Raw genomic sequence first — 72,089 nt, forward strand, 5'->3', positions numbered from 1 at the left:
TTATCCTTATTATTATTCTTATTATCACCATTAATCCCTTTTACTTACCATATTCATATCAATAACATATATACTCATGCACACATATAAATCATAGCAAACATATAGTTATATGAATTCATGCATTTTACTATTGGAAATAGACTTATCACAAGTCTTATTTTCCATTGAACATCATATACTAAATAATGTGGACTCACCTTGGCCTCACTAAGTTCCAATCTCATTTTATGATTCCTTTCTTTCGATCGAATTTTAACCTGATAGTTATCCCGGAACTTGTTCTTGCTCAATATCTACATAATCATACATTGATACATATCAGTATCCAATTGATGTATTCTAATCTATCATTTCTTAGACCAAAAGAAAGGTCTAATTCTATTTCCCCTTGAAGTGCATCGATACATTCTACAGTGCATCGATGCATTCCTTAACATGTGCATCGATGCACTATCCATGCATCGGTACACAAATTACATTCGATGTTTTCATTTTAAAGGAGTGCATTGATGTACTCCTTATGCATCGATGCACTAATTGCATTCGATGTTTATTTATTTGAGAGTGCATCGATACACATTGATGATGCATCGATGTACATAACCTAGAAATTCTATTTTGAGCACAAAAATATCCTACGTTGTCCTCATATTCCACTTATTAACCCCTACTTATACCTTAAAACTTATCTATAAATATGTAAACCTTTTTGTAACACTATAACACTTCACCATCTCTCATAATTCACTATAATTCTTGAATCAAAGAATTTCATCAAATTTTCCATGTGTTCTTTATTCAATTCTATCACCTCTAACTTCTTAATTAACCCTTTGACAAGTCAAATTTAACCTCAAATTCTACTTATCAACTCTTTTCCAAAATTTCATTTAAAAATCTTTTATCTCTCTTAACTCTTTCATCTTATGGTTTTAAGACAAATTAAGCTTTCCTTAAGCTTAATTATCATCTCAAGAATTAAACCCAACTTCAAATTGAAAGGAAACAATAACTTGACATAATCTTACCTTACCAATGGAGCAACGGGAAGAAAGGAAGAAGAAAGCCAAGCATCTCCAGAGTCTTCTAATTTTTCTTCTCATCCCACGTGTCTACTTCTTTTATAAGGGAAAATAAAAATATTTCTTTGTCAAATAACCATTATACCCCTTATTCCATTAGTTATTTACTGAACAATAAAATAAATCTTTCAAAATCAGACTTCAAATTTTCAAAACTTCCATTTTAGTCACTAACCCCAATTTTAGGATATTACAGGTTAACTCGAATGAGTTGACTCAGACCAAGTTGACTCATACTGAGTAAACTCGGTGATTGGACCAGACTAGATAGGTCGAGTCGGGTAGGCGGGTCGGACAACCAGGTCAGGTCGACCCAGTTCTAGAAAATTCCTTGGACCCAAAACAAGCCCCACGCACATACGGCTATGTGTGGCGGCACGTGATAACAGCGACAACCTCGGGGTGGTCGATCGATTACCCCCTATTCATGCATTTTATGAAATCAGTCCAACAATATCAACAATCAGCCAAAAACATGATTGAAAACCTATAAAAGTGACCGATGACTTACCCACGACAGCGACGGAGGGAAATCGACAGTGTTGACGCGACCCACCAGCCGGGTTTTTAGCGAAACCGACCGGAGAACTCGATGAGAAGAGTGGTGAGACTTATCGAAGGCTGAAACGTTTGGAATTGAAGAAAATCTATAACGATGTATACTTTTCACTATAAAGCTTCGAACGATGATTCACGGAGTTTACCAACGTTGTTCGGTGCGAGGAGACTTGGGTTTTGGTCGTCGGTCGATGTGGAGTAGAAAGTAGGTAATGACACAGTCTACGGTGGTCGGACAGTGAGAATTCAGGGAGGTCGGTGAGGACTCGGTTGGGGGAGAGTTTTAGGTATTTAATTTTTTTTCTTAAATTTAGGGTTTTTGATTTCATCGATGAGACCCCCTAATTTTAAAAAGATTAATAGAACAATAATGTTCCAACCCACCAAACAACCAAAAGGTTTACAAAATGCCCCTACATTTTATGAATTTAGCAATTTGGTCTTCAATATAATTCAATTAAAATAAATTAACTTAATAAATGAAAATCAGGGTATGACAATTCTCTCATCCTTAAAAGAATTTTGTCCTCGAAATTCACTAAAGTCACAGAAATGCACAAGTGAAGCTTTCAGAAATTCTTCAATGTCTTTAGGTAGCTTTTACAGATGTACTAGTCATTTAGTAGTCCTTAACTAGCTGAATATACATCATTGTCAAAACTCTCCCTCATTCAATAAAAGAATCATAATTGAATTATCCTCGAGGAATCAATTTGACCTTGGTTATGTTGTTATGTTCATAGAGCGGTAACATCTCCCAATTTCATTTATGGAGTCAGGGCAGAATTTCTCATATAAGTAGCTCTTACATTACTCGTGAAACACTTTACAGAATTTAGACAGACGTTACTGATATTCCCTTATGTATAAGTCGAGCTCTAATGAATAAAAAACTTAAGTTAGCTCGTTACAGAGAGGGACTCGACCTTGGAGTTTCGGCATAGAGAAGTACAGTTGTAGTTTAGGGGCATGTACTAACCAGACATCTTTTGGCATTTGACCGACCGGTCTATCTAGAAAATTTTGACTCAATCTAGGCTCTAATACGACTAAATGTAACCCTATCAGACCGATCCGGGTGACTCGATTCGATCTGGAGTGTCACATTAGGGCCACCGAAGCGACCCTCCGTAAAAATCTCATAAAAATTTAAATTTTTTATTGAAACATGTAAAATCATAGAAATCAATTTATAAATACAAAAGTCAGAATTTACTAGTATTCAGAAATAAAATAGATTTTCAGACTCGTATATAAAACAAAATACAACCTAAATGCCCCCTAATCACATGCACCGTACTCCGCAAGTAACGCCGGTGGAACTCCCTTACTGAAGTCGATGGTTGTACTTGTATGATTCTTTTAACCTGAAATTGTGAGTAACAAAGTGAGCTTTGGGAAGTTCAATAATACAATACTACCATTTGATGCTACAGAACATGCATATAAATGAAAAGCTATAAAATTTCTTTATTGACTCAAACTTATACAAGCTTTCAGGATGATCTGCAATACCATTGATATTTCTTTTAGTAACAAGCATTAAGATTTCAGTTCATAGGAAACATTCAAAGTATCAAGTTTTCAGGAGATCGAATATGATGTCTAGTATGTTCCAACCAAAACCAATGAAAATATATAAATCTTTTAAAACAATAATTGTTTACAACATATTTTCAAAACCATAGTGGAACCCTTTAACCAAACTCCATTATGCAGTTCCCCATAACTGCATCCATAAGGGTGTACCCTAAGCACATAGTAAAGGGAGCAAATCTAAGGGAATGCCTTGGGGCCTATGAGCCTACCCAAGGGTATCCTTAGGTCCGTAAGGATTTACCAACTGGATCAGGGTTGAACCTCCATACTCCAGAATCATACCCAAGAATTATACCCATATAAAATCCTGTAGAAATTAATTTTAACCGTAAATCGTAGTATCTAGATAGTGATCTAGTAAAATCTTGTAAACGTGACAATAAAATGAACCATATAATTTTCCTCCACTTGTACACCATATATAGTCCCATGATTAACCCAAGATAGTACCTTGGGGCCTGAGAGTCTACCTAAGTATTTACCAGCTTGATCAGATCTGTACCTCCATACTTTAGCCTACCCATATAATATACCAATAAAACAGTTCGAGTATAACCATTGAAAACAAGAAACCATAATTCATAAACCAGTAAATTCGATGATTCCATAAATCAGAAACAATTCATTTTTTTCGGTGAAACCCGTAATTGGAGAACACATACCATATTGCTATAGTTCATAAACCAGTAAATCAATAATTTCGTTAAAACTCATTTCAAAACATATAAAACGGTCATGTAGTACATATGAAAACCACTAAAGGATCTAAGCATTTTTCAGAAGAACTTAATAGTATCAGGAAAACATTAAATTTATTTAATTTGATCGGATTTTAGGAATGAGGTCCTATTGAAAGGAATCGATTACTAATGGAACTAATCAGACATTTGAAGTTGATACTTTAGAATCCCACTATGATTCAGGTGCACCAGAAAGATGTTCAGGAACCTTTATACAAAATAGTTCTAGATTTAGATTTACGGAGAGTGATTCCATTACTCAAACAATTAAGGGCATTCAGAATTACGAATTGAATTATCAGAATTTTAAGTCCAATTGAACCAAATGGGGTATTCAGGATCCTTTGCATCTGAGTTACTTGTGTTTTCAGATATGTCTGGAGTGATTTGAGATGATAAGGGAGAAACAAAGATTCAGGAAATTTACAATATGTGTCGATCTATTGGATTATCGAAATAACTCGAGCTGAACAACTCTTAGAACTGATGCACGTCGACTGGTCAATTCATTGCCCTTCTAGGGTATTCACTCTTTAATACCAACAACTCTTGTCCATAGATCATCTTCAGAATCATCGTTGAATAGATCTTAAGGAGACGAACATATATTCCAATGGTCTTTATTTCATTTCCACATTGCAACAATATCATGAATTGTCGATGTACTTAATTCATGGTTCATTACCCATAGGGACAATACATCATGTAAGTTCATCAACGTTTCTAGAATCATCCAAATAACTTACTTAATCCTCAATCATTGAGGTTACTTAGTTCATTTAGTAGTCAAGTCTAATCCGGTCACTTCAGAGTTTTTCAGAGTAATTAAGACGTTTCTGAATTTCGGATACATATTGTACTTCCGTTCATATTAATTTGGTCATATAATAAAGTTATTTTGGTATTCAAGGTTGATTTGTTTATTTCATAGTTAAGGGTATTAGTTATTCCAGGGCTTAGAGGTACTTTAGGGGTATTTTGGTCATTTTACACTTCATGGGTAAATCTATAATTCCAATATAGATCCGAAATTTAATTCAATAATTTCATAGCTCAAGTGTATCGAGATATGAGTTCTCAGGTTGTCTCAAAATCATAGTCATTTATTGTGTTTAACAGTTTAAGCGTATCACCATCATTTCATTCAAATCCGTCAGTGGCATACTTTCGATAAGTTAGGCTTGAATGAAATCTAGTTCCTTTAGCGTTCAGGATATTTTGTTCATTTGATCGTTTGAGGTTATTATAGTTATTACAAAGCTTGAGGATATTTCAGTAATTTCTTTCAATTCGATCATATGTAGGTTTTCTGATAATTATTCAAGTATATCATTTCAGAGTTACTTTTCGCCATCCGGGGAAAATATTGGTCTTTTACAGTACAATGGCATTTTCATAATTTTACCCCTTAGAGCTATTTTTGTAATTTCTTATCCAAATAATCCCGATAGTTCACCTTTAAAGAGATTTATCAAAATTTACGGATCTTGAAACTGATTCATTTATTATTGGATCACTGAACTTATAATTATTTTCAATTGATCTTCCAATTCCTTAAGCAAGGCATATAAGTCCTATCCGATTACCGAATTTTTATAGTACTCGGATCGAGTTTAGGAAATGATCTCTATATACATGTGACCAATTATACTCATCCATGTAGAAATCAATATTAACATGTTCCATAAAGCGTGAAACATGTAGTAATAGATTACCTCGGTTTTCATGTCATACCAATCGACCATTTGAACTTCATTTGATCGCCCTCGAACTTGAATTCAACTTTCAATAATTCCTCGGATATAAAGCAACTAAATTTACGTCAGAAACAGAACTTAAATGAGAAACCAACTTGATTCCGAAGATAAAACATTGAAAAATAGTTTATCGGGTGCGAATTGGTAAAACGGACTTCGAATTCGGACTCAGGACGTCGAAAAATGAGACCTTTTCGAAAAAGTTAACTTTTTCGTCAAAGTCAACGGGGTGACTCAGACCGAGTTGACTCAGACCGAGTTGAATCATATATTTTCGAAAAAAATCAATGTGACCCTTGTATTAGTTTTTCATCCAATGTGGTCCTCCAACTCAGAAAACAAACCCAATATGGCCCTTTGACCAATATTTTTCATCGTTGATCGTTACTCTGTTGACGTGGCTGTCCATGGTGGTTGATGATATTGCAGATGACATGACAGATTGGCTAAATTGGTTTTTTGGTATTGTTCGAGGGTCAAATTATTTTTTAAAAGTTTAGATGCTTATTTATTTTTTAAAAAATAAAAATTCTTTTAAATTTTAAATATAAAAATATTCAAAAATCAAATATAAAAGTACTAAAAATAAAAGTCAAATCACTAAAAATTTAATATATATTAAAAATACTAAAACTACTATCGAAAAAATAAAATATATATCATAGATTATAAAATATAACTTATAAATTATTAAAAAATTAAAAATATTTTTCCTCTTTAGTGGCTCTATTAGAACCAGTATTGAGTAACATCTGGACCTAAGACTTAATTAAACTTAAATGACCCTTGGCCATATTTTCCTGGCTTGGAAGTATTTGCAATAACCAACTATCCATTTTCACTAATAAATATGTTGCTTTTTTAATAAGTTCACTATGTCGATTTAAATTTACATCCATATATCGAGGATCACATATCAAAGTTAGTTTGTGTCAATAAATGCACATTTATAAGGGACTTTCCGGTAAGTAAAGTATCGCCGACGGTAGATTTCAGACACTGTTATAATCCTCAATGGGATAAGTTTTAATGATTTTTAGTTTCGTTTTAAAGCAAAATAAAAGTAATATATTAGTAAAGATTTTAAATAAAAATATATAACCTAAGTATAAATTTATTAGAGTTTAAACGAAACTTTTATAAATAATTAATCATAAAAAAGTTTTTAAATTTTTTAATATTTTCTTAATAATGATAATTTATTTAGTAGTATATTTTGATGTGTCACATTAATGGTGTATTTCGATGTGCGACGTTTATTCTAGACTCATCCTATACAAAACATAGACACCCTGAAATACATCATTAAAAGTTATCTTTAAATAAATATTGTTTTGTACTTACCTCGCATTAATCAAGAAAAAAACAATTAATAAAAAGATTGATAAAACTAGTGGTCATGCAACAAGGATAAATTGGCTCGTGCATGCACAACTAGCTCAACCCACTCCAACGATGATTTGTCGGATAGGCTTATTGCTTGATGCATAAGTTTTAATATAAATAAATAAATTATTAAATATTAGAAAACTTTCACTATTATGTCACCCCTGTAAGTCATCCAATGCATATGATTAAATTTTTGAACAGCGATATAAAGAAACTTTAAAAAATGGTGTAAATAAATTTATTTGTAGACTGTAAATAACACGATTAGGGATAACGAAATTAATTCATATATAATAAATTTTGATGTGATCAAAATTTAATAATATTTATTTAAAAAAAAACATATTTCAGATAAGTTTTTTTAAAATTCAGTTGGATTAGTAAAATTTTAATATAATACAAATTATTAAGAAATAAAAAATATGAAGATTTAAAATTTATGTTAAATTAAATCATATCAGAATTGATTTTTAATTAAAATTTTGAGTTGAATTATATGCTAATAAAAATATTTTTAAATTTGAATCAATTTAAAATCTGATTTTGTTCTAATAGTATGAATCTAATCGCCATAGACTATCATGAACCTCCCGTTGTCATCTCTAAGCACTATTTGAATTACAATTATTGGTATAAATAGATTGGTTTTACTTGTTTAAATTACCCCTACATGATAAAAATACTCCAATGTGCCAAAATGTTTTTGAATTACCTGAAGTACAAAAATTTTAAAATACCTATGTGATGTGAAAATGACTACAATTCACTAAGACTTTGCTACCACACTCCAAACAAGTATAGAAAAAGCAGATTAATTATATATATCAAGCGTTATAATCCAACAACGTCATAAACAGAAGCATATAGAGCACACCATCACCCATTACACACATTCAAATAACAAACTAATCGTTCACAATCACAGCTACGATCTACCGATCTGCTGATATTATTGTACTAAATATAATACGTTGACGAACACTGATTCAAACGCCATAAACCCCAAGCCTTGACTTGATCATTATTTTTGTAGAAATTAACATCAGGTCATGTGGTTTAGGGTTTGGTAAGGTGAGCACCCATGTCTTTGGCGACTTCGAGCAGCATCGCCAATGTAGTCTCGGGATGAGCAATATCCTCCTTGAGCTTCTCGTATTCGAGAACCCATTGGACGACACAACCCTTACCTTTAGCAGAGGGAGTAGCTTTACATTTCACCACAACGCTCTTGAACTCCTCCAGTATGTCTCCTTCAATCACTCTCAAAGTTATTGAGTTATTCTTTGAATCCACCGATTCGACTATTTCCTTCGCCGTTTTGGGCTGCCCATCTAGGGTTCATACAAATACATCAACAATATAAAAAAGTTATTAATCACTTTACTAGAAAATCAGCTGGGACACTTAATATAAGAATCTATAAATCTTACTAAGAAAATAAGTCCAGCAGATGATGGAGCCCTCTTTGCCCCAATCACTGTGATGTAAATCGCATGCTCGAACATGGTTAGGGCTGGCGTTGGAGACATGGTGTGGCTTATGCAAGAGCATCTGATGGAACATCTCAGCCGAGGCCTCGATCTCCGTTGAATCCTCCAGTTTACCAGTTAGAGATGAAGACGACATAGTAATAATATTGTTTTACCCTTGATTTTTTTTAAAGATGGAGAGGTGTGTGTAATTTTGCATATCTTAGAGTCTCCTTTTATAGACATATTTCAATTCTCAACTTTGTGATTAACCCACTACACGTAATCACTGAAATCATTTAACAAAGGAAAACCCTTTAGTAAACATTTTTAATATGTAAAATGTGCTGAAAATATTTCCTCAATTTTTTAAGAATTGTGAGCCGTTCATTTATTTAGCTAAATAAACAAATACACATGCTTGGTTGTAGTAATGTCTTTAATTCCGAATAAAAATTACTAATAGTAATCTAAGTATAATTGTTGATTGGTTAAAATGGGTTGCGAAAATATTTACGATTTACCCCTTTTGATTTAGGTGGAGAGTTATAGTCAGTTAAAAATCGATCATTGGTCGGTATGGAAGTGCTCTATTTCTATAAGGAGGTGGAGCAGAGAAGAATATAGGTGAGATGGTTTCATAGAGTTCTCTTCCCTTCTCTCGATCATGTTCAAGAGATTTTATAGAGGTCTTTAGTGCAAGTGTTAGTCGTAGGTTATAAGGGTTATAATGGCCACTACCCCTTATTTTTTTTATTTTTTTTAAAAAATACATAGGTAAATACCAAATTAGACCTTTAGTTTAAGTCTATTTTGATTTTGTCTCTCTCATTTTCTATGGTTAATTATACACTGCTCCTCTTGAGCTGGTACCCTGCATAGGCTAGCAGGCTAGGTGGATTTGGTTCTTATAAGTCACGTGGGTCTGTCAGAAGTCATATTTACTAATCGTGATTTTTTAGGTTTAGTTGTTCTAGACCCTTTCCCTGGATTCGTCCCTTTATGTCTTCTAAAGTATCGGGATGATAGTACTTCAACAAATATTACGTAAGGATTGAAGTTGTTGAATACTTAATGAAAGTGTTTCAATCAATTTTTTGCTTAAGTAAGATCAAAAGTTATTGAAGATTTTTCTAATAGAATTTTGTTAGAGGAAGAGATTGTTAAATGTTGACTCTAATTAGAAATTAAGTTGGATTTTGCTGTAACTCTATTAGTTGAAGATTATTTGGTGATTAAGTTTATTTAGTAAGAATTCTAAGTGAATAAAGAATTTTGGTGATCAAGTATTTTACTATAAATTGAGAGTATGTTTTAACCTTTATAATTATGAGAGAGAATTATTTTAGAGATATGTAATCCTTTTTATAGTCTTTACAACTTTTGAAGTTTAAGTTTTGTAAGTATATTGAGAGACTGATATGAAATGCATCTGGTTTTTATATAAATATCGAATTTTATGATACATGAGATATCATGTATTTTTATCATTTATGATTTATATGTTTATAGTAAATTATTATTCTTTTCATCCGTATAAATAAACACACTAATTACATTAAATTTCATTTCTTATATATAATTGATATAATATTATTTATTTTCACTTTCAAATTTCTAATAACGTTATACAAATTAATAGGACAAAATTGACTCATTCTTAGGATCACTGACCTTTGGGATTAAGATAACGTGTTTAGTTCGCCTCTTCCATTTGGTACTAATCAATTAACAATAATAATAATACATATTGGAAATAATAAAAATAATGATATTAAATTGTAGTAAGTTGTACTAAAACATTTTTTATTAATAAGATTCTCTAACGAAGACAAGGTTTTAATTTGCACATTTTTTCAATAACAAGAAAAACCTCTTTTTTAATAGATAGAGTCCAGTTAGTAAAAACCAGTGTTATTAAAATCGGATTGGACCGGCCAGTTCGACCGGTTAAACCGGGAATCAGTTGCCTATCTGGTCCGGTCACCCTATAAAACCTATTTTGCAACGAACCGGTCAAGAACTGGCAAAACCGGTGTGAACCGGCCGGTTCAACCGGTTTTTTTTTTTGTAAAAAAAATTAAACCAAACGACGTCATTTGTTATGATTTTTTCAACCCCAAATTTATTTTATGATTATGATGATTGATACTTGTATCAATTATACTTTTTTTATTTAGTTGTTGATGAATTTCATTAGGTATTGACCTTAAATATTATGTTGTAGTTGATTTGAATCATTTTGTTTCACTTGATTTTATGGTATTTAACTTATATATGTTATGACTTGTGATATTTTTATACCTTTTCATATTGTGAACTTAAAAAGAGTATTATATATATATATATATTAATATTACTTTTAATATTATGTAAAATTTTTAAAAAATATTATTTTATATAAACCGATTCAACCACAGTTGAACCAGTGAACGAATACCTTCACCGGTTTAAGGTCAGGTTTTAAAAACATTGGTACAAACTATGCATAGAAGTGACTTAGTTCTACACCGACTTTACATTTACCCACAGATAAAATTTTACAGTCACATTCTTTTCTTCCGTCAGTATAGTCTTCAGTACTTTTTTTTTACAGTTTTCTATCCATCAATTGTTTTAGTGAGATACAATCTGATGACAGGAATATGATAAAAATGACTATATATAGACATTAAATTATGTCGATAATCAACCTTAAATAATTAAAATTTATGATTTTGAATGAATTCATTATTGACTTAAGTAATTAAAGGAAGTTTTTTTCCGCTTTGAAGTTATGGGTTTGAACTGTTGTATCTGTATGGGGTGTGTTTTATCAATAGTTAAGGAATATTATGAACATATATTATCTTATAATTAACTTGTACTATTTTTCTAACTTTTTTTCTAAAATATGATCTCTATTATTTTTATATTTACATTGTACCATGGTAAATCCATGTTATACTCTATTATTGAACCTCACTTGATTAAAATTTATTATTAAAACATAATTATATTTATGTTAGTTAAAATTAAATATTTTGATATATTACAGTGTTTAAAAACTTAATTTATAAATTATAGATTAAACTTTGTTTAAAATCTTTTAAATATTTTCAAAATCTGAATGGTGGAAATTAAAAAAAATGAATGCCTTTGTATAATTTGATTTAAACACCTAATCTAAATTTAAAATTTTAAAGCTAGTCCTCTATATTGTAATCGATAAATTTTTTATATTTTTATTTTTACTTTTAATTTTTATTTTGTAGGTTACTTTAATAATACATTTATGTATGTATAATCTATTTGTTTAATATTTAACATTTCAGTTAGATATATTAATCAAATTATCTAAATAATTAAAATATGTATAGTTAAGACTTAAATACTAAAATATTATTGAGCTACCATATTTGGTCAGATGGTCAAATTGTTCATCTTTATTTTCTCATATTTCCTTAGGTCATGAGTTTTAGACCCATTAGGATCAACCCCTTTCCTTCCCCTAGATTCATCCTATTTCTCTCTTCTCTAGATATGATTAGTATTAGATTTAAAATTTGTCAAAAAAAAATACTAAAACATTATTTGAGTCAATTACAACAGTGCTTTGAATAAATGTTAAATGTTATAATCATTCATAATCAATAATAAGATATTATAATACAATTATTTTCCCTATGATTTTAGGCATGAAAAAAAATTAAGTGATCTGAATTTAATTTTTAACAAATTCATTTTTAGTAAAAGCTACTTTTCTTTATATTTGTTGTGGTTATATAATAATTGTTTTTTGCATGAAACTCTAATCAAGTTGTAGATAAAAAAAAATTAAATCTCGGGATCAAATTGATAGAGTTTTATAAACATAATTTATTATCAAATATACAATATGAATACTTTTGTATATCGAAATATTTAATTTTAATTAATATAAATATGATTTGGTCTTAATAATAAAGATTCAGTCAAGTGATATTTGTTAATAGAGTGTGATATAGATATACCATGATACGATATAAATATAAAAGAAAGTAGAGATTATATGAGAAAAATAATTAGAGAAATATTTTTTTAACTCTTGAATCTCACGTTGATAAGAAAACAAAAACTAACATTTTAATTATATATATATAAATGAACACAAAAAATATTTCTTATTCACGAAGTCAAATTTCAATTTTAATTTTTTATAATTTAATGGCTAATCACGTTAATTGAATACAACTTCACCTTATATGTCAGAAAAATGTACTATTTTTAAAATTAATGGTAATATTTGAGAAAGTCTTACTTTTCCATAAAATCTTTATATTTTGTAAAAGAAATCTTTTGACATTCACTTCTCATAAAATAAAATAAACCCAAATATGATATAGCTGAAAAACGAGGATGACACAACACTTTCGCGATCAATAATTGCAAAATAAATAAATAAATAAATAAATAAACCCAAATATGCATTGTGTCTATATTTTTTTTATTAATGTAAGTATTTTAAATAATGTTTGTTTAGAATTAAGACTTTAATAATAAAAAAATGTTTTTTAAAAGATTTAAGTTCGAATAATTAGATTTGTAAGGTGCTTACATGTTGTTAATTGATTAAAAAATTCTAAATATCCACCTTATAATCATTCTAAATTATTAAAAAATATTTATTTCAAATTTTCTTAATCAAAGAGATTAAAATTGAATAAAGTTTTAGATATGGATGATAATTATTTTATTTCTAAATATATTGCTTAAATCATTACAACTTTGGTTTTCTTGTACAAAAACTGCCATGGTCAAACAATATAGGATTACCATTTATTTAATTAATTTCATCACACAAATAAATTGACAATCCCCAAAAATACAAATTGAAGTGTGTGAGGGTGGCATGCTTATATGTCACTACACCATTCTTAATTAATATTTTTTTAAATGTTTACATGTGATTATTAATTAGTGATATGATCATCTTTTAAATTTACTTGTGAAATGATATATATTTTTTATAACTATTCTTTATAAATTTTGCTTTTATTGACAAAGAAAATCCCCCATTACGAAACAAAATCTTAGAAGTCGTAATTTGGAAATTTAGGATTTTACGGCACGTTTATTTATACTCCTTATAATGGCTCTACAAAGATCTCATGCAATGTTAGGCTCAGTCAATGATGAAAAAAATAGAGCAATACCTAATTCAATAGGGTTATGGAGAATTGAGAGTTTATCATATTGTTTTTTTAGAGAAAATAACTTCAGTGACCAAAAATGCCTTATAATATACGATTTTAACCAACTTTTTTTGGATTTGCCAAAATGACCAACTAAATCGCAATGCGATCGATAATTCGCAACGCGATCTCCGGTATCGCAAATCAGTTTCCAGATTCGCAATGCGATTCTGACTATCGCATTGCGATTTCCCAAATTCGTGTTGCGATTTTCCTAATTCGCAATGCGAATACGTAAATCGCAACGCGAATTTGGAAAATCGCAATGCGATTACGTAAATCGCAATGCGAATACGTAAATCGCAATGCGATTTACATAGCGCCATACGTATTAACGCGTATTTTTTTTCAAATTCCAAACACGAATATATTAATATATCGGAACACTGAACCGTCCACAGTATATCCCGTAATCGTAACTCATAACCTAAAACCCTAAATCACAACTCAGTCTCATCTCCATCTCTCACTCTCTAAGGTGACATCCGTCCCCATCTCCGACGAAATCAGTCCCCACGACGATATCAGTCTCCATCTCCGGCGAAATCATTCACAGTCAGAAATGGAAAATCAACCAAATCAACCATCGAGGGTTAGTTTTTTTAATTATTTTTATTTTGAAATTTTTGCATTATTATTAGGTTTTTCATATTGAAATTGATGATAAGTTTACTGGTGTTTTCAATAATAGATTAACCATTTCACTTAGATTGCTTATTATATTCATTCGATTGCTGCCAATACTGCTAAACTGTTTAGTCTTTAACCCTGTGAAGTTAGTATTTGTCTTTGTTTCGTCTTTTGGTTGAAGTAATGCAATCCATTCAAGTTTCTTTCAATTTTAGTATTTGAAACCGAGGATGACTATCGAAATGCGATTCTGTCGTTGCGATTTTCATTTCGCGTTGCGATTCTTGCGTTGCGATAGTCAAATTCGCGTTGCGATAGTCATTTTCGTGTTGCGATTTTCATTTTCGTGTTGCGATTTAAAGTTTCAGAAACTATTCTTCTTCTGCAAATTGAAACTTGAATGAATTGCATTACTTCAACTAAACAACAAATACTAAATTCACAGTGTTGCAAATTTAAGTTTGAAGAATAAACTACTACTCTTTATGTTTATTGTTCATATCTTCACAGTGTAGTTTTTGGTATATCTAAATTGGTATGTTTATTGTTTTTGCAGAACTTTTATTCGGCTCAATTGACCTTAAGAAATAAAGTAAGTCTGGCCAAAACAATTGCGTCGAAGCTTTCACCTGCACAAAGAAAAATATTTGAGGATACTTGCTTCGGGCCATGGCTGAAAGTACAACATCCGGGTGGAGATGCTATGTTGACCCATCTGTTTCTTCAAACCATGACTAGCGATCTACCAGAGACTATACAACGTCGTGATGAAGAGATATGGTTTGATTTTTCACCGGAGTATACGTGTTTTGGGTGGGAGGAGTTTTGCTTAATCACCGGTCTACGCTTCGGACACGATGATGTAGATCGGTACACTAGACATATTACCTGCCTAACATGGTTTTCCCGGGTTTTTCCTGAGCTATCAACAGAGAAGTCGAATTTACACGTGGAAGACTTGACGAGATTATTGAATAAGAAAGATGGTTTTACTCGGATGGATGACGTCGATGTTGTCCGAGTATGCCTTCTAATACTTTTTCAAGCCGACTTTTTAGGCAGAGAGGCCCGACAACCTATTTCTAATGATCTAATTAAATTGGTAGAGGACCTAAATGCATGGAACCTATTTCCGTGGGGTTCGTATCTATGGAGAGCTACATGGAATAAGTTGTCGTCTGCCTTTAATGATCGGAAAAGTTTGCGTGGCGATGTTTCAAATACACTTTGTCAGACTTTATTTGGGCCTTTAAGGTAATAATATTTATATAATGTTTCCAAAATTATAATCAATTCTTTAACAATTACTAATGTTTGTTATTATATTGTTTGTAGATTTGGATATTTGAGGCATTTCCCGCCATACAGACATATGCATTAAAAACTTCTAATGATATTCCTAGGGCTATTTCCTGGAAGAGGAAACGGTCCTTGCAGCAATGGGAAGATTTACTACCGTATACTACAATAAATAATGTAAGTTAACACAAATACTACCATATGTTTATAAACAAGTTATTAGCAGTACATGTTTAACTTTGTTTGAGCTTTTATATTGTTAGGAGGCCAACACTCCATTACAGAGGCTGACACCCACGGAAGCTGAGCTTGCCACTGATTGGTGGCAAGCTAGTAAGCTTTTTTCTAATGGCACGGATGATGAGCAGCCACCACTTCGAGAGCCATCACCTCACCCAGAGCCATCACCTGATCGACCCGAATATACACCTCCACAACGAGAGTCATCACCTATTATGTCACATCATCGAGCCTCTTCTCCACCATCACCTCATGATAGGCAACCGGAAAAGATGCCACGACGTTTATCTCCCTGTTCTCCATCTCCACCTCCACGGGATGAGTTAGGGGAGTTACGTAATGTGGTCAATGCCTTGCGTGAGGAGGTCGGTACTTTACGCGATGACAATGGTGCATGGCGTGTTGAGGTGTCTACTTTACGTGGTGAGGTACCAGCTCTACGTGAGATTGTAGCATCGTTGCAGAACGAGGTTCATACTCTACGCAACGAGGTAAGTTTAATATTTTTCATATTTAACTTGATGATGAATTTACTCGTAATTTCACTTAGATTGCTTAGTAAATTCATTCGATTGCTGACAATACTGTTTAACTGTTTATTCTTTAACCCTGTGAAGTTAGTATTTGTTTTTGGTTGTCTTTTGGTTGAAGTAATGCAATCCATTCAAGTTTCAATTTGCAGAAGAAGAATATTTTACTATCGCAATGCGAAAATGACTATCGCAACGCGAAAATGACTATCGCAACGAGAGAATCGCAATGCAAAAATGACTATCGCAATGCGAAAATGACTATCGCAATGCGAAAATGACTATCACAATACGAATTTGAATATCGCAACGAAAGAATCGCAATGCGAGATGAAAATAGCATTGCGATTCTCTCGTTGCGATAGTCAAATTCGCATTGCGATAGTCAAATTCGCATTGCGATAGTCATTTTCGCATTGCGATAGTCATTTTCGCGTTGCGATTTTCATTTCGCGTTGCGATTTTCATTTTGCATTGCGATTCTCTCGTTGCAATAGTCATTTTCGCATTGCGATTTTAAGTTTCAGATTCTATTCTTCTTCTGCAAATTGAAACTTGAATGAATTGCATTACTTCAACCAAAAGACAAATACTAACTTCACAGTGTTGAAAATTTAAGTTTCAAGAATAAACTACTACTCTTTATGTTGTCATTGAACCTGCACTAAACCTATATGTTTTCCTTTTAAATGTTTATATAAGTGCTTACTTCTGGAATGTTATCTGATGCATTTTGTGAACAATGATATAATAATGACTTGGGTGAATACCGTGCAAGTTTGAAATATATTTGTCTTTGTTTTCACTGTTTAATATCATGTCTGTTTATTTAATGATTTATGTATTAATTTATTTTAGCGGCTCGCTAAGGTGGATGCTTTACGTCGGGTTTTTCTTGCAAGACGAAGTTCACGCATCAGACGGCGTGCACGTGCCATTACGTCTCCGTTCACCCTAATAGTGCGAAGAATCCGTAAGAAAAAGCCCGACTCATCTGTCATCGTTCAAGAGGCCTCCCCTATCGTTCAAGAGGCCCCTATCATCCCTCAAGAGTCCCCTCCCACCGTTCAAGAGGCCACTGTCATCGTTGAAGAAGTCCCTCCCAACATTCTAGAGCCCGATTCACACGGCGTAATATATCAAATTATTGAGAAGCCCCCTCACATGCCAGACATGATGGATGACTGTTGGCTTTCGTATAAGTTACCGGCCAGTACCATTCCGGCAGATGAAGTAGAGAGGAAACAACTACCGGAAATAATTCTGGATAATACCCTTTGGGCTAAGACCGCAGTTGATTTTTATCTACATGAGCGGAGCCAAGGGTGTTACGCTGACATATACAAACTTAACGATGATATGCATTTGTTGATTGAATGGTCTTGGTGGGGTGTATTATTAGGGGTTGAAGACAACGGCTATTTTGATGGGGGGTAAGTCTTATATTTCTTCTTATATTTCAGTTTGATTAATTTTTTTTTTAAATTTATGTAATTCACTAATATATGTCTTTTTTTGTAAAACAACATATTGATGCATGGGTGACATGTCTTCTAATTGTAAGGAAATTGAAGAAAAATATAAAAAAAAGCGCGATATACAATTATGCCGACGTCTTTTCATGTAGTTCACTTGAAGAATCAACGACATGAATCATATGTGTTGGCTAATGGACAAGCTAAACTTTATCCTGCATGGTGGGAGGTCGATAAGGGTAGTATATTTGTTTAAATATTTTAAAGGTGTTCATAAATAAGTGCGCAATTTGAATTATTATATTTCGATGCAGGTGTTTATCCCTGTTTTGGATCGTACTCATTGGCTTCTCTTCGAGCTTCAGCTCCCATCCCTAAAGACAATAGTATATGATAGCATGATAAATTACATATCATTGTCTGATTTGAGAGATATTATTAAGGGATGGAGCTCTCATTTGGCTAAATTCTTGGATGCAATTAATTATTGGACTAAGTCTGGAAACAAGCCAAAGAAGTTCAATGTTACAGTTATCAGAGACGAGACCGCGCCACAACAAATGAAGGAAGCCAGAGGGGATTGTGGTCCTCTCGTATGCATGTGCTTGGAGCGTTTGACGACAGGAAGTACATATTTTCTACCTCTCACCGATAGAGATAGAGGTGCAGTAGGCTTGTGGTTTCGGCATTTTATGGCTAGAACGATATATGCGAGACGCTGCCTACCTGTATCCGCGTTATGAAAGTGTCCATAAACAATTTGTAAGTCAAATGCAAGTGTTGTTAAACATATACACTCTTTGTGGTTTGAAAATGTTTGGTTAAGTAGCTAGAATTCAATAATTTACTGTTCGTAGGTTTTAGATGTATAGAAAGTGTTGTTGATTCAATGTTTGGTTTTTGCTGGTTAATCCTGAAGTGAGCTGCGTGAAATGGATGTATGGGTGCAAAAGTTGATTTCATTATTATTTTTTGATTGTTTAATTGATTTGTAAAAGATGATTTGTAAATGTTGATTTGTTTAATTGATGTGTACATAATATTTGTGCTTGTTTAATTGATTAAAATGTAATAGTTGATTTGTTGATTTCAATCTGCATTATGTTGAATGCAAAACAGACTATCGCAACGCGGAAATGACTATCACAACAAGAGAATCGCAATGCGAAATAAAAATTGCAATGAGTGAATCGCAATGCGAAAATGAAAATCGCAACGCAAAACTAATTTCCCGTTGCGATTTTCATTTCGCATTGCGATTTTCATTTCACATTGCGATTTTCATTTCGCATTGCGATTTTCATTTTGATTTGCGATTTTCATTTCGCATTGCGATTCTCTCGTTGCGATAGTCATTTCCGCGTTGCGATAGTCAATTCCGCATTGCGATAGTCATTTTCGTGTTGCGATAGTCATATTCGCGTTGCGATTTCCGCGTTGCGATAGTCAAATGAATGTCTAATAAGTGATAACAACTGAACATATCATAGCAATGTTCAAACTCAAGTTACTAATACATGCCTAACTGAAAATGTTAAAAGTTCACACATAATATACACATAATACAACGTTTGCATTTAAAAATCACCTAAGTTAACAGTCCCAAAAGGTGAAGCCGGTTGTGATTGAGATTTTGATGAGGATCCATATTTTGGTAGAGGAAAAGATGATTGTGATGGCACTGGTGATCCACATGTCAACCTTGTATGACCACTTTCCTTGCACCGACTACATGTTGATATCTTCTTCTCTTCACCCTTAGACGGTATACGATCGTGACTTTTTGGTCGGCCAGGTAGCCTTCTGTCCATGGCTAGTGGCAAAACTGTTTGTAAGTCATCTGGTATGTCCCACTCAGAAGGATGTGTAATAGGGTAGACAATCTCGCCATAAGTCTGTCGATATACTTCTGTAGTGTAGCAATCCATAGCGTATGGGCTTGAATCATCTTGGTTTATATGAAGAGAAACTTTTATAACATGGCCACACGGATAACCAGATGTTTGCCATTTCATACAACCACACGTCTTTGCATTTAGATCGACAAGCCCATTTAAGTTATTATCCAGTACTTCAAACAAAGTGTTTGAACATGGTTCAACTCTCCATGACATTGACTTCACAACACGTTTCGTTATCTTTTTTTCTGTCCATGGTGTAACACGATGTTCCAATGTTCCTGTAAATTTAAATAAATAATACTTAGTAAAATATATGATAAGTTACGAATTTAAAGAAATAATACCTACATGGTTTCTTTTCTTGTAGTACCACTGTTGAATAGAGGCTCGAAAAAACTCCATTAACATAGTAATGGGTAATTTCCGGGAATGAAGACTTAGAGCGTTGATTGATTCTGCACTATTAGACGTCATGAAACCATATCTTGCTCCAAGTTGATGTACTCTTGACCATCTTTCAAACCCGACATCTTCTAGTGTTTGAGCACACTGAGGCAAAACATGTCTTAAACAGTTTATATGCTTATTAAAATCCACTTCCCGATAAGCTTTTACAGCCTTCTAGTATGTCCATTTGTGAGTTTTTATACCAACAGACTTTGATTTTAGATTTCTATACAAATGAACACCACAAAGTCCATGAAAAGCATCTGGAAAACACCTTCTAACAATGTTGTCAATTGAGTTTGCCCTATCGGATATGATTTCCAGATTGCTAATAGGACCTATGCAATCCCTAAGATGCCCCATAAATCATATCCATGAATCAGAGGTTTCAGATTTGCCAACCCCGTAAGCCATTGGCAGTATCCCATTGTTAGCATCCATGGCTACTGCTAATAAGTTTACTCCAAGGTATCGACCTTTTAAATGTGCTCCGTCAACTATAATAACTGGGCGCATGCAATTAATAAAACGAACGAATCTACAAAATCATATACACAAGAAATATAATCATTTAAATGTGAAATGCATGTAACTAAAAAAAATGAGTCAACAAAATTATATTGATTTACTAACCGCAGCACCAATGGCGATAAACAGCAACTCAAAGCGTCCATCTCTATTTGTTTTGATATGAGTTACCGACCTAGGATTTTTCAGCTTTAAATTGTGACAATAAGCCGACTGTTGGGCAAACGATGCTTCTGGTGACCCCCTCAACAATTCCAAGGCATAACATTTGCCTCTCCAAGCTTGAGAATATGAGATACTAATCTTGAACCGAGCATTCATGTCAGTCATAATTTCATGTCCCCGATATACCCTGCCATTCAAAAACATTAACTCAGCCAGAAAACCACCCAACACCTTTTTGTTTGCCTGTCTATGGTGAGAAAAAACTTGGGTTCTTGAACATGTATGTTTATCAATAAAAGTCCTAACTTGAAACATTTCGCAATCTTTTATCCCCTTTGCAATCATATGCCACGTACAGTTTTTTGTCAATCATACACCTTGTTTCGAAACGATCTTTGCTTGATTTGTTAACTTTTAGTTGATAGCCATCTTCCACACATTTCGTATACAAATCTATCTTCATGTCTTCCTTTGTATCAAAACAATCATCTTTCTTGATACGAATAATTTTTTTGTAACAATCAACTGTTATCTTTACCAACTCTTCTTCTGGTATCTGAAGTAATTCTGGCATATTCCAGTTATACTCCCGTGGCATTTTCTTCGGGGACTTTTCTTTGGGGATTTCTTCTTCTTCTTCTTCTTCTTTAGTGTTATATAAATTACAGAATGGATGTTCAACATGTTCATTTACAGTAGTAATTTTCTCCTCATTATCATCAACAACATCTTCCTCGGTAACGGCTATTTCATCATCAAAATTCAGGTATTGACCAATATCAAAATCATTACACGCAGGGTCTGTTTCATCTTCTAAAAAATCATCAAAATCCGAGTATTGACCAAGATCAAAGTCCGGGTATTGACCAAGATCAAATTTCGAATACTGACTAGTACTCACAATTTTTTCTGTTGGCTTATCATCGTCTAACTGGTCAATACGAAAACTGAAATTTGGTGCTGAAAGTTGATTCGAATTTGGATTAGGGAAAGGTTGTGGGTTTTGAGATTGTGTTTGGTATTGGAAATGTGGTGAAACAATATTTGCTTGGTGATGAAATTGTGGTGGAACCATTAAATTTTGAGCACCATAAACTGGGGTTGAAAAACTTAGTTGATTACTACCCGCTACTGACCCAACTTCACTACTTCTAGGTTCAACAACATACAATGTAACATCATCACTTGAAACACTAATGTAAGCAATGAATCGTTCAACATCTTCATTGTCGGTTAACAAATAAACTTTACCATTTCTCTGATAAGATAGCCTAAATCTACTTAGGGGCTCTAAATTCAATTTATTTGCAACACGTAACATTAGAGTTTCATAAGTTAACTTTTTTAATGACAGTTTTAGTTGAAGATTCATGGGTAAAGGCATATATTGTAAAACACCATGAACATTCTCCCATAACCCTCCAAAACACAAATCTATCCAAACATGATCAACATTAGATGATTTCTGTTGAAACCGTAAATCTTGTTCCTAATAAGAAACACTGTTCATCTCTAGTTTACGGTTGCTTTTTGAGTAATCTGTTTTCCAAAGCTGGGCTTAGAGTCGGTCTAGATGCCGTTTTTCCTCTTAAGAAACAAATAAATCTTTTTTCCTTAACGAGAGCGGGATGGGTAAAGAACAAAGAAACCGGTGAATGGGTTCGATCTTCTACTCCGGGAGCTAGTTCTTCACAAGCTCCACCCGAAGGTGATGAAGATCCCGAGCTTGAGCAATTAATGCAAGATATTGATGAAGCCGAAGATGAGCCTGATCAGCCCGAAGAGCAGCCCGAGGAGCAAGCACAACAAACGCATCAAATGCCTCCATATTTTCAATCCTTTATGGAGACATTCGATTTCTGATACGCTACCATGGACTCGCGCTTTTCCTCTATAGAGTCTCATTTATCCACAATGGGAGCTCAACAATTAGAGATTCTTCGGGAGATGCGTGCAAACAATGAATCAACCAACGCTCGTATCAATGAACTAACTCATGAAATGGCTGCTATTTGAGCTCGTTTTCCTCCTACCGATCCGGATGCTTGATTTTATGTTTAGCTTTAAAACTTTGAACAAAATGAATATTGTTTCAACATTTTGAATTGTTTGATTTTGTGGATTGTTGGATTTTGGATTTATGAATGGTGTGAACTTATATGTTTGGTGTTTTATTCATTTTTGCATCATTACATTATCATTAGCAATATGACCAATTTTGCCATATCACATTATTATGAATATGATTTATGAAACTAATGGCTAACCTCTCTTTTGATTGTGATCTTAGCAGCTTAAGCTTATAATTAATAAATCAATTGGCTAAATGATTTTCAAAACCTTGTTTTACAATGTCTTTTTGATTTAACAAAAAGGGGGAGAAGAATAAGTGTTAAATATTTTACATGATAAATTGAAGAAGTGTTAAAGTCAGGGGGAGTAATTTCAAAAACTTGATTTCAAAAAGCTTAAAATTACTAAAATGTTTTGTTATATCAAAAAGGGGGAGATTGTTGAAACATTTTAATATTTCGATATAACAAATTAAGTTAAATGGATTTTAAGATTTTCCAAATGATTTTCTAAGTATATTCGATATAACTATTCGAATATCAAAACATTACTCCAAATATTTAAAAAATCATTTTTAATCCTTACTTAAGTGTAAAATTAAGTTTTAATCATAAAACAATTTCAAAATAATTTTACAAAGTATTTCGAACCAATTCAAAGCCAAAAATTCCAGATTGCTCAGAGGGAACCGATTCCCCCCCATAGGAGGAACCGATTCCCCCTGAATGGTTTGGCTCCGAGATTTCCAGAATGCTCGAAGGGAACCGATTCCCCCCAAGGGGGTACCGATTCCCCCCTGTTCAACGGTCGAAATATTTGAATTTTACACTTAGGGAACCGATTCCCTATGAGGGGAACCGATTCCCCCCACGCTCCAAGCTGTTTTATTAAATGTTTTTACACTAAAACGACTATAATATCTTCTCTAATCATCCCCAACGTTCAGAAGTGATCCAAGGTGTATTTAAGCAAGCTTAGAAGCCATTGATCAGTAACAAGAAACATCAAGCAACTAGAATCAAGAGAGAATCAAATAGAAAACATCAAACCTCAAGTTTGAGCATCTCAAGCCTATTTTCATTCAATATTCATTTTGCTTTCAAGAACACTTTTTGTGCTCAATTGTATTCATCTTTGAGTGTTCTTTTCTTTGTTCTAGAATTGTGCAAACATCTTACCTTGTGAGGTTTTCTTGTAAGTTTGCAAATTTGTAATCTTCTCTTTGAGAAAAGAGTGTTCTCAAGAGTTGGGGTATACTCTTGAGGGAATTGTAAGGTTATCTCTTTGGCCTCAAAAGAAAGAACAAATTAGTGAATTTGTTGGAAAATCCTTAGTGTGGATAGCTAAGGTAGTGGACGTAGACTTTGTTTGAGAAAGTCGAACCACTGTAAATCGCTGTGCAAATACTTTCAATTTTCTGCAAAAGCTTCCACAAAAATTTTTATTGCCAATTCACCCCCCTCTTGGCCAATTTCGTCATTCGATTAACTCAACAATTTCATTATTGTAAATTAATTTACTAAACAAACGAGCTGTGAAACTAAAACCTGTTGCCGGATGGGGAAGGATGTCGTTGGATATAGGAACGGATGTCGCCGGAGAGAGTGATAGATGGAGATAGAATGAGTTGCGATTTAGGGATTTAGGTTATGAGTTATTGCTGCTGCGTAGTTATATACCCAAAACATTTGTGTTGCGAAACTAAAACCTGTTGCGAATTCAGAAATCGAGTTGCGAATTTGAAATTCAGTATTGCGATAGTTAGAAACTCGTTGCGATTTACAGATTCGCATTGCGATTTACAGATTCGCATTGCGATTTACAGATTCGCATTGAGATTTACGTATTCGTATTGCTATTTACGTAATCGCATTGCGATTTACGTAATCGAATTGCAATTTTCCAAATTCGCGTTGTGATTTACGTATTCGCATTGCGAATTAGGAAAATCGCAACGTGAATTTGGGAAATCAATCGCAATGCGATAGTCAGAATCGCGTTGCGAATCTGGAAACTGATTTGCGATACCGGAGATCGCGTTGCGAATTATTGATCGCATTGCGATTTAGTTGGTCATTTTGGCAAATCAAAAAAAAGTTGGTTAAAATCGTATATTATAAGGCATTTTTGGTCACTGAGGTTATTTTCACTTTTTTTTTATAGAAGTAGTTAGTTTTTATTAAAAAATGAAATATCCAGAAGTATGATGAATGTTTATAATCATAGTTGTATACTAACATATAATTAGAATATTTTTCATTAACCATTGACACAAAAAGTTAGTTACTTGAGATTAAACAAGGACTATAAAAAGTTAAGAACCCAATCAAGAACTCGAACAAAAGAAAGATACAAACAGATTTGGCTATATCATCAAACATGTAACCCCCTAGACCCGGCTTGGACATTATGCCCAAATCTAGGCGGTTACATATCGTATTCAGAAATTCTTTTCATATTTAAAACAACTTTAAAAATACATATAACAGTATAATATGAAATTAGTCATAAGAAAGGTTTATACGATAAACATATATATATATATATATATATATATATATATATATATATATATCATAAAATCATATAAAACATATACATAGCAAAATAACGATAATACAAATATATCGAGACAATAGTAAAAACATGTGTCACCAAAGTATAACAAAAAGGCATATAGAGATATACAATGGTACAAATATAGGAGTAGTCGGTCCTCCTGATGTCAAGTCTGATAGTCTACGGTATGTTAATATCTGAAAAAGTTAAAATTTACAAAATGAGCTAAAAAGTCCAGTGTGCTTCTTATGATATATAAAAACATATTGATAAAATACTTTAGTAAAAATCAATTCATCAAATATGTTTTAAAAATATGAACGCTACCCCCATCTGATCACCATAATGTGTAGGTTACCCAGAACCATATACCCACCTCTACACCCGGTAAGGACCTTATACATATAGCATAAGGACCTCCGGTAAAGACTTATCTTGTGCACAAAGTAGAGGAGCCTGCGATAAGGTCTTACAAATCATAGACTAGGCCTGATATACTTCCTCCAATAATACTCCGATAACAGTAATAAACATGTATATATTTAAGTGAAACGGTAGTTTAATCTAGTAAAACATGAAAATATTTCATACCCAGAAATCAGATACAGTAACCAGAGATCATATCAGAAATATACAGTAAATTAGATATCAGATAAAAAGTATTCAGAAAATTAAGTATCGTCTCGTAAAAATATTCAGTATCATCATAAATCTAAAACAATTCAGATAAATAGTTTAAAACAGTAATGTAACACCATCAGGAAACACACATGTACTGGTCTGAGTAGACTGATAAAGAAGCCTACTACTAAGTTTGTCGATCACGATAAGCGGCAACGCTAGATCCTACAAATCAAAAATTCTATATTGGAATCCTAATATGAATAATAAAACCTCTATTTAAACAATTTATAGAAACATACAAATAACTCTCAAATAATGTGAATCAAGCAGATTTGACGAAAGGGAAACATTGAATTTAATCGACCCACAGTCGGGTGAAACACGAGTACCTACATAAAAATATTTTCTCGAATCAATTCCATAACCAAATATCAAATAAATAAGCAAAATGCTAAAAACACTAAGCATTACTATTAAGATGCTTGTTGAATTATGTTTCGATATAACAAATTTAAGGTAAAATGTTTTTGGACTTGAATTGAATTTATTCAAAGTTTTAAAAAAATAATTCAAAGTCCATTAAATTCAAATTTGAGCAAAATGCAAATGGGTACCGATACCCCTTCAAAGGGTATCCATACCCGGGTGTACATATACCCCCTGTAAGGGTACCTATACCCCCTGTAGGGGTATCCATACCCATATGATTGCTCAAACATCGGATGCAAAAAGGGTACCGATACCCTTATGGATATCCATACCCGGGTGTACCGATACCCCCTGCAGGGGGTATCCATACCCCTTGGCTGCAACGGCTAGTAATGGCTAGTTTAATTTGAATTTAACAAAGGTAGTAATGATACCCCCTGTTATGGGTAGCCTATTTTTGCAGAACAATCATCCCAAACGGCTCCAAAACATCCCCAACGGCTAGATACGATTTCAAACATATTCCAAGCTATAAATACAAGCTGAGAACACTTGAAGAAGTATTGGAACACCTATCCAAGCAATCAAACACAAGAGAATAAGTCTTTCATTCTTATTTCATCTTTATATTGTAAATATTTGTTCTTGTGAGCTTAATTCTCGTGAACACCTACCTTAGAGAGGTTTATTTGTTTACTTCTTTTATCCTTTTGTAAAGGGAAAGGTTCTAGCTAAGCTCATGTAAAAGCTAGGGAAAGGTTCTAGTTTATCTCATGAAAAACTATGGAGTTTGTAAAGGTTATCTTTTTTTCCTTGAAAAAGAAAGAAAAAATTAGTGAATTTGTTGGAAAATCTTTAGTGAGGAGCTAAGGTAGTGGATGTAGACTTGGTTGAGAAGTTGAACCACTATAAATCGTTGTTTAAATTTCTATCTTTCAATCTCCTTACTCCCTAAACACAAAAACCGTTCTGACCCCTCTTTGCAAACTATTTCGGTTGTCGATTCGAGCTTCCGCAAATCCCAACAATTGGTATAAGAGCTTAACTCGTTAGAATGCTTAACATCCTTGAGACGATCCTTGAAGAAGCTCTACCGATTCTCGACGCAACAGACAAAGAAATGGCTTCAACCTCTGATGCTTATTATTTTGAAGATATACATATTATGGATTCGCAACCGGTCAATAAGCCACTCTTCTTCAATGGAGCAAATTATACTCATTGGAAGAATAAGATGATGTACTTTATTCGAGTCTATGATCTAGGAGCTTAGAACTCAATCACGAGGGGTTACTTCACTCCACTAGGTGAATACGACGATTGGAGTAATGAAGAGAAGAAAAAGTTCCAGCTTAATTCTAAGGCAATCCATATTCTCTTTTGTGCATTAGGTCCAAAATAATATGGAAGAATCTCATCTTGTTCCAGTGCCAAAGAGATTTGGGATAAGATATAAGTCACTCATGAAGGAACCAATGAAGTGAGGGAATCAAAGAAAAGTCTTCTCAACCATAGCTACAAGAACTTCAAGATGAAACCCGATGAAGACATCAAAGCTATGACGGATAGATTTTCTGTGATATTCAATGGTCTCATGGGATTTGGAGAAGCAATCCCTAATGAGAAGATTGTAAGGAAGATGATCTACTCTCTTCCAAGTTTGTGGCAATCGAAGAAGATCGCCATTATCGAAGCTAGAGACCTAAATTCTTTTAATCTCGATGAGCTAATTGGTTCCCTTCTCACTCATGAGATGATGTTAAAGGAAGAGAAAGAATGTGAAAAGAAGAAAAACAATAAGAAGAATGAGGCAGACATTTCCTTCAAATCCACCAATAAAAGATATCAAGATTCAAGTGATGAGGTGGATGAAGAAGATGATGAACAAGAACATGAGATGGTCAAGCTCTTAAAAGAGTTAAAGATATTCATGACTTCCGAGGAAGTAAAGCATGAATTAACCAAGAATAAGAGTCCCCCGATGTACTTTAATTGTCAAAGAACAAGACATGTCAAGTATGATTGTCCCCTTCTAAGAAAGAATGGATCTCCCAAGAAGAAGGCATATGCGACAGCTTGGAGTGATGAAGATGACTCCAATGATGATGAACTAGTCAACCTATGCCTAATGGCCACTAATGAAGAATTTGAGGTATCTTCTAACTCAAATGAATTTAATTCATTTACTTTTGATGAGTTACAAGATGCTTATAATAGGTTGTATTGGGATTTGAGACCATGAATTCCAAATATACAAAATTAATTTCAAAACTCAAAATTGAAAATAAATCGATTTTGAAAGAAAGAGTTGATTTTGAAAATCAAAATGAAATTTTGAAAAATGATTTAGAGCTTTTAAAAATCAAAATAAATGATTTAGAAAAAGAAAATTTTTAGTTAGAAGTTAAGCTTAACAAAAGAAAAAGAATTAATTTCTAAAAACAACTTATTATGTTTAAAAATGGAAAAATGCTCACATTGTCATTAGCATGGCCATAAGGAACATACTTGTCCTTTGAAGAAAGGAAAACGTTTTAAAATTAGACAAGTATGGGTTCTGAAAGAAACAAGGGACATTGAAACTAACGTTCAAGGATCCAAAGTAATTTGGATACCAAAATATACTTAAATGTCTCTTGTAGTTGTGTGGGAGCAATGGTGATGAAAGTGATGGTATTCAAGATGCTCTAGCCACACATGAAAAGGAATGGGTAACCTCTAAGCTTATTATTTTTAATTTTGTTTATTTGGTTGCTCATTTGATTTTAAGCATGCATAAGTTTTTGGTTTTAAATGATTATGCATTATTGTTTTAATCTCATGTATGTTGAAAATATGTTTATGATGAACATTTTAAAGTTTTAATGATTTTTCAGAAATATTAGTTCATCATAATTTTTTTTTGGTCAAATTGGTTTTAAATGCAAATGATATATTTCTAATAATTGATATAAACTTTTCAAATACTTTGATTTTATAAATTTTAAATTTTTGACCTAAATTTAAATGTTTATGCATGTGGTTTAAATGAAAATGATATCTCTCTAACAATTGATATCAAATTTTTTTCAAATTCATAACATTTTTATAAAACTTTATGCATATGTACTTAATTTCAACTATTGGTATTGCATAAAGTATTTTAGACTTGTATATATTGAATTTCATGTGCTACTAACATGTTTGTTATTCTTTGTTGAAATTCAATTTTGTTTAAGTGTCAAGTTTTTAAAGCTAAATTTTGTTTGGAATGCACTTATTGAGGGGGAGCTTTGATTTTTCAAATGATTTTTTAAATGTCAAATTTATCACTTACTCTCCAATGTTATTTTAGAACTTTAAAGATTGAATTATTTTTGATATAACAAAAAGGGGAAGAAGTTTGGTTTGAAAAAAAATCAATTTCTTATTGAAAAAGGGGGAGTTTAACATTTTCATATATTTTCCAACAATTGGTATCTTTTTAACAATTGATATCCTTTTGTTAACAAATGATATCTTTTTCATTAAACATTTTATTAAGGGGGAGTTTTGCCAAAAAAAAATATTTTTCAAATGTTTTGTTATATCAAAAAGGGGGAGATTGTTGAATTATGTTTCGATATAACAAATTTAAGGAAAAATGTTTTTGGACTTGAATTGAATTTATTCAAAGTTTGAAAAAGGTTTAAAAATAATTCAAAGTCCATTAAATTCGAATTTGAGCAAAAATGCAAATGGGTACTGATACCCCTTCAAAAGGTATCCATACTTGGGTGTACCAATACCTCCTGTAGGGGTATCCCTACCCCTATGACTGCTCAAACACCGAATGCAAAAAGGGTACCGATACCCCTATGGGTATCCATACCCGGGTGTACCGATACCCCCTAGAGGGGTATCCATACCCCCTGGCTGCAACGACTAGTAACGGCTAGTTTAATTTGAATTTAACAAAGGTAGTACCGATACCCCTTGAAGGGGTACTGATACCCCCTGTTATGGGCAACCTATTTTTGTAGAAAAATCATCCCTACATGACTCTAAAACATCCCAACGGCTAGATACCACTTCAAAAACATTCAAGTTATAAATACAAGCTGAGGACACTTGAAGAAGTATTAGAACACATATCCAAGCAATCAAACACAAGAGAAGAAGTCTTTCATTCTTATTTCATATTTCTCTTGTAAATATTTGTTCTTGTGAGCTTAATTCTTGTAAACACCTACCTTAAAGAGGTTTATTTGTTTACTTCTTTTATCCTTTTGTAAAGGGAAAGGTTCTAGCTAAGCCTGTGTAAAAGCTAGGGAAATGTTCTAGTTTATCCCGTGAACAACTAGGGAGTTTGTAATGGTAATCTCTTTGTCCTTGAAAAAGAAAGAACAAATTGTGAATTTGTTGGAAAATCCTTGGTGAGGAGCTAAGGTAGTGGATGTAGACTTGGTTGAGAAGTTGAACCACTATAAATCGCTGTGCAAATTTCTATCTTTCAATCTCCTTACTCCCTAAACACAAAAATTATTCCGACCCCTCTTTGCAAACCGTACCGATTGTCGATTCGAGCTTCCGCAAATCCCAATAATGCTCGATTCAGAGCTTTCGAGTTAGAATTTGGCAAAACGGATTGTAAAATCAAACTCAAGACGTCAAAAAACATCAAGATGGAGGTTTTTGAAGAAAAAAAATCAACGCTAGTCAATCATCGATCAACGGTGAACAAACAACACTCGATCAACGGTTAATGGTCAGTCAACGATCAACGGTCAATGGTTAACAACTGACTGATTTAGTTCATGTTGGACCGGACTGGGTCGGGTCAGGTCAAGTCAGACAAGCTGGTCGGATTGGGTCGGCCTATTTCTAAAACCGCATCATGCGGTAGGACTTCCCCACGTGCAGCAACAGTGCGTAGGGGCACATACAGGGCCTTCGGGGGTCGAAAAAATTCTAAAAACTATTTTCAAGCATTTTAAGGTACTTACTAACCTCAGTTCAAAACGGTGAACGACAGAGAGCTCGACTTCGTAATATCGGAAACTTAATTTTCCTCACCCCATCATACGCCGATTGTAACAGAGAAAAGATGGACACTGATGGATTCAAGACGATGCAAGAAACACGATGGTGTAGGAGGTGTCAAAAATAGAGCAACGGTCGGTGACGAAACATCGATTAAAGATTTCCTACTAAAAGAGAGAAAGAATGAAGTTTCCAAAAGAGGAAACCTTCTAGATTTAGGGGATATATATTCCCTAAAAAGGAAAATTGTAAAATTATGCCATAAGTCCTCTAGTTTTTATACTTTTTAAATTTGGATCCAAATTTAATTAAAATTTAACTATGGTCCCCGAATTAAATTTAAATTTTAAGTTAGTCCCCAAAAATTTTTTTAAGAAAATTTTAGGCCCTAATTTGAGGTGTGACAACTCTCCCCCTTAAAAGAAAATTTTTCCTCAAAATTTACCTGATGTAAAAAATTACAGAAACTAAGCCTCCATCGACCTAACTCTATGGACTGATCTACGGGACTCTAAACTGTCACCGAACTCTCAGTATTCTCAACCGGGATATTAATACCCTCAGAAATGGAATGCGATACATATGAATGAGTAAAATCATTATTAAATAATTCAAAGTAGGGAATTGAATGAATAATAACAGTACATTCAATCACATCAGACTCATTGCGTTCCTGTCGACGTCTAGTAGCGTAAATGAACGCCTGTTGTCTGGTATTAGATCTGGATGGACCTCTACTCTGAGAAGTTCGGCCTCTACTAGCTGATCTCAATGCTCTCTCCTGACTACGACCCATTTGTAGAGTTTGAACTGTACTCTGAGTAAGAGCGATAGTATGAGCTGGTGTCTGAACTATAGGAGTTATGCATAATCCCTCAGAAATGATCACCAAAAACACATCTAAAACATGTACCCAATTTTTTTCTGCATTCACAAAAATGATGTCTCCCACAGTGTTCACATGACGACAAATGTTGCAATCCAGAATAACTACCCTCAATAGAATGTGTTACAGTTGTACCGGTCAGAGTAGTCTGATAAGGAAACCTACTACTGAGTCTGCTGATCACGATCAGCGACAGCAGTAGATCCTATGAATCGAAAAAACTATATCGAAATCTTAATATGAATAATAAAACCTTTATTTAAACAATTTACAAAAACCGACGAGTAACTCTAAAAAATGAATTAAGCACATCTGACGGACAGAAAGCACCAAATCTAACCGACCCACAGTCGGGTGAAACACGAGTACGTTCATAAAAATATTTTCTCGAATAAATTACAAAACCAAATCTAAAATAAATAAGAAAAAATGTTAAAAACACTAAGCATTTTTTATTAACGAGCTCGATTCAGGATTTTTAGGTTAGAATTTAGCAAAATGGATCGCAAAATCGAACTCAAGACATAGAAAAATATCAAGATGGAGGTTTTCAAAAAAATTCAACACTGATCAATGGTCAACGGTCAGTCAATAGTCAACGGTTTACGACCATACAACGGTCAACGGTCAATGGTCAACGGATGACTAGTTTAGTTCGGGTTAGATCGGGTTAAGTCGGATCAGGTCGGACAAGCGTGTCAGGTTAGGCTGGTGGGTCGGGTCAGGTCGGCCTATTTCTAGAAATCCACCAAGCGATGGGACTTCCCCACGCAAATCGGTGGTGTATGGGGGTACGTGTAGGGCCATCGGGGTTGGAAAAATTATGGGAAATTTCTAAAAATTATTTTCAAGCATTTTATGGTACTTACGAGCCTCGATTCACAATGGTCAATAGTGGAGAGCTCGACTTCGCAACGTCAGAAAATTGATCTTTCTCACCCTCTCACGCGGCAATGACAACGAAGACAAGATGGACACCGGTGGACTCGGGATGATGCAAGGAATACGATTGCACGGGATGTGTCGAAAACGGAATAACGGTCATTGACAAAACGTCGATTAAAGATTTCCTACTAAAAGAAGAAAGGTTGAAGAGAAAGAGAATGAAGTTTCTAAAAGATGAAACTCTCCAGATTTGGGGGTTATATATTCCCTAAAAATGAAAAATGGTAAAATTATTCCATAAGTCCTCTAGTTTTTATACTTTATGAATTTAGATCCGAATTTAATCAAAAGTTCACTTTGGTCCTCGAATTTAATTTAATTTAAATTAAGTCCTCAAAATAAATTTTTAAAAAAATTTAGGCCCTAATTTGGGGTGTGACAACTTTCCCCTTTTAAAAGAAATTTCATTCTCAAAATTTACCTGATGTAAATAAATGCAGAAACTGAGCTTTCATCGACCTAACTCTATGGCTGACCCACGAGACTCTAAATTGTCATCTAACTCTCAGTATTCTCAATTGGGATATTAAGATCCTCAGAAATAGAATGCGACACATAGGAATGGGTAGAACCATTATTAAATAATTCAAAGCGGAGAATTGAATGAATACTAACAGTACCTTTAATCACATCAAGCTCATTACGGTCATATCGACGTCTAACAGTGTAAACCAACGTAGGCTATATGGCCTCAAATCTAGCTGGACCCCTACTCTGAGAAGTTCGACCTCTACTAGCTGATCTCGATGCTACCTCTTTACTATGAACCCTTCTAAAGTCTAAATTGTACTCTGAGTAAGAGTGAGAGTTGGTGTCTTAACTGTAGGAGTTGGCTCTGCACAATCCCTCAAGAAATGATCACCGGAACCACATCTAAAATAAGTACTCAACTTCTTTCTGCATTCACCAAAATGATGTCTCATACAGTGCTCACATGATGGCAAAGATTGTAATCTAGAAGAATCACCCTGAATAAAATGTGTTACAGTTAACGAACCTGGTGCCTCTGGCCTGGAACTTGTACCTCCTCTCTGAGGAGACTCACACCTGCCTCTCTTGTTGGGGCGTGTAGAAGAGTCAACAGAACCTGAAGGCCTCCTAAATTAATCTCGGTCTTGGTCTCTATCTCTCATGTGTTTCATACCCGCTCGCTCTATCTCCTCAGCAGTCTTAGCTATCTCAACCAGTGCATCAAAGTTCCTCTTCTGACGGGTAGCAACTAAAATCATGATATCATACCTGAATTCATTCTCGAATCTCAAGAACCAATCCAATTCAGTGTCAAGAAATTTAGTAGCATAGCGACTCAATATGATAAACTCAAACTCATAATCCAAAACAAACATATCACCCTGCTCTAAATTCTGAAACTCTTGTTATCTCTCCTGCAAGCATCTCTCTCTGATGTAGCGAATCCAAAAACATGCCTTGAAAAGATCCCAAGTCAATTGATTCCCCTGAATACTACCAAAAATCGATTGCCACCATATAAAACTCTATTTCTTCAGCATATCTAGGGCCCCATTTAACTTTTTCTCAGGCCTCAGATCCATCTCATCCATAATTCTCTCCATATCCTCCAACCAATACTTAAATTTAGTCGGAGGTCCACCAATAATGCCATCAAATTGAACTACACTAGCAGCTACCAAAGACTTTGAAATCTCGACCGTAGACATATTACCAAAGACTCTAGCAACTATCCTGAACATACGAAAGATAGCTCTATTAATGACATCCTCATCCAAATCAATGTCCTCGTCCTAAGTGAAGAGAGGGTCTCTCGCAAGTGTAACTGGATCATCATGATAAATAGACGGATCCATTTACAGAACAGGAGGATCTCGCGATGACATCAGATCGTGTATAGTAACAGAAGGTTGACTCGTTCGCCCTCGACCACGACCACGACATTATCTACAACCTCTAGTAGCACTCATTAGATAAATCTACAAGGCTCTACAGAAAGAATTTGAACCTAAGTTAGACTAGCATTAGGAATCTCTATTATATTTAAAACTCATAAAATAAGGTGACACGATTTTTGAAAATATCAAAAATATCATAAAAATCAAGAATTTATGACCCATCCACAGTCTGAGTGTTTAAAACCAATGGCTATGATACCACCAAGTGTAACCCCCTAGACTTGGTCTGGACGTTATGCCCAAATCTAGATTACATATCATATTTTAGAAATTCTTTTCATATTTAAAACAACGTTAAAATCCATATAACAATATAATATGAAATTAGTCATAAGAAATGTTCATACGCTAAACATATATATATATATATATTAGAAAACATTATAAAACATATACATAAAAAAATATTGATAATACATATATATTGAGACGGTAGTAAAAACACGTGTCACCAAAGTATAACAAAAAGACTTATAGAGATATACAGTGGTACAAAAATAGGAGTAGTCGGTCCTCCTGATGCAAAGTCTGCTAGCTTACGGTCTGCTACTACCTGAAAAAGTTAAAATTTACATAATAAGTTAAAAAGCTCAGTGTGCTCCTTAGAGTATTTAGAAAATCAGGTATCGTCTCCTAAAAATATTTAGTATCATCAGAAATCTAAAACAATTCAGATGAATGGTTTAAAACAGTAATGTAACACCATCAGAAAACATACATACACCATTCTGAGTAGTCTGATAAGGAAGCCTATTACTAAGTCTGTCGATCACGATCAGCGACAAAGCTAGATCATACAAATTGAAAAATCTATAATGAAATACTAATATGAATAATAAAACATCTATTTAAACAATTTACATAAACCTACGAGTAACTCTCAAAGAACGTGAATTGAGTGGATCTGACAGACTAGAAGCTATAGATCTAACCAACCCTCGGTTGGGTGAAACTTGAGTTCCTTCATAAAAATATTTTCCCAAATCAATTCCATAACCAAATCTCAAATAAATAAAGAAAAATGCTAAATATACTAAGCATTTGCGAATTAACGGGCTTGATTCAAGACTTTCGAGTCAGAATTTGGAAAATGAATTGCAAAATCGGACTTAGGATGTAAAAAAAAAGTCAACGACGGTCAACGATCAATGGTCGATCAACAGTCAACGACTGACCGATACGGTTCATGTTGGATCGGGTCGGACAAGCGGGTTGGGTCAAACAGGCTGGTTGGATTGGGTCGGCCCGTTTCTAGAAATCAACAAGGGGTGGGACTTCCCCATGCACAGCGACGACACGTGGGGGTATGTGCAGGGCCTTCAGGGATAAAAAAACTACGAAAAAATTCTAAAAATTATTTTCAAGCATTTTAAGGTACTTACCAGCCTCGGTTCACAACGGTGAACGGCGGAGAGCTCGACTTTGCGACATTAGAAACTTGATCTTCCTCACCCATTACACATTGGTGGAAACAGAGACAATATGAACACCAGTGGACTCAGGATGATGCAAGGAACACGATGGTGTGGGAGGTGTCGAAAACGAAACAACGTCGATTAAAGATTTCCTACTAAAAGAGGAAAGGTTGAAGAGAGAGAATGAAGTTTCCAAAAGATGAAACTTTCTAGATTTGGGGTTATATACTCCCTTAAAAAGGAAAAATGGTAAAATTATGTCATAAGTCCTCTAGTTTTGTATACTTTTTGAATTTGGATATGAATTTAATCAAAATTTCACCATGATCGCTAAATTTAATTTAAATTTCAATTTAGTCATCATAATAAATTTTAAGAAAATTTTAGGCCCTAATTGGGGGTGTGACCAAACAAACCAAAAAAGGGATTAAACTGTTGAAAGACCACTAAAGAATCGTAAATCAAAGTCGAGCGACGTGAGAAAATTATTAATAACATAAACCATGTATCCAAATCCATGGACAAAGCTAGAAGTTTTAAATTACAGTATCATAAATTATGGTATTAACATGGTATGGAAAAATTTTAGATTTAAAAGTTTTATTATTAAATATTTTATAAATATTTTTTTGAAAATTCAGGGTAAATTTCTTTTTTAAATGGTGTTAATAAAATGGTGTAATCTTTTATTATATTATATGTATATAATTTATATAGGAAAAATATTTTTTAAGAAATATTTGGGGTGTCAGAGAATGTTCAAATCTAATTCGAGTATCCAGGAGGATAATATCATAATAAATGTCAATTTAATTAGTTGAGACGACGTTAAATCTAATCCGACAGTGAGAAAAGATAAATAAAAAAACTTCCAAGCACCAAAAATGCATACCATAAAAACAGAAAAAAAAAGTATTATAAAGATATAATTATTAAAATCTACGAGGAGAAAAATAATAATTTAAAAGAATAAAGAATTTCAATGGCACTTTAAGGTTTTTTTTTTCTTTTGAGAGAAACCTTGAGTTGATAATTTATTTAGCTAAAGAAACAAATATAAATGCGTAGTTACAGGAATATCTTTAATTCCTAACGATCATTTGTTTCATTACGCAACATTTTCAAGAGTTTGATTATTGGGTAAACTACTCCAATGGTCACTAATGTTTGGGTAAGTTTTTACTTTTACCACTGATGTTTCAAAAGTTATAAATCGATCACTAACATTATCGTTTGTTACAAATTGGTCACTCGCCGTTAACAGGCGTGACGGAAAACATATGTGGCCTGTTAACAACAGTTAACAGACTTATATGGATGGTATAATTACACAAATAGTCCATGTTATTTCTATATTCTTTTAATTTGATCCTAGTTTTAATAAATTAAAATATATTTATTTTTAATTTTTATAAATAATGATATATTTTAAAAAAAAGAAAATAAAAAATTTAAAATTAGTTATAAAAACAAAAAAAAGTAACTTTTTTTAATGTTAGGGTAAACTAATAAAAAATTAACGTTTTTTTAATAAAATTAACATCTTTTCTTCCCAAATTTTTTATTTTTTAAATAAATACTAATATTAAAATCTTTTTTGTGAAGAAAATATTTTCATTCGGTGCATAATTTTTTTAAAAAAAATAATTCTATTAAGTCTTTCATTTTCTGAGTAGTCTTATAATTTAATTTATCATTAAATCTTTTAAATTAAATTTTATCACAACATAAATCTTTTAATAATAGTTTTGTATCCCTAAATCTTAAAAAAAACCAAAAGAAGTTAAAAAAATCCCTCACTTTAAACACTCGCTCCCCAGTTTTTTAATGATTACAAATAGTTCCTAAATCACTGTACGTTCTCTTTCTCGTTCTCCATTTTCAGTTGATGTCCGGTAATTAGTCCTCGATTCTATTTACTTTGGCTGCTTTGAATTTTGAAATTTGACTAGATTTTTAATTTTTAGATTTAGGGTTGTTTCCCGTCTAAATCGAAAATCTTATTAAATTAATTTGATCCTAGTTTTAATTAACGCGATGATATAAAAACAAAAAAAATACTATTATTATTGATATAATGAAAAATTAACTTGATAAGAAATTAATAAGCACATAGGTCGTGAAATTGTTTAGGGAATGGACCGAACTGCATCCGAAATGACTCGTGATGATACATCGACACCAAGTAAATTTTTGAAGCCCCTCCCTCTTCCATGATTCAAGAAAAAAAAACTTAATTTCCAAGTAAATTTTTATCCAAAATTTTAATTTAATATTACTTGAAGTGATCTGAAAATATAAAATTTCAATATTCAAACTAATAATAATATACCAGATAAAAGTTATGTTGAAATCATTTTGATGTTTCGATATAACAAATTAAGTTAAATGAATTTTAAGATTTTACAAAAGATTTTCTAAGAATATTCGATATAATTATTTGAATATCAAAATATTACTCCGAGTCTTTCAAAGATCATTTTTAAACCTTACCAAAGTGTAAAATTAAGTTTCAATCTTAAAATATTCTCAAAACAATTTTACAAAGTATTTCGAACCAAAAATAAGCCAAAATTCCAGATTGTCCAGAGGCAGCCGATTCCCCCTGAATTATTTGGCTCCGAGAAATAACATATTGCTCGGAGGGAACCGATTCCCCCTGTGTAACGGTTGAAATATTTGAATTTTACACTTAGGGAACCGATTCCCTATGAGGGGGAACCGATTCCCCCTAAGCTCCAAGCAAATTTATTAATTGTTTTCACACTTAAACGGCTCCATTGACTCCACTAATCATCCCCAATGTTCAGAATCAATTAAAGAAGTATTTAAACAAACTTAGAAGCTATTGATAAAAAACAAGAAACAACAATCAACAAGAATCAAGAGAGAATCAAAGAGAAAGCATCAAACCTCAAGTTTGAGCATTTTCAAGCCTATTTTCATTCAATATTCATTTTTGCTTTCAAGAACACTCATTGTGCTCAATTGTATTATTTTTTAGTGTTTTTTCTTTGTTCTATAATTGTGCAAACACATTTTCCTTGTGAGGTTTTTCATTAAGTTTGCAAATTTGTAATCTTCTCTTTGAGAAAGAGTGTTCTCAAGAATTGGGGTATATTCTTGAGGGAGTTGTAAGGTTATCTCTTTGGCATCAAAAGAAAGAACAAATTAATGATTTTGTTGGAAAATCTTTAGTGTGGATAGCTAAGGTAGTGGACGTAGACTTTGTTTGAGAAAGTCGAACCACTCTAAATCGCTATGCAATTACTTTCAATTTTCTGCAAAAGCTTCTACCAAATTTTTAATTGCCAATTCACCCCCTCTTGGCCAATTCCATCGATCGATTAACTCAACAATTAGTATCAGAGCCTCACTCATTTGAAGGTTTAATCGCTTCTTGAGTAGATCCGGGAAGAGTTACATCGATATTCAAGTCATCAATGGCCGGCGCTTCAAACTCTGACTTCGTTCTCGATTTAATGCCTGTAAACAATCCTCCTTTCTTCAATGGAGCTAACTATGCTTATTGGAAGAATAGAATGATGTAGTTCATTCATGCAAGTGACATGGGAGCATGGAATGCCATAGAAGATGGATACATCAAACCTTCCACTCACCCAAGATTGTGGAGTGAAAGAGAGACAAAAATGTTCCAGCTCAACTCCAAAGCCATCCATATTATTTTTTGTGCTCTTGGACCAGATGAATATGGAAGAGTTTCATCTTGTACAACCGCCAAAGAAATATGGGACAAACTACAAGTCACTCATGAAGGCACCGACGAGGTAAAAGAATCTAAAATTAGTCTTCTAACTCATATATATGAAAATTTCAGGATGAAACCGGATGAAGACATCAAAGCTATGACGAATATATTTTCCACGATTGTCAATGGTCTCAAATCATATGGAGAGATCATTCCAAATGAAAAGCTTGTGACGAAGTTGGTTTACTCACTTCCAAAATCGTGGCAATCAAAGAAGATGGCTATCATCGAGGCAAAGAACTTAAAGTCCTTAACCCTTGAACAATTAATCGGTTCACTCCTCACTCATGAAATAATGCTTCAAGATGAGGTAGACCTCGATAAGACTATTGAGACACCAAAGAAGAAGGAGAAGAATAAGAACATTGGAGTTGCTCTCAAATCCACAAAAGATGAGAGTGATTCGGATGAAGATGACGATGACGAGGAAATGGCATTATTTGCCAAACGGTTCAGAAAATTAATGAGGCCCAACCGAGGAAGAAAATTCAAACGAAATGAAGGCTTCAAAACTGAACCAAAGGAGAAGGACCCGATCATTTGCTACGAATGCAAAAATCCGGGGCATGTAAAATATAATTGCCCTCAATTAAAGAAAAATGGTCAATCCAAGAAGAAGCACAAGGCTCATGTGGCTACATGGAGCGATGAAGAAGGTTCCGATGAAGAGGAACAAGAAGTAGTAAACTTGTGCTTGATGTCATTCGAGGAAGATTCTCAGGTAACCTCTAGCTCATTTAATTTTGAAGATTATTCGTTTGATGAGCTTTTAGATGAATATAATGGGTTGGCTTCAGATTATGAGAAATTATTTTTAAAGTATAAAAATGATATTTCGAAATTGAAAAATGAAAATAATCTCATATTCAATACCAACAATGATCTTGAAAGTAAAATAAAAAAATTTCAAATCAAACTAGAAGAGTTTGAAAAGAAAAATTTTTATTTGCAAAATTTACTGTCAAAGGTCAATGATGATCATCAAAAGGAAATTGATGATCTTAAAGCTTCTTTTGATAAAGTTGGAACAAAACGTTTTGAAAATGGAGAAAATTCAAAATCCAACTTTCTTAAAAAAAGTTTTAAAAACTACAATCATAGAGGTCCCCGAAGAACCTCTAATGGAAAAATCGTTAGAAGTATATGGGTTCCTAAAGAACTCATTACTACTAAAGATAAGGATATCCTACACAAATGGATACCTAAGGGGACTAGGATTTTGGAAATTAACGAATATGGACCCAAAATAATTTGGGTACCAAAAATCAAAAATTAATCTATATTTGTAGGAAAATGAGCATTGCTACAAGGCACGGGAAACAAATTCAAACTCATGGTACCTTGATAGTGGATGCTCAAGATACATGACTGGAGACAAAAGCCGGTTCATAGAGCTCAACGCCAAAAATGGAGGAGAGATGACTTTTGGTGATAACTCAAAAGGTCACATTGAATGTATAGGCATTATAGGTAATACCTCTTCCATAAAAATTAAGAATGTTTAACATGTGAATGGATTAAAGCATAATCTATTGAGTATTAGCCAATTGTGCGATAAGGGATTCAATGTCATGTTTGATATTAATGGTTGTAAAGTCATTGACATTGCATCTAATCGGATTATGCTTGTTGGTCATAGAATAGGAAACATTTACATGGTGCATTTAGATTCTATAGATATGACTAATTTATGCCTAGTTGCTAAGGATGAGCATGATAGTTGGTTATGGCATAGGAGACTAGGACATGGTAGTATGAGTGTTTTGCAACGGTTAATTCAAGGAGATTTAGTTCGAGGGTTGCCTAAACTAAAATTTGATAATGATAAAATCTGTGATGCTTGTGCTAAAGGAAAACAAAAGCGAGTTTCTTTTAAATCCATTAACGACGTATCCACTAGTAGAGTATTACAATTGATCCATTTAGATCTTTTTGGGCCATCTAGAACTACTAGCTTGGGTGGAAAACAATATGCATTTGTATTGGTAGATGACTATTCTAGATATACTTGGGTTCTATTCTTAAGTACTAAAGATGAAGCATTAGAAAAATTCATCACGTTTTCAAAAGTAATCCAAAACGAAAAAGGTTACTCTATAACTAGTGTTAGGAGTGATCATGAAACTGAATTTGAAAATCTTGGATTTACTGAATTTTGTAATTCTAATGGTATTAGCCATAATTTTTCAGCACCTAGAACCCCTCAACAAAATAGAGTTGTTGAGAGGAAAAATCGAACTTTAGAAGAAATGGCTAGAACCATGCTTTGTGAAAATAATTTGCCAAAATATTTTTAGGTGGAAGCCACAAATACCGCTTGTTATGTTATTAATCGAGTAATGATTAGGTCTATTTTGAAGAAAACTCCATATGAACTTTTTAAATATAAAAAGCCTAACATTAGCTATTTTTATCCTTTTGGATGTAAATGTTTTGTTTTAAACAACGGTAAAGATAATCTTAGCAAATTTGATGCTAAAAGTGATGAAGAAATTTTTCTGGGTTATTCCTTAAATTCTAAAGCTTATCGAGTATTTAATAAAAGTACTTTAGTTGTAGAAGAGTCTATACATGTTGTGTTCGATGATAATCCCCTTTCGAGGAAGGATTCTTGTATGAATGATGATGTAGGTATTATAAACATAAATGACGTTGGACATGACGTTGGAGAACCATCATCAAAGGAAGAAATGAAAGATGAGGAAACTCAAGATCCTCTCTAGAATCCAACCATTGAAGAAAGGGAAGTCTCTTACCCAAGGGAATACAACTATGTCAAAGATGGTGAAATAATAGGTGATCCGTTCAAAGGGGTAACAACTCGATCTTCTCTTAGAAATATCTGTAACCATGTGGCCTTTATCTCATGCATAGAGCCTAAGAATATTAAAGAAGCATTAAATGATGAACATTGGATTATGGCTATGCAAGAAGAGTTAAATCAATTTGAGAGAAGTAAAGTATGAACATTAGTTGAAAGGCCTAGTAATAAGTCTATTGTAGGTACTAGATGGGTATTTAGAAATAAGCTTGATGAAAGTGGTAATATAGTGAGAAACAAGGCTAGACTTGTTACTCAATGGTATACTCAAGAAGAAGGCATAGACTATGATGAAACATACGCTCCCGTAGCTAGGATAGAAGCAATTAGAATATTATCAGCATTTGCATGTTTCAATGAATTTAAATTATATCAAATGGATGTTAAAAGTGCATTTTTAAATGGTTTTATAAAAGAAGAAGTGTATGTGGAACAGCCTCCTGGTTTTGAAGATTCAAAATTTCTAGATCATGTTTTTAAATTGACAAAAGCGCTTTATGGTTTAAAACAAGCTCCTAGAGCTTGGTATGAAAGATTGTCAAATTTTTTAATTGAAAAAGGTTTTTCAAAAGGGAAGGTTGACAATACATTGTTTTTAAAGCATAAAGGTAAAGATTTATTAGTAGTTAAAATTTATGTTGATGATATAATATTTGGTTCTACTAATGATGTTCTTTGCCAATAATTTTCTAAGCTAATGCAAAGTGAATTCGAGATGAGCATGATGGGGGAGCTCTCATTTTTCTTGGGACTCCAAATCAAGCAAAGAAAAAATGACATCTTCATCAATCAAGCTAAATACGTCAAGGATATGCTCAAGAAGTTTGTAATGAAAAATGGGAAACCTCATGACACTCCAATGAGATCATCTATAAAGCTTGACAAAGATGAAGGAGGTAAATGTGTGGATGATAAATTATATAGGTCAATGATTGGCTCTTTGCTTTATTTAACCGTAAGTAGACCGAACATTATGTTTAGTGTTTGCTTATGTGGTAGATTTCAATCATGTCCTAAGGAATCACATTTACTAGCTGTTAAGAGAATCTTTAGATACCTTAAGGACACTCCTAGTTTAGGACTTTGGTATCCTAGAGAATCTAGCTTTAGCTTGCATATCTTCTCTGATGCGGATTATGGAGGATGCAAAATATATAGGAAAAGCACCTCTGGTACTTGCCAATTCCTTGGAAATATGCTGATTTCTTGGTTTTCAAAGAAACAAAATTGTGTTGCATTATTTACCACTGAAGCGTAATACATTTCAGCTGGTAGTTGTTGTGCACAAGTTTTATGGATGAAACAACAACATTTTGATTATGGAATTGAAGTAGGTACCATTCCTATCAAGTGTGACAATACTAGTACTATTTGTCTTACTAAAAATCCCATACAACACTCTAGAACTAAGCATATTGAAATTAGACATCACTTCATTAGAGACCATATCGCTAAAGAAGATGTAGTTCTAGAATTTGTTGATACTTTGCACCAATTAGCGGATATCTTTACAAAACCTTTAGACAAAGAAAGATTTTGGACACTTAGAAGAGAATTAGGTTTAACCGACCTATCTTCACTTAGTGTTTAAAAAAAGTTTAGCACTTTTAAATTAGATTTGAAAATGCTTATAATAATAATATTGTTTGATTGCATTATTTGCTATTAGTTAGGGGGAAAATTAATTTTATGTTCAAATGTAGTTTAAGGATAGATTTGATTGATTGAACATAGTTAATTTTTCAATATATGAGTTGTCAATACCACTAGAGCTAAATTATTTAGCATTTTAAGTGTTTAAAATTAGATTTTTAGTATTTTGGTGCAGAGGGAATCGATACCCCCTTAAAGGGGAACCGATTCCCCCTTTCTGAAGGGGAACCAATTCTCCCACGGGTTCTAGATATTACACGGACAGAATACCCTATTTTCTCAAACTCTCTCTTCTTCCCTTTCACGCCGTTTCAACCTCTCTATCTCCCCAAATCTCCATATTACTTCAAAACAACATTTTTAATCGAAATTACTTCAAATATCAACTCCTAAAACCTGCTACCATCATCAAATCGTGCAAACTTAATACAATCTCACTCAAAACCGAAATCTTCAAGGTATTTTTTCTAAAACTTCTATTTTATCAAATTTTGATTTTAGAACTAGTTTTAATTAGTTCTAAACTTAAGTTTACAACTAATTTCATCAAAATCTCACAATTTTTCAATTGACTTTTGAATTTTCAAAATTAAAAAAAAAATCTTTAATTAATTTCAAAATTTTTGTTTTTGATTTAATTATGTTACTACTATGAAAACTATACGCATATTAATTTTCAAAACTTGTTTTTCAAACATAATTTTTCAAACCTTTGCCCATTAGGATTCGGTTTAGAGAACCTTAAAATATTGCGGACTCAATTGAGTTTTGGGATTGATATTTATTGCATACATGTGTTTTTAAAATTACAGGTTACTCTTTCCATTCTGATTATCCTACGTCATGTCTCACAAATGTTCTAGGCCTTCCTCTAGTCGTTCTAACTAACCTACAAACTCGCCTCCAAATCTTCCTCCTATCCAACAAATTTCTAATCCTAATCTCGATGATCCAAATATGACCATTCATAACTCGTGCTTCAATGAACTCGGTCGTAGAAAAAGTCTTTTCTTTAGATATTCTCAATACTTTGAGTCTTAAAAATCAGGGAAGAACGAATCCCATCTCTTCAAGCCATATTAGGCATCAATTTTTGACATCTTCTTACCCTGCAAGAGTGGAAATTTGATAAACTTTTCGAACTTGAACCAATAGTTTATCATCAACTCGTTCGTATATTCTACTCTAATATCGTTTGCGTTCAAAACCGGGCTAAAACCGCAACCATAGGAATACGATCCTATCTTCTAGGAAAAATCTTTTACATTGACCCGGAATACATAGGCAGAGAATTAGGATTAGATAATGACGACTTAGACAATGAAAAACAAATGGTAGGTTCTCAGTATAAACGAAGGGATAGTGCAAGTTTTTAGATCTTCATGACCGTTTCCTTCATCTTATGATCTCTTAGTGGTTTCGACCATCCGGATGCTGATACTCCACTCTTCGAGCCTTGGATCTATTTTGGCTACATTGTGTCCAAAATAATCTTAAAATCAACCTACCTCAGATTATCTTTGCTGAAATTGTCGAAACCGTAAATCTTGTTCCTAATAAGAAACTCTGTTCATCTCTAGTTTATGGTTGTATTTTGAGTAATCTGTTTTCAAAAGTTGAGCTTAGGGTTGGTCTTGATGCCGCTTTTCCACTTAAAAACCAAATCAATCTCTTCTCTTTAACTAAATCGGGATGGATGATCAATGAAGAGATTGGTATATGGGTTCGTACTGGAGAGCAACCTGCGGAAGCAAACGACGCCGACGATGAGGCGGAGCAGCATGAGAATCAAGCACAACAAGAAGATCAAATGCCTCCATATTTTCAATCTTTTATGGAGACATTCGATTTTCGATATACATCCATGGACTCACGACTGACTTCCATAGAATCCAATTTATCATCTATGGGAGCTCAACAATTAGAGATTCTCCGGGAGATGTACACGAACAACACAACAATGAATGAACGTATCAATTTGTTCGCACATGATATGGTCGTAATGCGAGCTCATTTTCCTCCTCCCGATCCTCCTACGGATGTTTGATTCTTGTTGTGCTTTACTTCACTTGGATGAAACTTAGATAATATTGTTTTAACATTTTGGATGTTTGAATTTGTGGATTTTTTGAATTTGGATGCTTATATGTTTGAATTTATGTTTTGCATGATTTGAACTTATATGTGGATTTGCTTAAATTTTAATTTTGTGCATCATTTTAGATATATGTCCAATTTTGCCATTTCACATTTTGTTATGAATATTGTTAATGAAACTAATGGCTAATATTTCTCTTGCTTGTGATCTTAGCAGCTTAAAGCTTTAAATTTCTAAAATCAATTGGCTAATTTTTTCAAAACCTTGTTTAAAAATGTTTTAGAGTCTTTTTGATTTAACAAAAAAGGGGAGAAGTATAATAAGAGGGAGAAGTGTTAGAGTAAGGGGGAGTAATTTTCCAAAAATGATGTTTCAATTAAGAAATCTTAAAATTACTCAAATGTTTTGTTATATCAAAAAGGGGGAGATTGTTGAAAACATTTTGATGTTTCGATATAACAAATTAAGTTAAATGAATTTGAAGATTTTACAAAAGATTTTCTAAGAATATTCGATATAATTATTTGAATATCAAAATATTACTCCGAGTCTTTCAAAGATAATTTTTAAACCTTACCAAAGTGTAAAATTAAGTTTCAATCTTAAAATATTCTCAAAACAATTTTACAAAGTATTTCGAACAAAAAATAAGCCAAAATTCCATATTGTCCAGAGGGAACTGATTCCCCCTGAATGGTTTGGCTTCGAGAAATAACAGATTACTCGGAGGGAACCAATTCCCCCCCAAGGGGGTACCGATTCCCCCCTGTGTAACGGTCGAAATATTTGAATTTTACACTTAGGGAATCGATTCCCCCTACGCTCCAAGCAGGTTTATTAATTGTTTTCACACTTAAACGGCTCCATTGACTCCACTAATCATCTCCAATGTTCAGAATCGATTGAAGGAGTATCTAAACAAGCTTAGCAGCCATTGATCAAAAACAAAAAACAACAATCAACTAGAATCAAGAGAGAATAAAAAAGAAAGCATCAAACCTCAAGTTTGAGCATTTTCAAGCATATTTTCATTCAATATTCATTTTTGCTTTCAAGAACACTCATCGTGCTTAATTGTATTATTTTTTAGTGTTCTTTCTTTGTTCTAGAATTTTGCAAACACATTTGCCTTGTGAGGTTTTTCATTAAGTTTGTAAATTTGTAATCTTCTCTTTGAGAAAGAGTGTTCTCAAGAATTGGGGTATATTCTTGAGGGAGTTGTAAGGTTATCTCTTTGGCCTCAAAAGAAAGAACAAATTAGTGAATTTGTTGGAAAATCCTTAGTATGGATAACTAAGGTAGTGGACATAGACTTTGTTTGAGAAAGTCGAACCACTCTAAATCGCTGTGCAATTACTTTCAATTTTCTGCAAAAGCTTCCACCAAATTTTTAATTGCTAATTCACCCCCTCTTGGCCAATTCCATCGATCGATTAACTCAACAAGTTCTATAACATGAAATGATAAATTTGTGAATGCACATTTATGTATTTCCCAAAAAAATGTTATATCGAAGCACGAGGAAATACAAGAGTACCAATAATGTTAAGGGGATCTCAATAAGATGACATAAATCTATTTATGAAACATTTACAAGCATTAGAATTCGAAATCCCTATGGTTTTTTTTGCAGATAGTGGCAATCGAAGCTCCAAAATGAATTAGCTATAGGCACCAATTTACACCACCTAATGAATTCATCGTGATTAAAGCAAATGCGGTCGAATCATCGATCATAACACGAGCTGAAAATTTGCTTTTTCTTTAACAGAAGTCAGACCTTCAGCCGATTTATTTTTATTATCTTGAATCTATCCTTCGGATGGATTCAATTTATTTCATCTTGTCGTTGATATGAATTCTATCACGAATCTATAACAAACTAGTTCGACTTGACGATTATCAGAAGAAGAAAATCTCCATTAGTTACCCAATCTACAATGCTCTCGGAATATTCATCGATGATATCATCATGAGTCACTTCGGATTTAGTTCGGTCCATTCCCAATATAATTTCACGATCTATGTGCTTATTAATTTTTCATCATATTAATAATAATAATTAAATTTACAATTTATGTTGCAATAAAATTTAATTTAAAAGATTTAATGACAAATTAAATTATAAGATTGCTCAGAAAATGGAAGACTTAATAAAATTAATTTTAAAAAATTTTATGCACTGAGTGAAAAAATTTCTTCACAAAAACAATTTTAATATTAGTATTTATTTTAAAAAATAAAAAAAGTTTGGGGAAGAAAAAATGTTAATTTTATTAAAAATGTTATTTTTTATTAGTTTACCCTAATATTAAAAAAATTAATTTTTTTGTTTTTATAATTAATTTTAAATTTTTGATTTCCTTTTTTAAAAAATATATAATTATTTATAAGAATTAAAAATAAATATATTTTAATTTATTAAAACTATGATTAAATTGAAAGAATATATAAATAACATGGACTATTTGTGTAATTATACTATCTAGGTAAGCCTGTTAACGGTTGTTAACAGGTCATGTGTGTTTTCCGTCATGCATGTTAACGGCGAGTGACCAATTTGTAACAAACGATAACATTAGTGACCAATTTATAACTTTTAAAACATCAATTGTGAAAACAAAAACTTATCCAAACATTAGTGACTATTAGAGTAGTTTACCCTTAATTATTTTGAGCTATTCTCGACAAAATGTCAAATCGTATTTTCGATTTATCCTTTTTGCTTGGTCATCCCAAGGTATATAATCCCTGAACGAATCTAATAATTTTAAGCCATTGTTGTGTGAATTATTTTTATATATAACGATTATAAAATAATATTTATTTGAAATTTTTTAATTATTTGATAATAATTATTATATATAAATGCACTTGGTATTTTAAGGAATAACAAATATTTCTTAGACTGTTAAAATCGTTTGATTTATATTATTATTATTATAAATTATTTGAGACATAAGATTAGGTTTTAATATATGATAAAAAATTAGAATAGTGAAAACAAAAACTTATCCAAACATTAGTGACTATTGGAGTAGTTTACCCTTAATTATTTTGAGCTATTCTCGACAAAATGTCAAATCGCATTTTCGATTTATCCTTTTTGCTTGGTCATCCCAAGGTATATAATCCCTGAACGAATCTAATAATTTTAAGCCATTGTTGTGTGAATTATTTTTATATATAACGATTATAAAATAATATTTATTTGAAATTTTTTTAATTATTTGATAATAATTATTTTATATATAAATGCACTTGGTATTTTAAGGAATAACAAATATTTCTTAGACTGTTAAAATCGTTTGATTTATATTATTATTATTATAAATTATTTGAGACATAAGATTAGGTTTTAATATATGATAAAAAATTAGAATAGTGAAAACAAAAACTTATCCAAACATTAGTGACTATTGGAGTAGTTTACCCTTAATTATTTTGAGCTATTCTCGACAAAATGTCAAATCGCATTTTCGATTTATCCTTTTTGCTTGGTCATCCCAAGGTATATAATCCCTAAACGAATCTAATAATTTTAAGCCATTGTTGTGTGAATTATTTTTATATATAACGATTATAAAATAATATTTATTTGAAATATTTTTAATTATTTGATAATAATTATTTATATATAAATGCACTTGGTATTTTAAGGAATAACAAATATTTCTTAGACTGTTAAAATCGTTTGATTTATATTATTATTATTATAAATTATTTGAGACATAAGATTAGGTTTTAATATATGATAAAAAATTAGAATAGTGAAAACAAAAACTTATCCAAACATTAGTGACTATTGGAGTAGTTTACCCTTAATTATTTTGAGCTATTCTCGACAAAATGTCAAATCGCATTTTCGATTTATCCTTTTTGCTTGGTCATCCCAAGGTATATAATCCCTGAACGAATCTAATAATTTTAAGCCATTGTTGTGTGAATTATTTTTATATATAACGATTATAAAATAATATTTATTTGAAATTTTTTTAATTATTTGATAATAATTATTTATATATAAATGCACTTGGTATTTTAAGGAATAACAAATATTTCTTAGACTGTTAAAATCGTTTGATTTATATTATTATTATAAATTATTTGAGACATAAGATTAGGTTTTAATATATGATAAAAAATTAGAATAGGAAACATTTTTAGGCATTAATATTGAAAGAGATAATAGTTACTGTGATAGTGGTTAGCATACAAATTATAAATATGCTAGTGTGATTAAGAAAAGTAATGTGTTGTAGCCTGTATTAAATATTTACTTTTTATGTTATGTTTAAATAATACAGATTTTTTATTTTTTTAAATTAAAATTTTGTCTTGTTAGATATTGCAATAATGACATTATCAACTAAGTTACGATTCAATAACAGAAATAAACATATAACACATTATATTCAAATATTTTAAATTACTTTTTTAAAAGATTGGACCAATTACAAATTGTAAAATTCTTTAGTTTTACACAAATTTAAAATCTTTTGATATGTAAAAATAGATGATTGAGATTGACTCATTCGTTTTTTCTCAGTGAAAATCTTATCATTTCCTACTGTTAATCTCAGTCATTTATTTTTATTCATCTAATGATACTAAATCTATGTAAAATAAAAGAGTTTTGCATTGTGTAATAGAATTCTATTTTTTTTTTCTAAAGTTATCTTTTTATTGATAGTAAAATTTACATACATAAATTCTGGGTATATTCTTAAAATTTGCATGCATAATATTCAAATATTTTAGATTACTTTTTCTAAGGGTTATGATCAACATACATAATGTAAAACTCTTTAGTTCTACAAAGATTTAGAAACGTTGGATGAGTAAAAATATATAGCTAAGATTGACTCATTTTTTTCCTAGTGAATATCTTCTCATTTCCTACTGTTAATCTCAGCCATCTATTTTCACTTATCCAAAAATCTTAAATCTATGTAAAACTAAAAGAGTTTTATATTATATAATAGGATATATCCTTTTTCTAAAGTTATCTTTTATTGATACTAAAATTTACCTACATAAAATTTTTGGTACATTCTTAAAATTTACATGCATAATATTCAAATAAATATTTATTAAAACCAAACCACATGCCCAGGCCTTTTCAACCCAAAGCGATTTAGTCCATCAACTCAATCAAAATCAGTAGCCCATACAAACGCTTGACCCATTAACCTTAATTCACTATGTCCGAATACACAAACCTAATTAATTTAATGAAAGAAAACGATTTTTAAAAAAAGCGCCTTCTCGAAAATAATTAATTTTTAATTTATTATGCAATTTCACAATCACCTCTGAACGATTTTAAAATTTTGGGAAAACTACAAATTTAGTATATAAATTATTAGTTTTTATCCATTTTAGTAATCATACCTAACGTTTAGGTTTTATTTTATTTTAGTACCCCGCCCATTAAAAACTTAACAGACGAGTTGACGTGACATAGTTCCGGTGGACAAACAACCAATCTGAACGATAGATCATGAGAGAATGACATGTAATTGTGTTTAGGGGGTAAAAAATATCAAGTTGGAAAGTTTGGGCTTCATCGATCGACGACTGGCGACCTAGACACTGCGACTGACAAGCCTGTTTGTTAAGTTTTAACGACGATGTACTAAAATGAAATAAAAACTAAATGTTAGATATAGTTTTAAAAAAGTTAAAAATCTAAGTACTAAAATCATATTTATATTTGACTTTGTAATTTAACTTTGAAGTTTATTCATTTACTTTTTTAAAAGGGTAAATTACATAAATGGTCACTAATATTTGAGTATCTTTTCATTTTCACCACTGATGTTTCAAAAGTCAAAAATCGGTTACTAACGTTATCGTTTGTTACAAATTGGTCACTCGACGTTAACAGCCGTTACAATGGGTGACGGAAACTAACATGGCGTGTTAACTGCTAATTTAGAACCGTTTGACCATTATTTTGACTTACCCTTCTCTCTCATCTCCATATTTCTTTTTAATTCAAAACCCACCATTTTTATTAATCTTTCTTCTTCAATCTTCATCTTCATCTCATCCCACAACTCTCTTTTTCTTGTGCAAAGCTCCCCAAAGAAGAGAAAATACCATGGCATGGCATGGCAGCATCATAATCAGAACTATTAGTTTTCAAGTTTCATCCATGTTGAGAAGGTTTTTGCAGTGAAAATGGCCCCCTAAATATAAATATACCTACTATATTACAATTGCATGCCTCTCAAGTAGTATAATAAAGTATTCTTCTTCATGTTAATATTCTTTCTTTTATTGAACTTTGAGGTTTCTCATTAGCTTCGCTTGAATGATGATGAGTTGAAGAAACAAATACCCTTTTGCTACAACTCAATGGGAAGAGCTTGAACATCAAGCTTTAATCTTCAAGTATATAGTCTCAGGCATTCCTATACCATCTAATCTCATCTTCTCCATCAAAAGAAGATTTTGGAGGAGTATTCCTCATTTTCTTCCAGGCTTTTCTCTTACCAACCTCAACATGATAAAAACATAAAGCCCCCATTTTTTGTTGTTTTAATGAATTGTTGTTGTTTGGTTATGGCTTTAACAATGGTGTTTCGTTGTTGTGTTTGGTAGTTGAATGGAACTGTTTCAAGGGGAGAAAAATGAACCCGGAGCCTGGGAGGTGTCGAAGAACTGATGGCAAAAAAATGGAGATGCTCGAAACAAGCTTACATTGATTCCAAGTACTGTGAAAGACACATGCATAAAGGCAAAAACTGTTCGAGAAAGCCTATGGAACCTAGTGCTACAACAATGGCGAACATTCCGACAACAACCAAAATCTTATCCTTAAGCTTGTCTTCCTCCGATAATCAAAAAGATCGCCATGGAATCGGTTATACCGGTTTTCAGTCTCAACTCAATGACCCCTTCATGTATCCCCATATGCCTCAAGAGCTATCAACATTGGGCTGTCACTTCAAACACATGTCACTGAACCTTGTAGGAGCTTCTCAAGTTCATCAATGGAGGATTCATGGCAATTTATGTCATTAATAACGAGCTCATCTTCTTTAAACCATAGGACAACAATACATCATTTCTTTGGTGAATGGCCACCAAAACATCGAAACTCATCATGGTTTCTTTGCACGAGACAAAAGAGAACTGTGGGATGAGCATGAAGATGAAATTTGAAGAAGAAAGACTCATGAAATATGGTGGTTATGGAGATGAAAGAGTGGAGATGGAAGAGAAGTGTAGGTCAAAATAATGGTCAACCGTCATAGTAATAGTTGTTAACGTCGAGTGATCAATTTGTAACAAACGATAACATTAGTGACAAATTTATGACTTTCGAAACATCAGTGGTGAAAATAAAAACTTACTCAAACATTAGTGTCCATTTGCGTAGTTTACCCTTTTTAAAATTGAATGGTTTATAAAATAATTATAAATTTATACCGATTACTCTACTACCCAACTTACGGATATCTATTTTTGTGGATACCCTACTTATAAATACCTAATTTTTATAGGGTAAAGTGTACAAATTGTTCCTGATTATAGAGAGTTACTTTGTTGAGTCACTCAACTATTAAAACTTATAAAATGGTCCCTCGGTTATAAGACATTACTTTGTTAAATTCTTCGACAATTAAAAGTTACAAACTGATCAACTAGTCATTTTTTGTTAAAAAATTGGCAGTCGTTTGAGTTGGACGTTAACTTTTTGAATAAGATATGATAAAATTTGATCCACAAAATACAACTCAAATGGTTATGGGATCAGATTTTATCCTTTCATAGTTAGCTGGTTAACGTCCAGCTCAGACACTCATCAAATTTTTTACGGAAAAATATAAGTTTAGAACATATAAATAGTCAGATAATCATTTTATACTTTTTAATAGTTGATGGACTCAACAAAACAATGTACTATAGTCAATGATCATTTTGTAACTTTTGTCAGTCAATTGACTTAACATAACAACGCCATATAATCATCAAATCATTTGTGTATTTTACCCATTATTATATATCAAAACATGAACCGATATTTTTACTAGTAAAAAATGATTACATTAAATATAAGTACCCAACTATGACCAATAATTTCTATTATAACAAATCTTTAGGGAAGACCCCTAATATTTTAAAGATAGTTTGGTAATGAGCGAGGCCATGTGCCCATCTTTCCGTTTTCAGAAAGAGCAAAGTCAGGCTCAGGTTGAAACTAATTCCATTGAATCATGGAGCGATGTCATAGGCAACGAGGGGCATCTGGCCTCAAGGAAATTAGGTCCAGGTCGAGTCTGTGCGGAACGTGGAATGCTGTTCAACCAGTTAGGCTGCATGGGTAATTGGATTGCCAAACTCATTATATTCCTTTATTCTTGCTTCAATATAAAAGTTCAGTAGTTTCTTGAATCGATTGAGTTGAGTGTTTTCAGTAATAAATATAATATTATTTTTATTGAAAATTTAGGTTCGAACAGTTATATTTTACAATGTATATATAGGTTATTATAAACTAATAAAATTTATGAATAGATACTACATTCATATTAATTTATAAAAATTACGTCTTCATTATGTACTAAATAGTTTATCACACTTATAACTACTATTCATTTTAATTTATTAAACAAGTGGTTATGAATATAATCTTTAATATATTGTTGGTGAGATTTTTTTAATACGGTTAATCTGATTAAAAGATACGTGTAAAATTAGTTTTTTTACCCATGTGTTGTAATAACTAAATTTTATTAAATATAATAAATTTTAAGGTAAAGTACACAAATGGTCCATCGATTATAGGATACTACTTTGTTGAGTATTTTGACTATCAAAAGTTACAAAATGGTCACCCGACTATTCATTATATTCCAAACTCGTCCTTTTCCGTTAAAAATTGACGACAATCTGAGCTGAACGTTAGTCTGCTGACTGAGATATTATAAAATTTGATTTCATAATCTCAAACGAGTATCATATTTCAGTCAGAATGTTAACATCCAACTCAGACGATCGTTAATTTTTAATAGAAAATGACGAATTTGGAACATAACAAATAGTCGAGTGACCATTTTATAACTTCTAATGGTTGAGGGACTCAATAAAGCAATGTTCTATAGTTGGGGACCATTTTGTAACTTTTAAATGCCGGAGACTCAACAAAGCAATGTCCTATAATTAGAGGACCGTTTAATAGTCATGAGACTCAACAATACAATATCGTATTGTCGGTGGATCATTTGTGTACTTTACCATAATTTTTATCGATTAAGAAAATATTTTAACTATTCAAATTTATATAATGAATTCATTATGATTTATAATCGTTAAATATCTCTAAGATAGTAAAAAAAATATTGTTGATTTAAATCAAAATTGTCAACTTTAAATCTATTAAGCAATTTCATATATGGAGAATAATGCCAGATCATTGTGTTAAACAATAATGATTGCACCAAAAATACCCAATAAAATGTTGAAAAGTCAAACATTCAGCTTGTGGATTACACCTGCTAAAATATATGGCTCATCTAAACTTTGAGTTATAAAATATTAAATAGTATTAATTTCAATATTATAATTCTGAAAAGAAAAAGAAATTCAAAACTTGTAAAGTTAGCAAAGCAATTCCCCCATTCACGGAGTGGAATTCGCCTTCTTCTTTCAGACATGTAGGACTGTTTTAATGAGACATCCAATGTCACTTCTTTTCTAGTTACACGTTGAACATTAGTTTTAAGAATATATAAATTATTTTCCTTCCAAAAACTATAAACTATTTTAATGTGGTTTATAGGTAAGTTTAAGGTTGTGAGAATTTTAAAAATTTTAAATTTGAGTTTTTTTGTATTAATACTATTTATGAGATTTTGATTTTATTATATGTATAATTCGTGTAAATTCATTTTAATTTAGGTTTACCTATTATTTTAAATATTAGTTCAATCTTATTTAAAAATAATAATTCTACGAAATATTAATTAAGTTTAGAGTAAGGGTGGGGTTTTAAATTTTACGATTTAAGATTAAAATAAATGGATTATGTAAAACAAATTTTACACAACTTATATATCAAATAAAAAGGTAGTTTTGTTCTTCCAATAAATTTTGAATTCATAGAGTTACGTAAGTAGAGTGCGTGTATGTGGACAAATTAGGGATGCTAGATGTGTATAATTTCGTAGATTCCACACCATACCCACTTCGATTGGGGTGGGGATGGATATAAGTTTAATGGGTAGTGGGTGGATGTTGATGTAAAAAGTAATACCCACCATGAGCAGTGGGTAGGTGACGGGTTTGAGACCTTACCCGCCCTACATTCATTTCGCTAACTACCCACCATATAATCTTTGAATCATTATAAATTTAGGTATAATTTTAGAGACTATTATGTAAATTTTAAGAATTTATAGGGTATGGCTTGTAATTTAACCAACTATTCAGCTTATGTAATTTGTGAGATTGCTTTAGGCGAGTACAGGATGGGCAGTGGGTATCAAGCTCGATAATGGTCGTACGGGTATATTTGAATATATATCCATATAGGCGGGTGTGGATTTAAAAATTCTACCAGTCATGGGTGGTGAATAGGTGATGGATACAAAAATATTAGGTGAATATGGATATAGAAGAAGGGGTAACCACATCTTTCCAGCCTGTTTGTCATCTTTACGATAAATACTATTTCATAATCACTTACAACATTTAATTATATATATATCAAATAATAATCTTTATAAAATGATTCTTGAAACTAAATTTCAGGTTCAAATTAAACAAATATAGCATTACAAACATTAAAATCAAGAACATGTTTCCCAAAGCATTAAGGTAGACGAACGAAGAGCAAGGGAGTGAATTGCGCCGATCAGTCCGTGGAGTACTTTTCACATTTTGTCAAATGTTTTGAGCATTCTTCACCTTTTACATTTAAACAACTAACTATTTTCTTTCCTTTTCCCACTAAAAAGAATTCTCTATCTTTTTCAATTATACTTTAACTCTTTCAGATTACTCGGATCAAATCCATATTATTTGTTTGATTTACTCTTCTTTGAATTATCAGAACAGCTAATCATGATCTTCATAAATTCAAGATGTTTGCACGTGAAGTTCTTTTCCTTGTTAGGAATGCTCCTTAAATTTCAATACAAGTAATATTCGTCCATAAAAAAACAAAATATTACAAATTTATCACACTCAAATCTATGTTTTGATATATATTATAGCAATAATAATATTAATTATATTAATACTCAATTAACATCTATAATATGTGTGTATATTCATCATCTAATTTTGGAGCTCCATTGTTTCCCTCCATTTCCACGAGAGAACGCCAAAACCTCTTTTCCTTGTAAACCGTAATGGCATTCTTGTTAATCCACAAATAATCACGGCTAAAGTAGTAAATCAGCTCCAGCCAGAAATACTACATAACGAACCGAAACTTCAAGTCCCCAACTCCAATCCTCAGTCAAAAATCTCTTTTCCTTGTAAAACGCTAAAACCTACGCCATGAAACCCTTCTCCTTCTTCTTCTTCTTCCTCTTCCATTTCTACCCAGTCCCTACCCTCGGTTACGCCGTATACGAAGCTAGAGCCGCCGTCAACCCCACGGATTTCATCCGTACAAGCTGCTTCGTCACTTTGTATCCCGACGTTTGCTATTCTTCCCTTTCTCGTTACGCCAACGCCATTCAACAAGACCCAGCTCGTCTTGCACGTGCCGCCATTGGTGTCACCCTCTCTAAAGCCCGTAAACTCGCAGTTTACGTCTCCAATATCTCCCGTGAAGCCGATTACGGTGCCGACGCACGAGCCAGCGCCGCCTTGCATGACTGTTTCTCCAACATGGGTGATGCGGTGGATGAAATCCGTGGATCGCTGAAGCAAATGATGCAGACGGTGGGTCCGGGGTCGGAGTCATTCAGGTTTCAAATGGGGAATGTGCAGACGTGGATGAGCGCGGCTTTGACGGACGAGGAAACGTGTACGGATGGGTTGGAGGATGTGGCGGAGGGAGGAATGAAGAGGGAGGTGGTGAAGAGGGCGGCCAAAGTGAAGAAGTTGACCAGCAATGCCTTGGCGTTGGTTAATAGTTACGTGGAGAAGGGCACAATGTAATCAGCTAGGCCTAACAATAAATATAAAAGCCTGTATAATATATTATTAGATTATTGGTGATTATTGTTGAATGTTTCCCACTTGTATACTGGTTTTGTAAGTTTCGATTTCTGTTTGGTGTGGGTAGTTTTAAATCTTCTATTTTCTTTACGTGACAGAGATAAGGAAAGCTATAGCTTTCTGGTTTGTAACTTGAACCAATATTTAAGCGTGTAATTGTGTAAATGAAAATAGTATTCGACGAATTATTCGTATAACGTTTGTTTATTAAGTTAAATAGTCGAGTATGGACAAAATTTTTATATTCATTTAATAAACGAACTATCACGAATATAGGTGTGTTCAATTCATTTATATTCATGAACAAGCTCGTTTATGAACTCTTTTATTGATTCGCTTATGAGCTTGTTTACACGGTTCTCCTTTTACTTTTATTTTTTTAACATTTTAAATATCTTTGAAGATAAGGACTACATTGAACGTAAGATGAACTTTAGAGTTCAAACTATGAAGCCCAATATATTTAAGGACTTGTGGTGTAATTTTATTGCTTTTCTTTGACTTGCTAATTAAAGAGTAAAAAGAAAGTGTTGGTTGCCGAAAATTATTTGTATATGAACATATTAACGGACGTTAAATGAACATGTTCACAAACATTAAACGAATATGAACACGAACACTAAATGAATGAACACAAACATATATAAAAATAAAAAAACAAATATGATATTAAAAATTTAAATGAACATAAACTAAACATCATCACCTTTAAAAATAAACAAATAAACAAAAACAAAACTTTATTCGTTCAAACTCAATTCATTTACATCACAATCAATGCTTACTGATATTACAATACACTCAAAAATTTTCTATCACACACCATTTAAATAATATGAATTTTTATTACAATTTTTAATTATAGTGATGAAATATATAATAATCATACAATTTTTAGATTATGACGTGAATATTTTCGAATTTCTTGTTTATTAGGAATACTATTTGAACATAATTTCCAAATAAACAAAATGATTTTAAACGATAATTAAACATCCAAAATGATTTGCTCCAAGAATTCTGTTGTAGTTGTTCTGGTTTCCCCCCCCCCCAGAAAAAGCTAACGACTAAAACATAAAATTAAGGGTAAAGTATATAAATGGCCACTGAACTTTTCAGATGCTTGCATTTAGGTCCCTCAACTTTTAAAACTTTCATTACAATCACCAAACATTTAGTTCGTTTTCGATATGGTCCCCGAAGTAACGGCCATTTCACTTCTGTTAGGGTAAATTACATAAATTGTCACTGAACTTTTCAGGCGCTTGCATTTAGGTCCCTTCAACTTTTAAAACTTGCAACACATTCATCAATTACATTCTAAACCCCAAAATCCAAAATTCTTCAATTACATTCTAAACCTCAAATTCTAAAATATTTCAATTACATGCCCAACCCCAAATTCACAATCCAATCACAAAATCTACCATAACAAACTGAACTTGAAACAACAATCTTAAACCCTCAAAACATATCCGTTCGAAAAAAATTTAACCTACTATAAGTGATCAATTAGTGATTATGTTGGGTTTAGGGTTTAGGGTTATGTTGGACCTAAATATGCAATTCAATTTATAAAATAGTTAACTCGAAATTTTTTCGATTTGAGTTTATAAAATTTAAATAAAGTCGAATTGAATTGAATTTTCAAGTTTTTGTTTAAATTTAATTATAAATATTTATCATATTATAATATTATTTGATTCTAATTCAGTTCAGTTTATAAAATAGTTGACTACAAAATTTTTTCTATTTGAGTTTATAAAATTTAAATCAAGTCGAATTGAATTGAATTTTTGAGTTTCTGTTTAAATTTAATTATAAATATTTATAATACTATAATATTATTTGATTCTAATTTAAATAGTTTTTTAACCATATACAATACATATATTTCTTCATATTTTGAGATATTCGAGTTGTATTTTACAACTCGATTTTAACTTTTTAAGTTGAGTTTATGAAATTACAACTCAAAGTCAATTTGTATCAAAATTTTTGAATCAATTCAAGTCGAAAAATAATTTTTTCGAATCGAATTGAGTATTGTTCACTTATAGTTGGTTAAGTCTAACTTTTAAATCCTAAACCCAACATAATCACTTATTGATATGGACCCAAAATGAACTAAATGTTGTTGATTATGTTGGGTTAATTGGTGGGAAAATTTAGCATTTAGGGTTAGGTTTTGAGGGTTTAGGGTTGTTGCTTTAAGTTTAGTTTGTTATGGCATATTTTGAGAATAGATTATGAATTTGGGGTTGGTCATGTAATTGAAGTATTTTTGGAATTTGAGGTTTATAATATAATTGAAGCATTTAAGAATTTGGGATTTGGACTGTAATTGATGATTATGTTGCAAGTTTTAAAAGTTGGGGGGACCTAAATGCAAGTGCCTGAAAAGTTCAGTGACCATTTATATAATTTACCCTAATAGAAGTGAAACGGCCGTTACATCAGGGACCATGCTCCGAAATGAACTAAATGTTTGGTGATTGTATTGCAAGTTTTAAAAGTTGGGGGACCTAACTGTAATCATCTAAAAAGTTCAGTGACCATTTATATACTTTACCCTAAATTTAAACAAAAACGGATGTAGTTTAATGTACGGTAAATTATATCATTCCTCACTAAACTATACTCTCTCTCATATTTTCTTCACTCAACTTTTAATTTTTATAATTTTTTCACTGAACTTTATAGATTTGATTATTTTACTCACTCCCTTGTTATCTTTCTAACGTTTTGATGATGTGTCATTTTTTTACTATTTTTAATATAAAATAATTGAGAGAAAAAAGTGGTTGGATGCCACTATCGACTGCCGTAGATGGTGGTCGTTCGGTTTTAAATTTCATGGGTTGCTTCACCTCGACATCGTGATTCCAAATTCAATCTGCATTTTGTCGGAAGTTGCTTCAAAGCCCACAAATTTAAGATTGAAAGTGAGGAATCTGAAACGTCTCAGTCCATATTCATGGGCTTTGGGATATTTTTAGATGAAACAACCACTATATTCGGACTCAAGGGGTTGAGATGAACCAACCCATGAAATTTGGGACCGAACGGCCACCATCAACGATGGTGGATGGAATGAAAATGGCGTGGTGGCCAGCGACAACAACTGATTGCAAAGTAGAGAGAAAATGGGGGAAAAGAAAAAAATAAAGAAATGAAAAAGGGAAAAAAAGATTTTATAATGGATTCGAAACAACATCGTTTTGGTGTATATTTGAGTTTTTCAAAAAGACATCGTTTTGATGCTTATGCTATTTCTTCTGCCATGTCATAACACTGTTAAATAGTTAACGACAGAGTGAGTAAAAAGATTCAATTTGTAAAGTTTAGTAAACAAATTAGAAAAAATTAAAATTGGATGAAGAAAATAGAAGAGATAGTATAGCTCAATAAGGAACAATTTAATACTCTTTAATGTAAGGTTAAACTAAAATACGTGTCAGAAAGGTATTAGTGGAACACAATTAGGGGCATATTTCCGGGGTAGAAGAATTTTGTTCAATATTAACATATAAAACCAAAAAAACAATCAAAACAATCAAATTGGGCTACCTATATTATTGGTAACATTTTTTTAACACAAAAGTTTAGGTCAGGGGTGGCTCCCCCAATCCAAGGCCAGTGCATACCTAAGACCCAATTAGAATTTACATAAGACTTTACTTACATATTGCCTACCAAGAGTGACGGTGTTGAGATTCGAACTTTTTCTTACAATCTCAAATTCTTGAATCTCAACTACTTGTGCCAACACCTGTCATTATTAGTAACATTTATAAAATAGATAAAATATCGATTAGGAATAGACTCCTTAAACGATAAATGTTAGCCCATATTATTAGTAAATTGGGCTCCTCACTGAACATGAAAATTCAACTTTTGTCTATTTAGCCCAAAGATGATTACATGCAAATTTGGACTTTATCCTCTCCGACATTTGGGTTTCTTTTTGGAATAATAAAATTATAGCTCATAATAATCATGTTTGTTGGAAAAAGTTCAAACTATAATTTTTGGAATTGTTGGATTTGGATGCGAATCAGATAGGGGAGAGACCCACATGAAATCTTATAAACAAATTAAATATTAAATTATTTTGTGAGGTTGGTATTTGTCTATTTTGACATCGCTATTTGTCCTCAAATTGATTGTTTTTAATTATTGACTTTAAAATTTTAAAATCCTTAACAAACATTTTCTAATTTAAAATAATTTTTCAAATAATTTAAATATTGAAGTGGAAGCTTTGTAACTTTATTTCAAGTTATATGGATCTATATTTGATGTTATCTGTATATTTATTTGTAAGAACTTTAATTTTTTTTATCGATGCGTGGTATCATATATGATTAATTTATATAATGATAATACATTAAATACAAACAGGATAATAGCTCGAAATCCTTGAAAGATATAATAACTTTATGTTTACCTTTGGACTTTATGCATGGGTCTCGTTTTTGGTAGGACATCATGTCAACAAATTACATGTACAAACATTAAATAAATGTGAGACGATAATTTATCTAATTTTCTAAGTGATAAAAAATATTATTTTCGTTAGAAATTATGAATTCGAATAATTACATCTACATAGTATATGCATTATCAAAAAATAATTAAAAAATATTTTTTTAAGTCTAATCAAATTTTAATCATCCATAATAGATATCATTATAATTACACTTTCTGATAGAGGTGCCATGTCATATCTCACACACGTACTCCTATATATGTTGTTGGAGAATGAACCGGTGACTTTGATCTATTTCATGTTGGAAATATGTCCATTGAAATAATGGGAAACAAAACAAGAACATAAAAGATAAAAAGTGCAATCGACATTCCTCAACGAACTAATTATTTGAGTTTATATGCCACTAAATTTCAGCCTCTAATTTTTCATTCTTTTTCTAAGAAATAGTCCTACGATTCCCACTACATGTATATTTCTTAATATGTCCATGAAATATATATTCTTATTTCAAATATAAAGTTTTTTTAATGGTATATAATAATTATAAGATAATATATGTTCATAATATTTTAATCTATTGATAACATACATAAACTTTACAGATATCGTTGCTCAAATTCGAGTCCTTAGTAAATAACAACATTCTCATTTATCACTAATACCACTAGATGAGTTCCTTTCAAACATGAAGTTTAAATCAATTATTTTATATATTTATTTTTAGTATAAAATACACAAATGGTCCCCCCGACTCTGAGAGGTGCTTTCTTGAGTCCCTCTACTATTGAAAGTTACAAAACGATCCTCTGACTATAAGGCATTGCTTTATTGAGTTCCCCTACTATTAAAAGTTACAAAATAGTCACTCGACTATTCATATGTTCCAAACTTGTCATTTTCCGTTAAAAAATTGACAACTGTTTGAGTTAGACATTAACATGTTCATTGGAATATGATAAAATCTGACTCATAATTGTTTGAGTTGTATTTTGTGGATCGAGTCTTTGTTTACATTATGTCATCGAGCCAGTGTTTGAAAGCAACGGAGGTACTAGTAGACATCATTAAAATATGATTTTATCATATCTCAGTCAACGAGTTAATGTCCAGCTCTAACGACCATTATTTTTTTAACGAGAACAGACAAGTTTAAAACACATCAATAGTCAAGTGATCACTTTGTAACTTTTAATAGTCAAGGAACTCAACAAAGTAACACCTTGTAGTCAGGAGTATTTTGTAACTTTTAATAGTCTAATGACTAAAAAAAACAATGCCCTATAGTTGAGGGACCAATTGTGTACTTTAACCTTATTTCAATACATAAAATTCAAATTTTAATATCTTGTATTTCCTTGGAAAAAATAACAAGGAAAAGAAAGATTGATGAGCTAAAAACCAAAATCTTTGAAATGGGAAAGTAATTAACAAAAGCATTGAAGAAGTTTCCAGTTTTCTGAAAATTGTTTCATCACCAACCTTTAGCCTCATCTTTGCTGATGCATCACAACCAATAAAAAAATTGAATAATGCTGACTTTAATCAATGTCTTGGCTTTCATTCTAACAAATGACGTTGATTTGAGTTCATCCAAATCAATGCATAACAAACTGTTAATTTGAACTATATATACCGTAAAATGGCAGATAGATAAACATGAACAAATTATTAGTATTAAATTATGAAATAAAATATGCGCAAGCAAACATGCTGGCACTTGATGAGAATTTTTTTTAATTAGATTTTGCATGGCCCCTCCTTTGAAATCTAGTTTCTAAAATTCATTAAATATTAATGCACTTATACCATGAAATAGTAAAGTAAACTGGTTGGGATTTGGTAGGGTATGCTTGGAAGCAACTGCAAGGAATATTAATAGGTAGCTTTGAATTATCTTAGAGAATAAAAATATGTATTTGATTTTGATAATTAGTTATTTTAAGTACGAAATGGTCAGTTTAGCCCCATGCTTAGAGCTACACAAAATTAAAATTGGCCACTTGTTTTTGCCATGCAAAACTTGACTCAAAACAGTGCTAACCTAACACATTATCTAAATCTATTATCTTATATAAAGAATCAAAATAAAAGAGCTGCTGAAATGTTTAAAAGAAAGCTTTTTCAAAGATCAAGAATTCTGGAATTTTGTTGCAGGTTCTAATGTGAGCTGGAGTGTTACTAGAATTTTAAAATTACGTCCTATTGCACTCACCGTGTTATCATCTTCTGGTTATCTTAGGTTTAATGACATTTGGGAATCTATTCGAATCAAAAGGGAGAAAGTTCCCTGACAGAATCTGATCTGGTTTCCCATGCACATTCCTAAATTCAGTTTGATTGCTTGGATGTCTTTGTTAAACAGATTACCAACAAGAGATCGGCTACTCAAAATGGGAATTTCCACTGAAGGGACCTGTGTTAACTGCAGTAATTATCAGGAGACAAGAAATCACCTTTTATGTCAATGCTCTCTTGTTGTTCGACTTTGGAGCTCTGTCCTATTGCTTAATGGCTTGAAGAATGCTTCATCTTCATGGGAAGAAATGGTTACTCGGGCTTCTTCATCTTGGAAAGGGAAATCATTGCTCACCACAATCCTGAAGATTGCTTGGACTGCCTATATCTACACATTGTGGGAGGAAAGGAATCGTAGAATCTTCCAAGGTCGTCACAGATCAACTGAAGAATTGCTCAAGGTTATTATTGAAGCTGTGCGAATTCAACTAAAGGGTAAAAATATTAATAGAGCTGATAGAATAAACTCTAACCTTTGTATTAATTGGGGTATTACTTAAACCAATCATTGTCTTTTATAAGTAGTTTGTTGTTAAATTTGCTCTGATTGGTTGATTGTTTTGTAGCAGAACTTTGCTATTCTAGATAATAAAATTTGATTTATCCAAAAAAGTAGTAAAAGTAATAGCTAATTTCTATTATGTGCAATGGCTTATTTCTGTGTTGGAACATATAATGTAATACTCTAATTTGATTTAGAAAATTGATCGAATTTACAGTATTACATTAGATCACCAAAGTAATCAACAATAGATATAATATAATACATTATAATGTAATAAAAATATAATATTATAAAAGTGGAGCTCTAATATTTTAAAAACATGATACATTGTAATGAAATCCGAAAAATTTATTAAGTTAAAAAGAAAATATGAATTGATGATCTTGATATGGACTAATTGAGTATTTTTTTTATAAAAGATGAAATAATAAAATATATGAGAATATGATAAAAGTTAAAAGGAAAAAAATCAAACTACCTTTTTGTTTAAGCTATAAGAAAGCTAATTTGAAAATGACATTTTATAAGATGGTTATATATGTGAATTTTGATAAAATAAAATAATTTTTTTTTGATATTTTATAAAGAATAACGTGAGTCATTGGATCAAATAGTGCAAGTTTAATGCTGGCCATTGAAAATCATGAAGGGTAAAAGAGAAAAAATGTGAAGATTTTTGTATGCGATTTAATGAGTCATTGGATCAATTCTTCCATGACTAGTCTTGTTCATTGGATTAAATTAAAGGGGGAAATTCTAGATAAATGAAGAGTTTTCTTCATCTTTTCTTTCATGTACCAAAAATTAGAGGAGAGAAGTCATCTTTCCCATTTCATTTTCTTAATGGAAAAGAGAAGGAACCCACCATTCTTCATCATTTTCTTCTTCAATTCTCACCATTTTGATTAATTTGCCTATCAAAACTTCATTTGAATCTCTTTTAGTGATAAATTGAAGAAATAATGAAGAGAAAGGAATGAGTTTTGAAACGAATACAAGTATTAGAAACAGAATGAAGGTAAGTGAAATTTACTCATGAATATCTTCTTCTTAGATATAGAAAGTCATCATGTATGTATTGTTCAGTCTTGAAGATAAAAAAAAACATGGGAAAGAAATAGAAATCAAGGGAAAAGATAAGATATCTGTTGAAGAAAAGATTTGGAGACATATTTCAAAGCTATTATGAGTAGAATTTGGCATGTAATTTGTGATGTTCATCTACCTTGAATTTTTCTTATAAATATGATATTTTTTTAAAAAAAAAAATTATGAATGTAACTTTTTTTATGAATGGAAATAATCTAGGGATTGTTATAATGTAGCAATTTATGTGGATGAAGTGATTATCGAATAATATACTAAATGTTTTTTTTTTCAAGTATAAGTGTTTGAGAAATGTAATTGATTAGGAAAGTTTGATTGAATATTATAAACCTTGAAGAATCGTGGTTTTGAAAACATTGAACAAATGAGTGATTGATATAAAAAGTACTTTGATTGTGTTTATGTGTTAATAAGTAGGGAAACTATTTTTAATATAGGTTGTCTAAAAATTAAACTTTATAATTTTATTTATTTTATTTATTTTAATTCTAAACTTAAATTCTAAAACCTTAAATCTTAAATTTTAAATATGAATATGGTGTATGATATTCAAATAAATAAAACTATGAAATTTAAATTTTACATGCTGAGTATTAATATCGAATAGAGAAACCAAAAGGATATTTTATTTCCATAAAATATGTATTTAAAGCATTTTGAATATTGTTTTGACAATATAAAGAATTTTGAAATTTCGTATAAATTGTGGGTACATGAATTACATATATTAAGCTCTCATTCATTATTTGTTTTATTTATTATTATATACTACAAATTTAATCACCATTAATTTTTAATCATAAATATAATTTATATTATTTATAGATGAAACTTATATATATATTAAAATAATAGATAAAATTAAAAAAAACTAGATTTTAACTCAATGAGACATCATTGAAATCATGTTTTTATTAGTATGTCAAAATTGATTCGAATTAAAAATGAATATAGTTAGTATGTCAAAAGGGCTACAATTTTTGTTGAAGTTTATTAAGGGCTACAAAGGTTATAATATACTAAATGAAATATTTATAAGTCACTTTTCTTTTACATGATATATATATATAGGGAATACAATTTTTATATTTATTAATGAATATTGGATTTATGGTGAATGTGATTTTACATGCCTAATTTAGAGATATTTCTAAAAAGTATATGCTTTTTTACTCAGTTTTATTTTCTTAAATGTTGATGAATGTTCATATTAAATTTGTTTGAGTTGAAATATGATTTGTTTTTCTCATGATTATGTATATAATCGAATTGTGTTTATAAATTAAATAAAAAGGTGAATCGAAATTATATGAATATCACAGAGTATGATTGTTGAATTTAAACAAATCAGAGTCACACCAACCTTGACAATACATACGTGCCATGCATGTAGTTGTTTGAATCTAAAATTTATAAGGAGAAGAGAATAACATTTTCTTTTTCCAAATTTTATGGTGTTTGATTACTATGAAATAATAAAGTTTAGGGAAAACTACACATTTAGTACCTTAACTATCACATTTGTTCCATTTTGGTTATCCAACTAACTTTTTTAGAAATATACCTAACGTTACGTTTTGGTTTCATTTTTGTCATCTACCGTTACAAAATTAACAGAACCGCTGGCATGACATTTATAATTTTTCAATAATGATATGACATTATCTTATGGTGGCACATTAGCATCACCTAACTATGGGTGACCTGGGTGACCAAAATGAAACTGTAATCACTATTTTTCAACTGGGCCTCAAGTCCAACCCAAACATAAACACCCAATTAAAATAGAGCCCATCTACAAAATTAAACCAAAACACCCAAACAAAACCCGACTCGGGACCAAACCAAACCTGACCCGAACCCAAATTGGAGCCTAACCTAGACCTAACCCTATTGTAGCTGCCCCCAATCCCCTATCAATTGTTGTCGGTCTCTGCACCAACCAGAGGAGGGCCACGCTCAGCTCCACCAACACTCCACGCAAGCTCAGAGCCAGCAAAAAAAAAAGCAATTTATCATTTCAATTTCTATTGAAAATGGGTATAAAACCCAGGAAAAAATCTGTAAAAGGAAACTCTCGGTTCTTGATAGACCCAGAAGCAATAAACAAAGATTAAAAGGTTAGTTTTCCTTTTTATTTAGAGCAGTAAATTCCTTTTAGTTTCTTTTGTTTAGTTTTGAATATCAGAGGATTTTTTTTTTCAAGTAGCATTAAACAAATAACGTTTTAGTCTTAAAAAAACAACATATCCGGATAAACGCATAAAAATTCCTATTTGGTTCGGAACAAGTGAAAGTCTTTCTTTTTTTCAAGTAGCATTAAACACAAAAAATATACATTTTTCAGTTTTCGAAACAATAAAGCAACCAAGGTCATTTTATAGTAAAAAAATAAAATAAAAGAATAACAAATCAGAGTTACCTGAGAGTCTTCGCGGCAGCCAGAGACCCAAAAGCTGAATGATCGGGATCTTTCAGGGGATTGTTGGGGTTTATTTAGGGTAGTTTTAGCCAAGGTGTGGGTCTAGGAGTGTAGATCTAGGCTCGGGGAAACTTTTGGGTCATTTTGAGAGTTCTGGCCACTGTGTGTAGCGGCCGGGTTAGTTTGCAGCGGGTGATAGTAGACTGGCCGAAATCAAGCGAGAGAGAGGATCTCTCTCACTTTTTTTTAAAAATAGGTTGTAAATGAAAAAAATGAATAAATTGTATATATAGAAGAAGTTTCAGGTAAAATTACTCTTTGGTCCCCCAAATTTATGCTCGTTTTTGCAAAGTAGCCACTAGCACAGTCCGTTCTCATAATTTTCCCATTTCTGTTTATACTATGTAATTTTTGGTATATTTACAACTTAGACCCCCTACTTTACGCGTGTTTTTGTAAGTTAGCCAACTATAGGGACTCTTTTTGTGATTTACCAATTTTTACGGATGATATATATTTTTTGGTAAATTTATTATTTAATCCCTGTAAGTTAGGCATGTTTTTACACTTTGGTCATGTGTAGTGACCTTTTAATTTTATTTTAATTTATGTGGACTGATTCTGTAATTTTTTCTTTTTTGGTTTAACAGATTTTTTTAGCCTTAAATAAATTGGAAAATTGCCATTAGGTCCCTTTAATTTTTGTGTTTTTTATTTTAGTCCCTTTACTTTTTTTATTTTGTTTAGATTTAGCCCTTACACTTTAATTTGTTTTAATTTAGCCCTTATTATGTGTCTAGCATATTTATTTTTAGCTTGGTAATTTAATATTTATGCAATTTGGTCCTTGTGCATGCTTAATTTATTTTTATTTGTATGTTGTTTTTTTAATTAATCACTAGTATCCGATCTATTGACCGACTAATCCTGATCAGGTACTGCAGAGGCGAGGGCGACCCTCTGAACCCAGTTTGCTCTATTCGCAAATGCCATGATTCGATCCACTGACCTTGCTTAATGGACATAGTGCATCATCCCACTAGACCTAGTGCCTCATCCCACTAGACCAACTAGTTGTTGGTTCTGTTTTTTAATCTTTAACTAGATTGTTTAAATAATTCATTGTTTCATAGTTTATACCTTTAGACTTAGTTCTTAGATTAGGTTAATATACGAATCAGACTTAGAAATTAGGCGACACACTAGTTTTTAATTAAGGAGCAATTCGAGTCGGGTTCTTGCATAAGATGCCCGATTACTCGAATCTATTGTTCGACTATTTTTAAGATTTATTAATTACCAATATAAAAAAATAAAAACAAAAACTTTAGGCTTAGAACCTTTCTAATATGTTACTTTATATAATAATTAGGTTCTTTTTGGTTAGTCCTCAATTTTAGAAATTATTGATCTAGGTCCTTAAACTTTTAGTCACTTAGAGCCCGGTATTTTAGTCCTTTGACCTTTTAGTCTCTGAACTTCAATTAGACCTTTAAGATTGACATAATCAAATATGTTAAATAGAGCATCCACTTTAGGCCAAATTTTAATATAGTCCTCTTAATTTAGGGAATAATTCGAGTTGGCCCTCGCGTAAATGCTCGAGGGACCATCTCGGTTATTCGATTTAATAATTGGTTTAATAATCAAATAGAGTTAATATTAGAACCTACACTTATAGGTTTGTGCCTTTAGGTTCTTTAACTTTCATAATTCAACACTTTAGGATAGGAAAAGTCTTAATTTGCCCTTAGCTTAACTAGGACAAATAATTTTTTTTATTGCATTTCATTTTTAAATCTAAGGCAGTGTTCATTTATTAGGGAATTAATGGTATATCTCCTGCAAGTATG

General features: G+C 32.0%; 3 protein-coding genes and 1 pseudogene across 3 annotated transcripts; 3 read left to right on the top strand and 1 right to left on the bottom strand.

Annotated features, from left to right (window-relative positions):
• Positions 1-7,926: 7,926 nt before the first annotated feature.
• On the bottom strand, positions 7,927-8,796 carry LOC120215085 (MLP-like protein 31). The gene is made up of 2 exons (XM_039212863.1): positions 8,559-8,796; positions 7,927-8,459 (listed from the first exon to the last, which is right to left on the bottom strand). The coding sequence occupies exons 1-2, from the start codon at positions 8,752-8,754 to the stop codon at positions 8,185-8,187; spliced, it is 471 nt and encodes a 156-aa protein (XP_039068794.1). The 5' UTR covers positions 8,755-8,796; the 3' UTR covers positions 7,927-8,184.
• A 44,752-nt stretch (positions 8,797-53,548) lies between these two features.
• LOC120215161 lies at positions 53,549-54,380 on the top strand (annotated as a pseudogene).
• A 4,322-nt stretch (positions 54,381-58,702) lies between these two features.
• On the top strand, positions 58,703-59,417 carry LOC120215346 (21 kDa protein-like). The gene has a single exon (XM_039213068.1). It carries the CDS (start codon positions 58,744-58,746, stop codon positions 59,350-59,352), a length of 609 nt encoding a protein of 202 aa, XP_039068999.1. The 5' UTR covers positions 58,703-58,743; the 3' UTR covers positions 59,353-59,417.
• A 6,880-nt stretch (positions 59,418-66,297) lies between these two features.
• Positions 66,298-66,702, top strand: LOC120215162. The gene has a single exon (XM_039212905.1). The coding sequence runs from the start codon at positions 66,298-66,300 to the stop codon at positions 66,700-66,702; it is 405 nt and encodes a 134-aa protein (XP_039068836.1).
• The last annotated feature ends 5,387 nt before the right edge of the window (positions 66,703-72,089 follow it).

This window comes from Hibiscus syriacus, unplaced genomic scaffold, assembly GCF_006381635.1.
Source record: "Hibiscus syriacus cultivar Baekdansim isolate YM2019G1 unplaced genomic scaffold, ASM638163v2 tig00110114_pilon, whole genome shotgun sequence".
NCBI lineage: Eukaryota > Viridiplantae > Streptophyta > Magnoliopsida > Malvales > Malvaceae > Hibiscus > Hibiscus syriacus.

Coding starts and splice junctions, on each gene's coding strand:
- LOC120215085 (XM_039212863.1), bottom strand. CDS start 8,754: ATGTCGTCTTCATCTCTAACTGGTAAACTGGAGGATTCAACGGAGATC. Junction 8,460..8,558: donor CTGCTGGACTTATTTTCTTA/GTAAGATTTATA, acceptor TATGAACCCTAG/ATGGGCAGCCCAAAACGGCG.
- LOC120215346 (XM_039213068.1), top strand. CDS start 58,744: ATGAAACCCTTCTCCTTCTTCTTCTTCTTCCTCTTCCATTTCTACCCA.
- LOC120215162 (XM_039212905.1), top strand. CDS start 66,298: ATGGGAATTTCCACTGAAGGGACCTGTGTTAACTGCAGTAATTATCAG.